The 72,089-nt window shown below is 41.6% G+C and overlaps 1 long non-coding RNA gene across 1 annotated transcript; it reads right to left on the bottom strand.

The window, feature by feature from the left end:
- Positions 1 to 28,241: 28,241 nt before the first annotated feature.
- LOC137040620 (uncharacterized) lies at positions 28,242 to 47,009 on the bottom strand. Its single transcript, XR_010897937.1, has 3 exons — positions 46,873 to 47,009; positions 46,667 to 46,752; positions 28,242 to 28,374 (listed from the first exon to the last, which is right to left on the bottom strand). It is a non-coding gene; the product is annotated as an uncharacterized lncRNA (long non-coding RNA).
- Positions 47,010 to 72,089: the final 25,080 nt, after the last annotated feature.

Genomic DNA, 72,089 nt, shown 5'->3' with positions numbered 1-72,089 from the left:
CGAAATGAAGAGCAGGAGTCAGGATGTTCAATCATCGGAGAGAATTTTACTGAAGAATAGTTTGCAGTTTCATCAGTAGAGTCAGCTTCAGAGTCTCTCAGGGCGGTGTCAGGCCAGACTCTACTCTACACAAAATTACCACACCAGTTATACCAATTTCAAGGGCATGATTTACATCATTACAAACACGTGGAATATTACTGATTGGCATAAAGTCTAAACAATGTGTCACAAGAGAATAGACAGGAGATGTTGTTGTTGTTAATCAGGATGTATACATCAGACAATCCCAAGATTGGGGTAGTGTTGACTTCAGGGGAGTCCTAGAAAGACGCCAAGAGGTCTAGGGTGTGAGAAAAGCGGTCCAATCCATTCCATAGACCTGCACAGAACATGTAACACACACACACACAAGACTCTAGGGCACATCTCTCCTCCAAGGTTAGCGCAGCAGTGAGCTTATCAACAGAACAAGATATCAACACCACATGACAAACACATCTCCAGAAAGAAAAGTAAAAGACTAATGTAATCTACCTCATTCTATAAAGAAATATAAAGACAAAAAAGGTACTTCTATCAATGGGAAAAATCACACTATATAAATGGGAAGAAATCACAATTGGGAGACTCAAATCCTCCCACCCCTTCCTTTCCCATATGGAAAAGTCTTGCTAAAAACATGTGTGATTCTTATATGTTCCAACAGAAAACTATAAGGATCATATATGCTGCAAAAACCACATATACAAATTGTACAATATTCATGTATTTTCAATCATATATGTCCTACACTGTAAAAAAAAATATATGCTGGATTGTGTTAAATACAACCCATGCAAATCAGTGAGATTTTACTTTAGTAAATAAATTAGCAAGTAAAATGAATAAAAAGGGGTAACCCTAATGCAAAAAAAAAAAAAAAAAAAAAAAAAAAAAAATATATATATATATATATATATATATATATATATATATATATATATATATATATATATATATATATATATATACACACACACACACACACACACACACACACACACACACATACACACACATGCAGTTAACAATAACACAAGTCAAGCACACTGGCATGTTCCTACATATTTAGCAAAGAGCTGTAACTGCTGAAAAGTGCACCGACATTATTGTTAATAAAAGTAACAGTTTTACAGGTTTTTAAATTGAGCAAAAACACATCAAATAACAACTAATTTTAACATTTAACCTCCTTTAAATCAGAAGTAAAGCATGATGGGAAGTAGAAATTTGTTGTAACTCATTCTGTAAAAGTGTTTATGTGTGTGTACATGCATTCACATTAATATGGGAAATTCAATATACAGTAAGGCTACACAATAAAGGATACAACTTAATGGATATTACATGTAATACTATTTATATCTTAATTACTAAATATTGTATGTGTTCAAATATAGCCATATTTTATAAATATAGTCAATATGCATACATTGCAGTAGCTATAATAAAAAAGGCTTTAGTTTCCTTTATATTTCCTTTAATATAGGCTATTTTGCATATAATTGCAGTATATTCCCATATATTTGTTTCGTAATGTTCTACCCATACAAACTATTTGTTAACAGCAATATCAGCAATATTTAAAAAATAATAATTAAACACTCACTCTAAGCGTTAGGCTTAGACGATGAAGATATCTGTAACAAAAATAGCCTTAGTTCTGTCATCGCAAACTGCGCATGCGTCAACGCGCCGCGGCCAGGCGGAAATCAATCGCGGGTTCTTCTTGTTGTCTCCGTGATATGATTGCCTCCCAGCGGGACCGCGAATTGTCGAGCTTCAGGTAAGATTTGTCCCAGCTGGCATTTTAACATTGAGTCACTGTTGAATCAACGTCAGGTGCCAGTGTTGGATAACCGTTGAATTTTGTTTAGATTTTGCAAATCTAATCAACGTTGAAATGGCAACGTCTTTCCAATGTCACGTTTCTCAACATAGGTGAATTTGCCAACATTGAAACAATATTGATTTTAGTTTAGATTTTGCAAATCTAATCAACGTTGAAATGGCAACGTCTTTCCAATGTCACGTTTCTCAACATAGGTGAATTTGCCAACATTGAAACAATATTGATTTTAGTTTAGATTTTGCAAATCTAATCAACGTTGAAATGGCAACGTCATTCCGACGTCATGTTTCTCAACATAGGTGAATTTGCCAACATTGATTTAAGTTTAGATTTTGCAAATCCAATCAACGTTGAAATTTCAACGTCACTATAAAGTCCTGCTTTTCAACATAGTTTTTGTTAAACTTTTTTCACTGAAGTATTGATGTGTTCAACAGTAACACCAAACACCTTGAAATGGATACATAAACACAAAGTTTGCAAACACGCACAGTCAGCTTGGAAGAAGCCAATTGGTCAAAGGAAGACCAGGAAGAAGATTAATAAAGACATTTCACTGACGTAGGAAACATGCTTTATTACATAGCTGCAATTGTGCCAACCTTTCACATCAATTTTACACATGTCAAACTTTTACTTTACCCAAAAATTCTGTCATTAAAGGGTTAGTTCACCCAAAAGTGAAATTGAGGTCATTAATGACTCACCCCTATGTCATTCCACACCCGTAAGACCTCCATTCCTCTTCCGAACAGAGTTTAAGATATTTTATATTTTAGTCCCAGAGCATTGTGGCGATCCGAATCATTGATTCATGGCTGTTTGAATCTTTATTTGAGGTTTGAAAACAAACGCAGAAGAGAAGACAATGCTGAATAAAGTCGTAGTTTTTGTTATTTTTGGACCAAAATGTATTTTGGATGCTTCAAGAGACTCTAATTAACCCACTGATGTCTCATATGGACTACTTTGATGATGTTTTTATTACCTTTCTGGACATGGACAGTATAGTGTGCATACTGCATTATGCTCTGGGACTAAAATATAAAATATCTTAAACTGTGTGTGAAGATGAACGGAGGTCTTACGGGTGTGGAACAACATTAGGGGGAGGAGTTAATGACAGACATTTCATTTTTGGGTGAACTAACCCTTTAAATGACTCGCCTTGTCGCTCCACACCCGTAAGACCTTCGTTCATCTTCGGAACACAGTTTAAGGTATTTTATATTTAGTCCAAGAGCTTTCTGTCCCTTCATTGAAAATGTATGTACGGTATACTGTCACTTTTTATGTTGTTGTTATTTTTGGACCAAAATGTATTTTCATTGCTTTCATTGCAAAAATTCTATCCAACCCACTGATGTCACATATGGACTACTTTGATGATGTTATTATCTTTCTGGTCCTTCTGGACATGGACAGTATACCGTACATACATTTTCAATGGAGGGACAGAAAGCACGGAGTAAATATAAAATATCTTAAACTGTGTTCTGAAGATGGAGGTCTTACGGGTCTGGAACGACATTAGGGTGAGGAGTAAATGACAGACATTTCATTTTTGGGTGAACTAGCTTTTTTTAACCTTAAAAAAAACGGCCCAAACATTGGGCAACATTAAACACAGCTGGTTAAGTCTTCCTTTCTTGTTACTTCTTTCTGCTACCGCCACCAGTCCTCTCAGGTGCATATTTCAAGTCTTTGGCCATGTATTCGTCTACTTTCATTGGCTTTAAGCTCAAGACCGCATCTGATGAGAAAAACAAAAAAAACAGATCAGCATTAGCAAACACTACTCTCTCAAATTAAAATATTTAGCAAATATCAACTTTTGTGGCATTGCCAATGATCAAAGTATATCAATTAGTATTGATCAACATGCAAAGTCATTGATAATCATGTGCTTGAGCGAGCAACAAAAGGCAGTTGGTAGTAACCCTTGCTGCAGGTAGAGAAGTTAGTCTAGAGCCCAGAATGGAGTATTTTATATATATATATAAAAGTTTGGACACATTACTATGTGTAATGTTTTTGAAAGAAGTTTCTTCTGCTCATCAAGCCTGCATTTATTTGATCAAAAATACAGAAAAAAAATGTAATATTGTGATCTTATTACAATTTAAATATTTGGTTTTCAATTTATTATATGTTAAATTACAATTTATTTCTGTGAAAAGCTGAATTTTCAGTATCATTCCTTCACCGTCACATGATCCTTCAGCAATCATTCTAATATTCTGATTTATTATGAGTGTTGGAAACAGTTCTGCTGCTTAATATATTTGATGAATAAAAGGTTTAAAAGAACTGCATTTATTCAAAATAAAAACATTTTCAAATAATATAAATCTCCTTTACTATCAATTTAACACAGTGTTTCTCAAACTTTTTCAGCCCAAGGACCACTTTTTCTTCCAATTTTTTTTTCTGAGGACCACCTACAAAATCCCACTCTAACACGCCCCCCAAAACCAACAAAATAGGAAGGATAAGCTAAATTTAAGTTTAATATGCAACTGTTTCAAGTCAAAAACGAATCATTCAAACATAAATGCAATGATTTGATCAGAAATTATTATATACATTTTATATATAAAAAGTCTTCCACATAAACCTGTATTTAAATTTTACAAAAATGTAACAAAAAAAAGTTAAGGGTTAGTTACTTTCAGATTCAAATGGTTGGGTTAGGTATGGGGACAACTTACCGTTAAAGGAGACTTTCAGGTCGTTTTTCCAAATCTCTGGAAAAAAGAAGAAAGAAGAATGTGACGTGCTAAAGATGTATAGATATTCTTATGCCTCTCCCTGATTGGGTAACGGTAGTACAAGACAAAAACATTCAAACTGATCTAATATGTATAACGTTAGCTTCATGGAGCGTACACACATACACGCCGGTGGAACGACGGACTAACGGCAGTTCGCGGTTAAACTAGTCTGCCCGTAACGTTACACTTAACGGCGGTTCGCGGTTAAACTAGTCTGCCCATACGTCTACACACACACAGATAAGAACGGCGTTTGACGGTTAGCTAACACTAACTCCGGTTCGCGGTTAAACTACGTTAGTCTGCCCATATAAACACATTATTAATTAACACAATACGTATATGGACCAGAGTCAGGCACACTCAACATTTATTTAGGAATTTTCTAGTTATAAAATGTGACTTCAAAAACTTTGCTTACCGTCTGAGCTGTTATGCCCAAATTCAGTCGAATCGGTCCAGGTCAGAACCTGCGAGGCTGACGATGACGACACAGACCCACTTCGCGCACGCGCAAGCAGGTGTTGTGTGGAACCGTCAGAGCCTATTGGCCTTTGTGTGATGGACAGTCGCCGTCCTCCAATCAAGCCATACATCTTGTATTCGTGTGTGTGTGTGTGTGTGTGTGTGTGTGTGTGTGTCCGTCCATATGTGTGTCTATATATATATATATATATATATATATATGTGTGTGTGTGTGTGTGTGTGTGTGTGTGTGTGTGTGTGTGTGTGTGTGTGTGTGTGTGTGTGTGTGTTATTTTTTTAATTTTAAGCGGTCTGTTAATTTTTTTTCCAGAGCTGTGTAGGATATATATATAGCTCTGGAAGAAAAATTAAGAGACCACTTAATATAAAAATTAACTTAATATATACAACTTAATATATAAAAATAAAAATGCACCAGAATGCAGGAAATCACATCTACAAAATTTAAAATTGTATGGGGGAAATGTATATCCCCAGACCCCCACACAAACAGCTCCACATATAATATTTTCACCAGCCGCCACTGCATATATTGTTCTTGTATGGAATGACTAACCAAAATGATCAATCGGACTTGCTGTCAAAGTAAGCCATAAGATGTAGAAAGTGCTCAACAAACGTTTAATTCAGAGTTGATATTTCAACGTTGTATCATTATTCATGTATCAACTCTTTTTCAACAGTTAATTGATCAGCATTGTTTGGACGTTGTTCCAACGTTATTTTTCTACTAAGATATTTCAACAAAATTTTTAAAAGTCATGGTTGTAAAAATAATGTTGATTTGACGTACAACTCAAAACTTGTTGATATTTCTATGTTGAATTCTTAGTGAGTTAACAACACCAATTCAACTATTTGGTGTTCAACGTTGTTTTGACGTTGAAACAATGTTTTTTCATAAACTGACATTATTTCAACTACATTTAAACGTTTAATGTCAGTTGAATGCCAGCTGGGGTGTTTGTCATGTCGTTCTCAATGCAAATGTTAACTTATTTAATGGCAAGATTTGCTAAAAGATTTGTAAATTGTTTGTTTCTGTTATCATGTCGGTGCCACAGCCTAATGCTGCGTTCACACCGCACGCGAATGACGCGATTCGCGCGAGTGATTTACATGTTAAGTCAATGCAGAGACGCGAATAGGCATTCTGCGGCGCGATTCGCGCGAATGAGGCGGCGCGAATGGCGCGATTCGCGCGAATGAAGCGGCAATGATCACGCGAATTGAGCGTTTTGCACGCGTGATTCGCGCGAACCGCGCGAAACACGCGAATCGCTCAAGTTGAAAAATCTGAACTTTGGCGGATATTCGCGTCGCGTTAACCAATGAGAAGCCTGCTTACTGTGGTCACGTGGTGAAGTGACGGATGGGAAACCCATAGGGGAACCCCGAGGCCAGAGTAATTTAAAAATACTACTCTATTGTGTCACAAAGTGTACTTTTAATAGTTTTTCAGGCGAGAATGTAGTTGTTTAAAGCTCAAATATGTGATTTATTTATTAAGAGAGCTCCTATTTGAAAATTTGATCTGGTGTTTTCGGAGGTGTGAGACCCGGGCGATCACCGGAGCTCAGCGCTCATCAACCCCGGTGAGAGCAGCCTTAACTCGGATAGCCTTTCTGCCGACTGCCGCTGCCTGGCAGAACCCCCTCCCATGACGCGGATTCGCGTCTGTTGTGTAGTGAATGTCACACGCGAAGAGCACTTTTTGTATTAAAAAAACACAGATTTGAGCATTAAACAACAATATTATCGCCTGAAAAAGTCTTCAAACTACGTTTTGTCACACATTAACAGTAGTATTTTTTACAGAAAAGAAGTCAAGTGACCCAGTCAAAATGACTAGCAGAAACCCCTCCCATGACGCGAATTCGCGTCTGTTGTGTAGTGAATGTCACACGCGAATGAAGCGAATTTGACGCGCGAATGAAGCGAATGGATTCAAAATGTTCACGCGTCCAACTTCGCGCGAATAGCGCGATTTATTCGCGTCATTCGCGTGCGGTGTGAACGCAGCATTAGTGTTAGGTAACGTAACGTTAAGCCTAATTATGCTGCGCGCACGTGCAAAAATTAAATTACAAGTATTTAATGTGCAAAAACAAGTGAAAAATGCTTATATTTGTATTAAAGTTATTAAACTATATGATTGGTCTCCTCATTTGTTAGTCCCTTTGAATAAAAGTGTCTGCTAAATGATCAAATGTAAAAAACAACTATTCTAGTTGTTTAACTATGTCATTTGATAACTAAGTTAAAACCTAAAGCTCATGGTTTGCATAGATAACGTTATACAATGATTGTGTGTGACAGTGAAAGCTGTGTGACACTGACAAAAAGCAAAAGTTAGAATAAATGTAATGTGATTTGTTTACCGGTATGTTCCTTTTGTCATCATTAATAGTCTATTTTGTGCCAATTCACTTTAAAAGAGTTAATGTTTTAGTGAACTTGAGTTTTTTTTAAATTGCCCTAATGTAGTTAAAATATAGCTAAAATATAAACTTCTATCATTTGCATTCATGTAACTGCAACATATCTAAATGATGTACAATATTACAATTTTGTAATAGAAAGTAAGTAACTGTATAAGAATATATTGTTATACTGAAAAAAACATTATAATGAAACGTGTTTCTAATATTCCTGTATGTAAATGGGGTGGTCAAGAAGATTTTCTTTTTCTTCCACAGAAAGATCTTCATGAAAACATTTGAAGACCACGCAAGAAGAACAGGTTCAGCCGCAGACTGGTTCATCCCATGAGGACTGGTTCAGTTCTGAAGGGGAAGTGTTGAAGAAGTTTATGTAATGTGAGTTGTAAGACTTGAACTAATGTTAACAAATGAGACTTTATTGTAATGTATTAACTAACATGAACTAACAATGAGCAATACATTATTACAGTATTTATTAAACTTTGTCAATTTTTAACGTTTAGTTCACCCAAAAATGTATGTTGTTAAAATGACCCTCATGTCGTTCCAAACCCATAAGGCGTTCATTTATTTTCAGAACACAACAAATAAAGCTTTAATATGTGTACTATAATTACTATATGAAATAAGTTAATATAGTAATTGATATAGATACTGCTATAGATATCCATATTTATAACCTTATTGACTAAAATAACCAGCTCATGGCAGACGACTTGCGACCAGAGAGTGACCTGAGTGATGCGATGTAGGAGTAGCGTAAGCTTTGACGTCTCTCTGGGCAACAAAATCAAGCGCTTCTCTTTTATCGAATCCTCTTTAAATTCAAATTCGTGACCAGTGTTTTGTTTTCCTCTATTCTCTGCATAACCGCATTCATCAATACATCATGCTTCAGGTCAGAGGTCACTCTTTTGGCGTAAGTAGATACGCACGGTTGACTGCCGGAAGATAGATATTTTAGTCTAAAGTCAAAAATATGGATATTTTTCTAATAAAAAATGCATAGCTTCTCTTCAGAAGGCCTTTATTAAAAGATTTTTTTTAACATGTCCTGATAATTTACTCACCCGCATGTCATCCAAGATGTTCATGTCTTTCTTTCTTCAGTCGAAGAGAAATTCAGTTTTTTGAAGAAAATATTCCAGGATTTTTCATCATATAATGGTTTTTAGTTGCAACCAAAATACTGAAGGTCCAAATCAACCTTCGTGTTTACAAAGCGCTCATGTGAAGACTAATACAAATGCCCTCTAGCCAATAAAAATAATATAAAACAACGATACTGGATGATTTTGAAGTTGAAAATTGAGTGTTTTTGCTAAAGGGCATTTGTATTAGTCTTCACATGAGCGCTTTGTAAACACGAGGGCGGGACTTCTGCCTACGTCTATGTGACCATTTACATGTCATTGTGTCATCCTTGGCACCTCGCAGAGCTGAGCAAGTTGAACAATTAAGGTTGAAAAGTATATTCATTTTTTTAAATGACTGATCGTTTGACTAGATAAGACCCTATTCCTCATCTGGGATCACGCAGAGGCTACGAAGCCCTTTGAAACGGCGTTGATTTGGACCTTCAACATTTTGGTTGCAACTGAAAAGCATTATATGATGAACAATCCTGGAATGTTTTCTTCAAGAAACTTAATTTCTTTTCCACTGAAGAAATAAAGACATGAACATCTTGGATGAGATGGGGGTGAGTAAATTATCAGTCAATTTTCATTTTGGGGTGAACTAATCCGTTTATTATCTTTGATTGATGGCCATGACGCTGTGTTCAATGTATTTTGTTGTTGTTTTTTGGGTTTTGTTTTTTTCCTGAGCAAAGTTCAGTTTGCTGTCAAGTTGTAATTGTAAATTACTCATGTGGAGTATAATTTGATTATTTCATTTTGTGTTGAAATAAAAGTGTTTCCCTCACAAATTTGTGTATGTCATTGATTGAAATCATATATGGTTAGTATATGCAGAGATGTTGTAATATTGACTGAAATCATGTATGATTATTATATATAGTTTATATGTATATTATATAAACTTGAAGAGCTAACACATCATTTCCCTATTAAAAAAATATGAAATCTGTATAAAATGCATATAAACAAATGACACAAAATATAAATAAATCCTATATGACTTTAATATGACTAGCATATGCTTCAGTATAAGAACTTTATATGATTTGTATATGAATATCATGTATTTTCTACTAAAACCATATAGCATTGCATACTGTTTACATGTAAAACTCATATAAGATTTTTGCAGGATTCATACATGACCCAAAAGTTTTCTGTGTGTTTTTTAGTATGAAATGGGCCATAAACAGTCTGATTTTGTGTATGACATATGTGGGACTTACATTAAACATATAAGAAATATCTGACTGATTTAAGTAAGGAACATATATGGTCGCTATATATGAACCATATAGGTTTTTTTCATATGGGTTCCTGGGGTTACTAACAACAGGCAGGATTCACCTCTTGGAAGTTCTAACTTTCTCTCCAAGGCCCTGTTGGTCAGGACCCAGAGATAGAGGCAGGCTATCTATGCCAGGGCACATAGATAGGGGTCAGACTGTCTTTGTAAGACCGTCTCTGAAAAGCAAATTAGACACCATACAGCAGACATAGAGTCAAAATCATATTAAATAATAGTTAAATGTATTAATGATCAAATAAAATTGATTGTCATTATTTTGAAAGGATAATAACTGATTATTTAATTCATGAGGTTATTAAAAATCATTCAAAAGGATAAGATGCATATGATGAAGATGCATATGATGAAGAGGCAAGGGTGTCGGCCCACTCCCCCCTTCAATATGAATATAATTTCATGGGTTTTATTTTTTTCAAACGCCAAATAATCACGATGCTCACGTTTACAAGCCAGCGTCATTATAGTAGTCTATTGGTTAGCGTTTTCCAGAATCTATATGATACTTCAGTTCAATGTTTGAGTGGTAGCTCACCGTAACAAGCAGGACAGCATCGGTCGGACACGCCTCCTTCAGCTCACTCCGACGAGCAAACGCTGGTCACATGTTGATCCTCATCCTGCCTTTAATCACATCACTTTTTCATTTCCTCTTATTGCTTTCCTCCAACAAAACCTTTTCTTTCTTATTTGTCTCTGCTGCTTCGGACATGACTATATTATCCGACGAACAAAGTTGGGCTCGCACGTCCGAATGTAAGGAAGTGTGTGTGTTGGTGGAAGTGACGTATATGCCGTAAAGCAGTCGAATTTTGTAGTTCTTTTTTTTTCTTGGGTTACTACCCGAAACCCGAAGTTTAAAAGTACGATTAAAAACGATACAGACCCCATCAGGCTATGGAAGACGTGTCATTCAACCTATTGTAAGTCGATGTATCATCACAAGAGTCTTAAAAAATATATTATGAAGGTTGAAAAGTTACCTAGTGCTGATTAATGTATGCATCAAATATCAGTCATCAGACGTTCATTTGCTCACTGAGCTGCCAATAATATGACATGCTCAACACTGCCCTCCACATGACGTGCTCCTCCTGTGTGGACACTTCCTCATTCTGGCTCTGTGAAGAACAAGACTATTCTACATTTCTACGTTTGAACTAAGAAGCTAATAATCACATGATAACTATGGAATAAGGTTTTTGTGTGATTTTTCTTGTGATTTTGGCTATTTTATATCGATAATGGATGTTTACGTTATGACTGCTAACAGGTGTAGCGACTTTTAGTTTAGTCTTTTTTTTTCTTTAAGAAAGACTTTAGATAACTGTGGCTTACTAAATGAAATACTGTAAATACTGCGCTGTTAATTGGCCATTTAGGCAGGCATGCATGTTATAATGGATTTGAATAATGGCTGTTAAAAGATTCATAACAAAAGAATAATGAGGATTAGATCTCATACATTCAAAAGTGTGAAACGATCGTCGAGTGAGCACACTGTAGCATTAATTGAGCTGTTCTCTTCGCCAGACATTAGACAAAAGACTGCAAACGTGTCTTCAGGCCAACAAACTTATTTGATAAAAAATCTTTAAAAAATCCAGACATGGATTAACATCTTAGAAAATGTTTCATAAAATTAATAGTTTTGTACATAACAGCCTCACATTTTAAATAAAGCATGACCACAACGTGTGAATAATGCTGAGTATTCAGCTGTAAACTCTCAAGTGTTGGCTTTCTAAATATATATTGGTTAGGTGTATGTTCAGAATACCGTATGAGCAGCTGTCTTTTTACTATGAGTATGTATAAATTCCATTTGCCAAATCAGGAGGTGACAGGCAAGGGGTTAATATGTGAAATATGAGAAAGAGCTGAGGAGGTGCTTATTTTGAAGACGAGCGCGGGGTGTTGTTCACTGCTCTTTATATGCCCTCAGCTGTGGTCTTGACCGGTCTTGAGATAAAATCCCAAATCATCTTCGCCTGAGACCGAGACAAGGCCAAGACCTTTAAAAAGTGGTCTCGAGACCGATCACGACCGATCACGAACACTAGTCGATGGTACACCTTTTCCGTATTCTTGTTTGAGGTATGGATGGATTGACTGTCTTCCCTGTCCGAAACATGGATCCCTGCCTGTTCAGAAACAGGTTGGGAAATGTTTCGTCTTTCCACTGTTTTTTCACGGTTCTTCCAGGTTGAGATAACCTGGTAGTATTCTGCCGGTTCAAGTTCTGTACTCTGTCTGGGTTGTAGTATTGACTGTTACTAACACCACTGTCTGATGAGATATCAGTGATGTCACTCTCTTTTGAAATGGCTCCCTCTTCCCTTGACTGATTCCTCTTCTTTCTGTTCACAGCTTGTGCACGGGTCACAGGTAGTCTTGGAACTTCTTCACGCTCATCAACGCCAAACAATTGCACAGATGGTCTCGATGCAAAGTCCTAATTCCTCCCATGCCAGACTCAGGCTTCAGTCTGTACACAGGTACGTTTTGGAGCTGTTCCCCCACAATGTTCCAACAATTTTGGAGCTTGCACTTGTCTATATTAGCCAGGTTTCGGATGAGTATTCGGTCTCCTGAATTCAAGGCCTGTGATTTCACCCGTTTATCATACTGCTTCTTGTTTCTTTGGTGATTTTTCAGTGCAGTTTCAGAAGCTAGCTGGTAAGCCTTTTGAAGTTCAGACTTTATTTTCTTAACATATTGTTAGTGTTAAACTTCTCCCTCACCATCCACAGAACTACCAAAACAAACATCAACTGGCAGACAAGCCTCTCGTCCGAACAGGAGATAATAAGGTGAGTAACCAGTCTCCTCATTCTTAAAACAGTTGTAAGCATGTGCAAGATGACTGATGTGTTGACTCCATTTATTCTTCTTAGATGGCTCTAGGGTTCTGAGCATGGACAGAAGGGTTCTGTTAAAGCATTCTGGCTTTGGGTCACCCTGTGGGTGGTAAGGGGAAGTCCTTGATTTGCAGATTCCCAGCATTCCTAGAAGTTCCTTAATTAGACAACTTTCGAAATGCGTTCCCTGATCAGAGTGAATGTGAGCGTAGTGAACAAAGAATTTTTCCACAATGACTTTAGCGATAGTTGTAATGTTCAGCCTTCTTTTATTCAAGAAGTCACGCATGAGCATTTATGCTGCTAGCTTCTGTGAGCTGCAAGTTTTGCTTTTTATTTTTGTATGCATCCACAACATAGATCAACAACTTCCTGTCTATTTGTTTTTTCTCTCTACAACATAAGCATCACACAGAAGAAAAGATTATACTGCCACCTCGTGGTTACTCAATAGAATGCCTATCATTACATCTGCTTTCCAAAGTTATAAAACAAAGGTTAATGAAACAGCTCGTTCTTGTTTGTTTTTTTTTGTTTTTTACTTAACTTTTGCTTGTAATAAAGCCTTACGATCATGCAAAAGGTCAACATGTTGCACAATACAAGTAATTCCTAAAGAAATATTAATAACAAGGCACTCTACTCTAAACAACGATGTAAAGCATTATACTTTTTTCAATAAGTCTCTCAAGTGGTTTTCTAGGTCTAGTAGACCTTCTAATTAGTTCAGTCACTTGACAGGCTGTGTTATGGCTCAGCTTGGTTTGCATTTGGTGTATCATTTTTTCAGATTCAGTTTCATCTTGTTTGTCAGTGTCCTCATGAGTCTTTAACAGACTCCTCCTGTTTCTCCTCACTTTATGTCCATCCTCTGTTTTCACAATGTAAGATCTAGGTCCAACTTCACTGAGCAGGGGTTGGTTTTCTGTCCCAGCAATTAGGTCCCTCGATTCTCACAGTATCCTTTTCAAAGAGGTTCCAGACATTTTGTAGCTCTGTCATGGGCCATTTTTTGTGTGTTTTTGAGTCTCTTTTTGTTGTTAATCCAGTTGTTATTTTCTTGTCCTGGTTGCAATTGCGGTAGTGTGATGCAGAGCTTGCGACACATAAGCAGCTCAGCAGGGGACGCTCCACACTCAAGAGGAGCAGCTCTGCTTAGTAAAGCAAGGTGAGGATCAGTCTTACCATGCTTAACTTTCTTCAGTAGTCTCTTAACAATTTGTACTCCCTTTTCAGCCTGACCATTGGCTTGTGGGTACAATGGGCTTGAGGTAACATGCTTAAATCCGTAGTACTTTGCAAACTCTTTAAACTCTCCACAGTCATTCGGCGGACCGTTGCCACTCACAACACATTGTGGGATTCCGTGTTTGGCAAAGAACTCTTTCATGTACACTATAACAGACTGTTTAGTGTTGCTGGAGAGTTGTGCAATCTCAGGGTAGTTTGAGTAATAGTCTATAACAAGAAGATAGTCCTTGTCATACAGATTTAAAAAATCTGTGCCCACCTTTTGGCAAGAAGCAGTTGGAAGGTCGGCCACAATTGGCTCCTTGACTTGTTTGTAATGGTGTCTGAGGCAGATGTCACATTTCTCAATCATTTCCTCTGTCTTTATTGATACCTGGCCGATAGATGGCTTCACATGCTCTTTTTTTACACTTTTACACTCCCAAGTGTCCTTCATGAAGACGGTGAAGCATGTTCTTGCGCATGGTCTGTGGGATAACAATCCTATTCTTTCTCAGTAGGAGTCCTTTTGACATACACAGCTCTACCCGCACCGGAAAAAAAAACTGTGGGCAAACTCCTTTCGACCAGCCGTTGTTTACACAGTGAGACACTTTGTGTCACATGGAGTCTTTTGTTATCTATTTAACAATCTGCTGCAGTATGGTGTCTGATGCAGGTAGTTAGGCAGTGACCATGTTGATGTGTGTTACAATATCTTCTGCTGCGGTGTTCTCAGCTGTGTCACTGTTGAGTTCTGGTGCTCTAGAAAGTGTGTCAGCAAACACTATGTATTTACCTGACGTGTATATTAAGTCATAGCGCTGCATTTCATCATCATGCGTCGGATTCTGGGTGACATGTCATTGAGATTCTTTTTACTGATGGATATGAGTGGTTTATGATCAAGTGTGAAATTTCCCACACCCAAACACTAGGCCCAGTGTCTCCTTCTCAATCTGAGCAGAAACTGATCGACACACTAATCAATGGCATAAACAGGGGGCAAGACAGAAACACACTCAAGACATCAGATTGTCACGAGCTTCATATATTGCTGCCGTTGCATGCTCTACCCCAGACACAAGGATTGCAAACACTAGTTTTCTACCACCGTCTATACATCTCGAAAACAGTTTTGAAGTATTAATGAATGTGGGTGTGGAATCCCCGAACGTGATGAATGTAATCGAACACAGATTGCATCAGTGCTCTAGGTCGAGCAGACAGCGGCCCTCAGCTCAGAGAGCAGCCGAGCCAAGGACTCTGATAGTGGGTGCCTCCACAGTCAGAAATATTCGCAGCAGAGATACAACTACATGCTGCCTTCCACAAGCAACCACTTCTGATGTAAACAGGGAAATTGAGAACATTCTGATGAAACATAAGACTGCAAATCAACTAATCATTTATGTGGGGAAGAACGATATTCAGAGAGAGCAATCAGAACTCATGAAGTCGGACTTCAATGAACTTTTTGAAACACTTAGAAAACTGAATATTCAGCCGTTCATCAGTGGACCACTGCCAGCCAGAGGAACAAATAGGTTTTCAAGGTTGCTTGGGCTTAATCTATGGCTGCAAAAAACCTGTAACATGAATGGAGTGAACTTCATCGATAAATTCAATCTCTTCTGGAGTCAGAGACAATTGTTTACAACAAATGGCCTCCATCCAAACAAACTTGGTGCAAGAGTGCTAAAGGACAATATTTATTTTTCCCTTCATCATCCTTCAGCTGTGTGTTTTAACCCACTCAACCTGATACAGAGTATGGATGACCACAGGACTTCATTTCAGCTCTGAAATGGACATTCGGTTGACACATCCCACAAGGACAATGAGAACACCACGCAGCCACAACAATTGCTCATGGACACACTCCCAGCTGAGCCCTGCCCACAGAGCTCACCACAGACAGACTGTGATGGATTAGAACTGCTCCAAGGTTCAGCACCCAAAGATGACTTTCTTGAAAATGGACAGCAAAGCCAGGACAACATACTTCAGCTTCCAATAACACCAGAGCAACAGCCCCTCTCACCGGACATGTCATTCCTCTCTCCAGCATCCCTGCATCTGAGCTTCTCAGAGAAAATGGAGGAACTGATTTTTATTGGAACTAGACTATTACACTCAAATGCTGCGAGCCCCCAGATATCAACCAAAAAGCGTCGAGCCCCACAACCACCAAAGCCTGTGGGCCCAGCTCCCCCTCCTCCTGTGAGATTTCTTCGTTCACAACGCCCGGGCCCACACCCTCCTCTGTTGTAGGTGAACCAAAAACATCTGATTCCAGCTCTCAGTGATGTGTTTTGGGTCCCCGCTATGATAACAGTAACTTTATCAAATGTTTACAGAACAAGTGGGAACCCAGTGTGCCTGCCTCTTTATCTATCCCAGTTCTGTTATGTGAAAGAAAGTCTAGGGCCTTGTCGGGCCATTTAACAAACCAATATAATCTGCTGCCCGTCACTTGTAAAACTAAGACTAATGTGGGTGAAAAAAATGAATACTGTTAGGTTAGCACTTTTAAACATCAAATCATTTACCACAAACAACCTTGATTTTTTGCTTCTAAATGAAACGTGGTTAGAAGAAAACTGTAGTGCAACAGTCCTAAATGAAGCAGCCCCTCCTAACTTTACTTTTATTAGTGTGTTCGCAGAGCAGTTAGGAGAGGTGGGGGTGTTGCTGCTCTTTTTAAAGATGTCTTTCAATGTAAGGAAGTGTCATTTGGTGAATATTTGTCTCTAGAATATCTGGGTATTGTGTTAAAAGGTTCTCCACGCATCCTGCTTATCATTGTTTACAGGCCTCCAAAGTACTCTCCAGCCTTTTTTTGAGGAATTTACAGAACTGTTATCAATAATTTCCTCAGAGATTGACTGCTTTGCAATTGCTGGAATTTTTAACATTCACATAGACAATATTGAATCCAGTACAACAAAAGAGCTCATGACTGTTCTTAACACTTTTGATTTGACACAGCATGTAAATGGACCCACACACAATCGTGGACACACAGATTTACTTATCAGTAAGGGTCTAAACATTTCATCAATTGTTATTAAGGATGTGGTACTGTCTGATCATTTCTGTATTTTCTTTGACATATCAATCTCTCCTGCCATTGAAGCTAGATCTGTCTCTGTCAAAAAGAGATGCTTAAATGATAACACTAATGTGCTGTTTATGAAGGCTTTATCTCTAACACCAAGCATATCTGCAGACTCTGTTGATTTTCTCCTTGACTCCTTTAACTCAAAAGTAAAGAGTGTATGTGGCAAGGGGGGCGTGGTTCAGCGAGGTCTGCAGCGGGAGAGAGAGCCGCGGGATGAGCGGTAAGTGAGTGGGTTGGAAGCAGATTAATAACACCTGTCTCTTGTTCCAGTAATGGGCGCGGAGAGGGTACAAAACACCAGTGGAACCGCAGACGGGGGAGAGAGAGAGTCGGACTGTTGATGCGACACACGAGACCCTGAGTTTGACCCGGAAGCCGGAAGTGCTGTGAACCGGAAGTTATTGTTGTTTATGAGTTTGACTGAAGGCACACGCCTGAGTGTGTTACTGACTTTGCTACACGAAAATAAAGAGAAGCATCAACAGTCCAGCCGACCCCCGTGTCCTCTTCCTTCCTTATCATATCGAACTTGTTACACTGGTGCCGAAACCCGGGAAGGAAGTAGGACAGCGCCACCGCCATGCAAACGCTCTCCGCTTCGCCGTTTGCGGATATCATCACCTCCCTCGCGGCCCTCCACCAGGATCAACATCAGGCCATGCTGGACCTTCGGGCAGACCAGGAGCGCCGCTTCGCGGCCATTGTCCAAGGCCAGCAAGAGGACCGCGAGAGGTTCCGGAGCTGGATCGACCGGGAGGTTCGCGCCGAAGCCGCCGGGCTGACCAGCGCACCGGTCCACGTGCCCCTGCATAAAATGGGGCCACAAGATCATCTGGAGGCCTTTATTGATCTCTTTCAGAAAGCCGCGGAGGCCTGCGGGTGGCCCCGGGCACAGTGGCCGGTGCGCCTGATACCACTGCTCACGGGAGAAGCCCAGGCGGCCGCCCAACAACTGCCGGTGGCGAACCTCCTGGACTACGAAGACCTCAAGAGGGCCATTATCCAGCAGGTCGGTCGGACCCCCGAACAACACCGCCAGAGAATCCGCTCGTTGGAGTGGGGCGAGGCCGGCCGACCCTTCGCGATGGCCCAACAGCTCCGGGACTCGTGCCGCAAATGGCTACTGGCCGGTGGAAGCGACGTGGACCACATCGTCGATCTGGTGGTACTGGAGCAATTCATCGCTCGGCTACCAAAGAAGACTGCCGAGTGGGTCCATTGCCACCGGCCCACGTCGCTGACGACGGCCATCAATCTGGCGGAGGACCAACTGGTGGCGTGCCCAGGGGTCGGCGAGCCCCTGCTAACCTCTCCCTCTCTCTCTCCCCCCTCTGTCTCTCCCTCTCGCCCTGTCCCTCTCCCTAGGTCCCGCCCTCCGGGGCCCCCTCGCATTCCCCCCGGAGGCCGGGGTGGAATGGGCCCGGGCACTTCGGGAGTTCGAGGGCCCCGCCCAGGGGGGCGGGGCTGCTGGGGTTGGGTGGAGATAACGGATCCGGTTCCACCCCCTCTCCGCGCTCATTTTCCAACCCACTCCACGCCGCAGGGGCGGCGGGTAGGCCTGGGCTGGCCTGCTGGCGGTGCGGCAACCCGGATCATTTTGTGGACCGATGTCCGATGATGGACGTCGGGACAATGATCCGGGTCCCGGACTTCCAGCGGACCACCCCCGATCAAGCAGGAGAGTACCAAATTCCTGTGAGTATCAAGGGGGGTACATATCAGGCCTTGGTGGATTCAGGATGTAACCAAACCTCGATCCATCAAAGCCTGATGCAGCCTGGGGCATTGGATACTGGCCGCGCGGTTAAGGTGCGGTGTGTGCACGGGGATGTGGTGGAGTATCCGCTGGTCCCAGTCACGATTCAGTTTAGGGGAGAAAAGCATAGGATTGAGGTGGCGGTTAGTCCCCACCTCCGGCATCCGCTAATTCTGGGGACGAATTGGCCCGCCTTCTCGGCTTTATTGGGGTCGTTATGCGCGGATGCCGCTTGGGAAAACAAGGCTAGGATTGGGGCGGCGCGAGTGCAGCTTGGCGAGACTGACACGGGACCCTTGGGAACAGCTCCAGAGGAACCGAGCGGGGTCGAGAGACTGATTCTCTTGGACCGCAATGACTTCCCTCTGGAGCAGTCTCAAGATGAGACCCTAAAACATGCCTTTCAGCAGGTCCGCTCTATCGACGGTCAGTCTCTCCAACCCGCCTTGCCCGTCACGTATCCTTATTTTGCCATAATTAAGGATCGGTTGTATCGAGTGACCCAAGACACTCAGACAAAAGTAGATACAACTCAGTTATTAGTACCAAAGAGCCGCCGGGAAATGCTTTTCCAGGCGGCTCACTCTAACCCGATGGCGGGCCACCTGGGACAGGCGGCCACACTGAATCGCATAATGACCCGATTTTTTTGGCCAGGCATTCATGACAATGTGCGCAGGTGGTGCGAGTCTTGCCCTGAATGTCAGTTGGTGAATCCACTGGCCTCTCCAAAAGCGCCCTTGCGCCCACTTCCATTAATGCAGGTCCCCTTCGAAAGAATTGCGATGGACCTCATCGGGCCATTAGAGCGATCCGCACGCGGCCATCGTTTTGCACTAGTTATCGTGGACTACGCAACACGATATCCGGACGCAGTGGCCCTCCGCAACATCTCCGCGAAGAGTGTTGCGGACGCACTGTTTCGTCTAATCTCCCGGGTGGGGATTCTGAAAGAAATCCTCACTGATCAAGGCACGGCGTTTATGTCACGTACATTAAGCGAACTATACGGGTTGTTGGGCATTAAGTCCATTCGAACAAGCGTCTATCACCCACAAACGGACGGCTTGGTCGAACGGTTTAATCGCACACTTAAATCCATGATCCGTAAGTTCGTACAGGAGGACGCCAAAAATTGGGATAGGTGGTTAGAACCCCTCTTTTATTTGCCGTGCGGGAGGTCCCTCAAGCCTCCACGGGGTTTTCCCCCTTCGAGCTTCTCTACGGGCGCCAGCCACGGGGGGTGCTGGACGTCCTGCGAGAGACTTGGGAGGAGGGGCCTTCTTTGGCGAAAAATGAAATTCAGTATGTGCTGGACTTGCGAACAAAACTCCACACCTTGGGGCGGCTATCTAGGGAGAATTTGTTGCAAGCCCAGGTCCGCCAGAGCCGGTCATATAACAGGGGTACGAAGCTACGCAAATTCACACCGAGAGAGAAAGTGCTCGTGTTACTCCCTACCTCGAGCTCTAAATTAATGTCGAAGTAGCAGGGGCCGTTTGAGGTCGCACGACAAATTGGAGACCTCGATTATGGAGTGATACGATCCGATAGGAACGGGGCACGTCAAATATACCACCTCAACCTCCTTAAAAAATGGAATGAGGTGGAATCAGTGTTGTTGGCTACGGTGATTGGGGGAGAGGATGATCTCGGGCCAGAGGCGAGCATCAAAGCACAATCGGTCGCGCTGGCCCCGGGGGGAGATCATCTCTCACCGCTCCAACTCACTGATTTGTCAAAATTACAGGTGGAGTTCGCCGACGTGTTCTCACCCCTACCGGGACGTACCAATTTGATTCAGCACCACATCGAGACCGAGCCGGGCGTGGTAGTTCGCAGCCGGCCATATCGCTTGCCTGAGCACAAAAAAAAGGTGGTTCAGGACGAATTAGGGGCAATGCTCGATATGGGAGTAATAGAGGAGTCCAACAGTGACTGGACGAGCCCGATAGTTTTGGTCCCTAAGACTGACTGCTCGGTCAGGTTCTGTGTGGACTATCGCAAGGTGAATGCAGTGTCGAAATTCGACGCTTATCCAATGCCGCGGGTTGACGAGTTGCTTGATCGGCTGGGCACGGCTCAATTTTATTCGACATTGGACTTAACAAAGGGCTATTGGCAGATCCCCTTGTCTCCATTGTCCAAAGAAAAGACAGCTTTCACCACGCCGTTTGGATTGCACCAATTGACCGCCGCGATTGCAACCTGTCCGAGACCCAAGACCAAAAAGGAGGTAAGGCAGTTCTTGGGGCTGGCGGGATATTATAGATGGTTTATACCAAATTATTCGGACCTCACCAGCCCTTTGACTGACCTTACTAGAAAGGGGCTACCAGATACGGTCCAATGGACGGAGCCGTGCCAGCAGGCCTTCACCCAAGTTAAGGCTGCTCTATGTGGCGGGCCGCTTTTACACTCCCCTGACTTTTCTCTCCCTTTCTTATTGCAGACTGACGCGTCGGACAGGGGGCTGGGCGCAGTCCTGGCCCAGGAGGTGGAGGGGGGAGAGCGGCCGGTGCTGTACATTAGCCGTAAGCTCTCAAAGAGAGAGGCTAAGTACAGCACCATAGAAAAAGAGTGCCTGGCCATCAGGTGGGCCGTTCTCACCCTCCGCTACTACCTCCTGGGGCGGGAGTTCACCCTCTGTTCGGACCACGCGCCTCTCCAATGGCTCCACCGCATGAAGGATACCAACGCGCGGATCACCCGTTGGTATCTAGCTCTTAAGCCGTTTAAGTTCCAGGTGGTCCACAGGCCGGGTGCTCAAATGGCTGTGGCCGACTTCCTCTCCAGAAATGGGGGGGGGGGGCTGCAGGCCGGACGGCTCCCCGGCCTGAGTCGGGCGGTGGGGGTATGTGGCAAGGGGGGCGTGGTTCAGCGAGGTCTGCAGCGGGAGAGAGAGCCGCGGGATGAGCGGTAAGTGAGTGGGTTGGAAGCAGATTAATAACACCTGTCTCTTGTTCCAGTAATGGGCGCGGAGAGGGTACAAAACACCGGTGGAACCGCAGACGGGGGAGAGAGAGAGTCGGACTGTTGATGCGACACACGAGACCCTGAGTTTGACCCGGAAGCCGGAAGTGCTGTGAACCGGAAGTTATTGTTGTTTATGAGTTTGACTGAAGGCACACGCCTGAGTGTGTTACTGACTTTGCTACACGAAAAAAAGAGAAGCATCAACAGTCAGCAAATGCAGCGAGTTTGCTTCCTTCTTCTCAGAGAAAATCAAAAATATCAGAAAGGCAATCAGCACATCCTTGAGTTGCTCTGGGGTCAGACAGATCAGACCAAAACCTCAGAAAATTACTATGTCTGATTTCGAAACAATTGGCGGCACCTTAAAACATCAACCTGCGCCCTTGACGCACTCCCCACTTCTTTTTTCAAAAGTGTGTTTAACTGTTTAGAAGCAGATCTCCTAGAAGTGGTAAACTCCTCACTTCTCTATGGGACTTTTCCAACCGCCCTTAAAACTGAAATAGTTAAGCCTCTTCTGAGAAGAAAGAGAAATATGGATAACTCCATATTGAGCAACTACAGACCAATCTCAAATCTCCCCCTCATTGGCAAGATCATTGAAAAAGTTGTTTTCAATCAACTGAACAAATTCTTAAACTCAAACGGATTCTTTGACAATTTTCAATCTGGTTTACGACCACATCACAGCACAGAGATAGCGCTCATAAAGATTAGAAATGATATTTGCTTAAATACTGATACAGGTAAAACATCACTTCTGGTTCTACTCGACCTCAGTGCTGCATTCGATACTGTTGACCACAACATACTTCTTGACAGGCTGGAAAACTGGGTTGGGCTTTCTGGGATGGTCCTCAAATGGTTCAGATCATACTTAGAAGGGAGAGGTTATTATGTGAGTATAGGAGACCAAAAGTCTGAGTGGACGTCCATGACATGTGGAGTCCCACAAGGGTCAATTCTAGCACCACTCCTGTTTAACCTGTATATGCTGCCACTGAGCCAAATAATGAAAAATAACAATATTGCTTACCACAGCTATGCTGATGACACCCAGCTCTACTTAGCACTATCACCTAATGACTACAGCCCCATCGACTCCCTGTGCAAATGCATTGATGAAGTTAACAACTGGTTGCGCCAAAACTATCTTCAGTTAAACAAAGACAAAACTGAAATCACTACATTTGGAAACAAAGATGAAATTCTCAAGGTGAACGCATATCTTGAGGCTAAAGGCCTGATAACAAAAAATCAAGTCTGGAATCTTGGAGTGATTTTGGAGTCAGACCTGAGTTTCAGTAGTCATGTCAAAGCAATAACTAAATCAGCATACTATCATCTGAAAAATATTGCAAGAATTAGATGCTTTGTTTCCAGGCAAGACTTAGAGAAACAGGTTCATGCTTTCATCACCAGTAGGGTGGACTACTGTAATGGCCTTCTCACCGGCCTTCCCAAAAAGACCATTAGACAGCTGCAGCTCATACAGAACGCTGCTGCCAGGATTGTGAGCAGAACCAGAAAATATGACCATATCACACCAGTTCTCAGGTCTTTACACTGGCTTCCAGTTACATCTAGGATCGATTTTAAAGTACTACTACTTGTTTATAAATCTCTTAATAACCTAGGACCTCAATACATCTCAGATATGCTGATTAAATACAAACCCACCAGATCACTCAGATCAGCAGGACCAAGTCAGTTAGAAATACCAAGAGTTCACTCAAAGCAAGGAGAGTCTGCTTTTAGCTATTATGCCAGCCGTAGTTGGAACCAGCTTCCTGAACAGATCAGATGTGCTCCAACAGTAGCCACATTCAAATCCAGACTCAAAACACATCTGTTCAGCTGTGCGTTTACTGAATGAGCTCTGCGCCACTGTACGTCCAGCTGATTGCACCTTATCTATGCATCATTTTTTAAATCCTTTTTATAACTGTTTTAGTTTACATTTATTCTTTTCTTTGGTTATCATAATTTTATTATTTTTAATTCTTTACATTGTATTCTTTCTTTTCTTATGCATTTTTATCCCTATGTTAATTCCTTTCTATGTAAAGCACTTTGAATTGCCATTGTGTATGAAATGTGCTATATAAATAAACTTGCCTTGCCTTGCCTTGCCTTGCCTTGCCTTGCCTTGCCTTGCCTTGCCTTGTCTATTCAGACAGGACTAGCTTTCTAAATTAAATTTGAGTTACAATTCTTATCACCGGACATCTGTGATTTAATTTATTAATTCAGACAGTACTTATTTATCTATTTATTTATTTTTACAGAGCAGGGTGTGTGTTTTCTATTAAATGGGCTTTAAAGAAGGTCATGTGCTGTGTTTGCAAAGATAATGTATGACAGGTCTTTAAACTAATTATTTAAGGATATAATTCAAATGGATTTTAAAAAGTAAATTTCACATGTTTTTTATAAAAGTGGCTGTTTATAATAAACTTTCATAAAATGTAGGCACGCATATTACTCTTACCTGACACTAATATTAAAATCATTGTTGCGGTTTCTGTGATTCGGCTTTATTTATCAAATTTTTTATTAAAAAAGATATTGAATGCCAGACATAATGAGCATGCTATTTGCTGCATAAGATTGTTTTTAAAAACAGAATCTACGGTAGGTCAAAACCACATAAAGAGAAGTGTAAGGATAATGCAACATCCGCATTTGGACGGTATTCTGCACTCATTTGAAATTGACATTTGACACCATTTGACATAAAATTATTGAATACAATTTAATTGATGTCATAGGTGGGACTGTTGTGGTTGCTGGTCATAGCAGCACCAGTTGCTGCAGTTAATGTAGTAAATTCAAATTACTTTTTTGAGCATTTTATTTTTTCCCATATTAAATGACTATTGCCTCCTGTCCACTGTTAAACTGATGCCTCCAGAGTGGCGGTGCTACCGACTTGGGCCCGTCATCGCTGCTCGCAGCTTTATTTATTTTTTTACTATTCGGGCACTTTTGGGGCCCTTACCATGCTCGAAAACTCTTGAAACTATGCAGATACACCAGAATCTGTGGCCAAAAGGACCAGGGCTGAAGCTGGTAACCGGGTGTGGCAGGGGAGCTCGACAGCGCCCCCTTAAGTGGGGTCTGAAAACTTGGTCTATAAATCAAACACACTTGCACTTATATATATAAAACTCGGTACACATATAGAGCTCATCGGGCTGAACGTCTTTCGTGCTCTAAGTTATACGTCAGCCCAACAGGAAGTGAGCTATTATGGGTTGTTCGGAAAACGCATGCTCTGGAATTTAATATACTCCTCCTAGGGGATTCACCCGATCAGCACCAAACTTGGTAAGCATGAAGTCAAGACATTGAGGATGCTAAATTGCAAGCAACTTTTTGATATCTTGAACGGATAGGCCGTGGCGAGGAGATTAATTTATGGCGAGAAAAGGGAAACAGGAAGTGTGATATAACTTCTGCATACATTGATTCATTTTGATGAAACTTCCACTGTGTATTCGTTTTAGAGGCCAATCCCATGGATATGACTTTTGTGAGTAAAAGTTATAGTGCCACCAACTGGCAGCAGGAAGTGTGTCTGTGGCACAGGGGGCGTGGTTCTGCGAGGCCTGCAGTGGGAGAGAGAGCTCAGAGCAGAGCGGCAGGTAAGTAGGTCAAGCACAGATGACGAATACTTGTTTCTGATTGCAGTAATTGGCATGGAGAGAGAGCATTTAAGCCGCGGCCGGGAGAGAGTTGGGAGAGAGAGTTGGACTGGGACATCGCGAGTATCATATGCCACTGGAAAGAGAAACTGAGAGATTAAACCTGTTTAATAAGCATTGAGCGTCTGTTTGTATATTTTGTGAAGACTGAATAAAGAGAGCGCGTCCCAGTCAAAGCCGACCCATGTCTTCTTCCTTCCTGACCACATTACGAACCTCACTACAGTGTCACTTTCAAAAATGCCTTGAATCACCATCTTAGTTTCACCTGATTTACTTCATCAGTTTAATTTTAAAACACGACAGATATAGACATAAGAATAGATTCCTGATATTTAAAAATGTGTTGCCATGGCAACGTGTCAGAGTCTAATAATCTTTTTGGGTGTTTTTGAGACTTTTAGCATGCTTGCAACTGCATTAAACTCGACACACACATCAGACATGCAGTCCAGAAGATGCACGCAAAGACACAGAAATGGGCATGGTGGAGGGGTGTAACAGCGCCATCTTTTGACAAAAGTGTGTGTGTGTGTGTGTGTGTGGGGGGGGGGGTTCGTTTTATCTACAGTCACCAAACTCGGTATATATTGTACTTTTCGAGCCAGACAACTTTCTAATTTACAGTCTTTAGCTTTGACTAACAGGAAGTCAGATAATTTAGTTGGAATCTGAAAAAAAAATTATAAGCAGGTTATGAGTTTTTACGTTCTCCTCGTACACAATTAATTCAATCTCCTCCAAACTGGGACAACATGAAGTATATATACGGAAGATGGTAAAATGCGAACGGAGAATGGATATTTCAAATGCTCTTGCCATGCCAAAAGACTAAAAAAACTAAAGAGGGACACAAAAGTAAATAAGGCTATACTCCCATCTTCTGGTTATTCTATATATCATATATTATATATATTATATATATATATACTGGCTGATTTTTTTTTGTCCTCAAACAAAAAGCATTATCTTACGCTGGGTTTGAATACAAAAATTATGTACAGAACCAGTTTATGTGTAGGGGATTGACAATACTGTTTTAGTTTAATATTTCGTTTAATAATTGTGTTAATACAAAGAAGGTGTGAGTATAGCCTTATTTATGAACCAGGCTGGATAAGTCCTTGAGAAAAAAGGTATAAAGATAAAACACTTGGCTAGTTTTACCTACAGTCACCAAGCTCAGAATGAATACATTTTTAAATAAATGTTTTAATGAATGTACTTTTTGTATTTTTTGATACAGCTATTAGCTCTGACCAACAGGAAGTCCGATAATTTTCTTTCAATCTTCAAAAACAGTATAAACAGAGTTTTTATGTTCGCCTCGTACACATTTCATTCAATCTCCTCCAAACTCGGACAACATAAAGTAAATACACGAAAGATGCTAAAATCCAAACGGATACTGGATATCTCAAATGGTGTTGCCATGACAAATTATAAAACAAAGCACAAAAAAATGTAAACAAATTGGCTTATATCTTATATGTCTTATATCATGTCTTATATGTTTGATTTATATTAAATTAAGATTGTATGTTCGGTAATTGAAGCTGGATGAGTTTAAAAATTTTCAGGGAAACATATTGTTTTTAATGAGTATATTTCATCAGAATCTCAAGTGCTCTATATTCTGTCTGCAGTCCCTTCAAAGAACACACAATGGCAGTGTTTTCTTAGTTTTGAGCCACTCTTCTGCCAAAAAAGATTACCTCTCATTGCTGTGCTTTGGACTGCATTAAAGGTGCCCTAGAATGAAAAATTGAATTAACCTTGCCATAGTGAAATAATAAGAGTTCAGTACATGGACATCACATACTGTGAGTCTCAAACACCATTGCCTCCTCCTTCATATGTAAATCTTGTGCATGAAAAACACCACAGAAAAATAAGTGCTTCTCAACGTAATGCCAACCTTGACGCAATCGTTGGGGACCATTTATATGTACGCCCCCAACATTTGCATCTGTGTAAACATTAGCATTGTCAGGCAGAACTGACAGAGCAGAGGGTAGCAAAACGGCAGCTCTCATGGACACACGTCATGTTCCAGGCTTTGCAGGAGACGTGAGGACTTTTCAGACCCTTCCCAAAGATAAAAAATGTCAACAGTCATGGTTGATGCTTGATTTCACGTTATAAAAATGTATAGTAGGAGACTTCCACAATGTACTATATGTTGATTTATGCATTTTCAGCAATTCCTTTGATTATGCTTAAACACACCATTACTACTGTGATAGGCAGACAGTTTTTAAAATTCACATTAGCACAAAAATGAAATGTTAAATCAACATTTACACTTTGAGTCACTTTAATCACTGAAGGGAGCAGAACATACAAAATATTACATATTACACAACACAGCTCAAGTTATCCAGAATGGAAACTTTTAAACCGTGTCTACAATAGTTCCTTATCACAGTTAAATGATTCACAGTTTGATGCACACTGAGAATAAATAAAAGCATTCAAATGTAAACTTGTACAATACATTTATTTGATTTAACTAGACAAATCTGGTTTAATCTGTAAAGTGGCAACTTCATTCAGGATTATATGTGGACAAAGAGAGGTTTTCCATGCCAGATCCTTAAGCCAATAGTTTTCTTGATTTCTTCATAGTAATCCTGATGGTCCCATTAATCTTTGCTTGAAAGGGCTTGACAAACTGCAATGAAAAGGGAAACATTTTATATTATGATTTACAGTTAAATATACAATAACATTTGTTAATTTACCCCAAAAATAAAACAAAAGCATCTATTACCAATTATCAGTGGTGGAGGAAGTATTGATTCTCAGTATTTATCTCAGATTTTAAGTATTTACTCTCAGTACTTCAGTAAAAGTACAAGCAACAAGAGACATATATTTACTTTAGTAATAAAAGTAGAAGTACTACAATGACAACCCTACTTAAGTAAAAAGTAAAAAGTACAGAGCGGCTGCACGACACAGCTAATCCACGATTGGCTCTGATGACGACACAGCTAATCCACGATTGGCCGGTTTCACCACATGACAGCGAGCATGTGTGTTTTGTGTTTATTCTAAAACCTTCAGTTCAGCATAAAAAAACCTGACAGCATCAGACATCCACATGACCAGTTTTTTTGCGCGCGCACGTCACGCTTGACCCTTCAAGTTACGTCAAGCGTGAAATCAACCCTCGCATGCACACGCAGATAACTGCTGGTCGGATGCGATATATTGTAATTTTTCTTACAAACACTTATCCATTGGGATCGTATGGATTACTGTAGTTATTGCTGTATGTGCTGTTTGATGCCTTAACTCTTAGAAACCCAAATGAGTTTTAATTAGCAGAGATTATTTATTTATCTGTGTTCATCTGAGGAAATAAAGTTGTATACACCTCGGATTGCATGAGGGTAAAAGACGAGTAAACGGTGAGGACATTTCTGCGCGCACTGTATTTTCATTGTAACAGTTACAGAATACTAGCTAGAGACATGTGGGATCCTTCTTAAGATTCATCTGTGGCAAGGAAGAAAAAGAAGAGGAAAGTGAGGAGGGTGAAGCAAATGAATGTGTTCTAAATCTGTTTTTTTTTTTTATGTTTTTTTTTTCATTTTTTAAATAAAGGTTTCTGAGTGAGGTTTATGAATCTCACGGTTTCTCTTGCGAGAATTGAATCTCAGTTCCACTGATCCACAGCATGTGATTGGCTGTTCACTTCTGATGTCACAGCTAAACTCCTGAAATCAGGATCAAAGCCTGAGTTGACAGAGAAAGCTGATGATCAGCATCATGGGACCAACAAAGCCTGAATAGATTGGTTTTCTTTTGTCAACTCTAAACTAATCCTATAACCCTGAGTTTGTTAAACTACCATCATGGCACAGGCCCCTGGTGTCCTTTATAGTGGAGATTTATGAAATCAATGCCCTGTTTTGTAACAAAAACTCATATTTTGATTAGAAACCCCACGTAAGGCGCCACCCAGCTCGTCTGGAGCAGCTGGGGTTAGGTGTCTTGCTCAAGGACACCTCGACACTTGGTCAGGTGGAACCGGGGATCAAACCACCAACCTTTCGGTTTGTAGACAACCTACATGAACCACTGAGCCACTGCCACCCCAGATGGTTTCCGATGGTTTCCGAGTAGATCGTTCTCTGGGATGCGTTTTCATGAAAATCGAATGTAAATAGTTTTATCTCTAAAAACAGATTCGCTTATAACGCTTGTCTATGGGGTACAGGGTAGTGAAATTAAATCGCTATTTAATACCACTAACACGGCTCAAAATAGCCTCACACTAACACGGTAGCATGATGAGGGTCCCTACATGCAAACCTAAGCATTGAGAACTTTAACAGTTTAATAAGAAGATACGGTAACGCTTTAGATTACGGCCCGGAAAGTACTGCATAATTAAAGTGAATTTACAGCATAACTTTCTGTAATTATAGTGTAACTATAAAGTAAGTATATGGGAACAATATGTAATATTGGGGGAATAAAGGGGTAACTATCAGGAAAATTTACAAATTATTTATACTGTAAGTATTTTTTAATTAAGGGGTAATTATACTGTAAGTATTTTTTTAATTAAGGGGTAATTATACTGTAAGTATTTTTTAATTAAGGGGTAATTATACTGTAAGTATTTTTTTAATTAAGGGGTAATAATAGAAATGAATGTGCTCTAAATTTATTTTTCAATTTTTAAATAAAGGTTTCTGAGGGATATCAGATTGTATTTGTGTTTTTATTATACTTACCCCATAACTACACGAAACAAGAGGAGAACAAGAGCCACCTTAATTTACAGCCCGCACATTCATACTTACCTCGTAACTACACGGATAATTACCCCTTAATTAAAAAATACTTGCAATATAATTACCCCTTAATTAAAAAATACTTACAGTATAATTACCCCTTAATTAAAAAATACTTACAGTATAATTACCCCTTAATTAAAAAATACTTACAGTATAATTACCCCTTAATTAAAGAATACTTACAGTTATTACCCCTTAATTTAAAAATACTTACAGTATTACCCCTTAATAAAAAAATACTTACAGTATAATTACCCCTTAATTAAAAAATACTTACAGTATAATTACCCCTTAATTAAAGAATACTTACAGTTATTACCCCTTAATTTAAAAATACTTACAGTATTACCCCTTAATTAAAAAATACTTACAGTATAATTACCCCTTAATTAAAAAATACTTACAGTATAATTACCCCTTAATTAAAGAATACTTACAGTAATTACCCCTTAATTAAAGAATACTTACAGTTATTACCCCTTAATTTAAAAATACTTACAGTATTACCCCTTAATTAAAAAATACTTACAGTATAATTACCCCTTAATTAAAAAATACTTACAGTATAATTACCCCTTAATTAAAGAATACTTACAGTAATTACCCCTTAATTAAAAAATACTTACAGTATAATTACCCATTAATTAAAGAATACAGTATAATTACCCCTTAATTAAAAAATACTTACAGTATAAATAATTTATAAATTTTCCTGATAGTTACCCCTTTATTCCCCCAATATTACATATTGTTCACATATACTTACTTTATAGTTACACTATAATTACAGAAAGTTATGCTGTAAATTCACTTTAATGACGCAGTACTTTCCGGGCCGTAATCTAAAGCGTTACCGAAGATACTTTATAAAGACAGTACATTACGCATTCACAGACAGCAGCCATCTTGGAAAACAGTCTTATAACGTACTCAATGCTTGGGTTTGCATGTAGAGACCCTCATTATGCTGCCGTGTTAGTGTGAGGCTATTTTGAGCCGTGTTAGTGGTATTAACTAGCAATTTAATTTCACTACCCTGTACCACATAGACATGCGTTATAAGCTAATCTGTTTTTAGAGATAAAACTCTTTACATTCGATTTCCATGAAAACGCATCTCAGAGAACGATCTACTCTGTAACCATCTGTTAATTACCCCTAGGTTCATTTCTCACCGGAGATGTCCTTTAATGTCAGCCATTTTTAAAGACCAAGAAGGTGTTGTTGTCCTGGTGAAACCTTCAAACATTTGGTATCTGTGAAAAGCCCTTAATGTGCTCTATAAAGGACATCCTGACTCAAAACTGTGACGTGTTAGCCTGATGTGGTCATACTCAATTCTAGTCAGAATATGAGTCTGATGCTCCATTGGGCTGTAATTATGGGGCATGTTTCAACAAAACCAGGAAAGTTTATTTTAGTACACTAAAACTGTGTAACTTTACTAAGAATCAAGGCATTGCAAATGCATAAATTAATATTAAAGTTTCAAATAATAAATAAATTACAAATTATGCAAATATTTATTTTGCACATTGCAACAATGCACAGCATGAAATAAAATTCAAACTAAAACTTTAATCACTTAACTTGACCTCACTCACGTGTGCATTAAATAATAATGCACAGGCCTACTGGCCTGCAGAAAGGTACATCAATTGAATAAAGTAATCAAATGTAAACTGCATATTTAACAGTATAAATTAAAGATTAATCCTTATTAAACTTATAAAAGCTCTTCAATCAAGAGCAGTGAGTGATGTCCTTTTCTTTTGTTTGACATTAAACAGACAGCAGTAAAGGCGACTGCCCCTCTAATAGGGATGGGTGACGCAAACCTGGTGTTTCGATGCTGTGTCGAGATCCCGAAGCGCAAATGTGTCGAAACACTGCAACGAACTGTGATTCGACACACCCATGTCACCAAAGTGTTTCATCAGGTGCGCCTGTCGAAACTGCTTTGTTTAAAAGGGGCGGGAACAAACCACAAAGTCACACATCTGAATGAACCTCATTCCCCACAGTTTAAAAGTGAAGTTAGTTAAAGGGTTTTGTGAGAGAAGATACATTTTGTGATATAAGTGAGATTTATAGTGCACTTTGGTTAGTTATAAATATATATTATATTTAGGCTAGGCTCCATTTGGAAACACCACATAAAGTGAGATGTGTTTATTGTATTGGCCCAGAATGCATGATCCATTAACTTAATTTTCAGTAATTTTCCCTCATTTGTATGTACTTGCTAAAAAATATTTGTGCATGCCAGCAACAAGTGTCCCAACTTTTGAGAGAATTTTTTCAAAGTTGACTAAGTCCTTCACCAGCAGAGCAATTCATATTTTTGAATAAAAATAGTATGTAACAAATGACACATTGTGGCTTTATTTCTTTTAAGAAATCTTAATTTTTCATGACAAAAAAACAAAAACAAAAGACTAAAGTTATTTACAATGAGGAGGCTACAGGTTACAAAACGAAGTAGTTGTCGGACTGATGTTAAACACGTGTTTTTGTTGTTGTTGTTGTTGTTGTTGTTTACATACAGTAGTAGATCACTGTCAAGGTTATTTCAGATAAATACACACAAGTGTCCACTAGATGGTATCATGGAGATTGCTGGGTGTTCTTTCGAAGTTTCGGCACATTTGCTTCAACTGTTTCAGTGCTTCACGAAGCCTCGGCCTGCCCATCACTACCCTTTAAGACCTAATGCAAGGATATGTGTCGTCTTTCTCGACTTTATGCTATTGTCGGGACATGACCAGAGCAAAGACCGGAGACACTGATTGCCGTCAATTAGAAGCTTTATTGACTTCAAACTTGCCATAGGAAAACCCAATAACATAAAACAGAGACATTAGAGGTGACCTTCCTCTCAGAGGTCCCTCACCAAAACCTGACTCAAATAGACAAGATGACTCCTATTATACTCCGGGATTCAACCATCTCACAATAGGGGAATAGACAGGGTATATACATACACTAATAAATACATAAACAAACCATAATATTTGAAAATAAACATCTTATTACACTTACATAAATATTAACAGAAATAAAGAAACAAAATGCAAATAATAAACACTACAGTACATTTAAACAAGTAACCAATGAAACAAACCAAACACCCCTTATTCTTCTGGGAAAATAGGCTATGCCTACACTACCCAGAATCCCTCAGTATGGCATAAAATGAGGAACAGGAAGGTCGCGCTCTCTTAAACCCCACCCCAGGAACCATGCTGCAGCCATGAACCCAGAGACAACAGGTAAATTATAAAAATGTAATTATATTGCTAAGACATAAATTCTAAATAAAGGAAATAAAACAAAAACTCTTGGTGTTCTTTCTCTACTCTAATGTTCACATTTAGGCCAGAAAAAGTAACCGCAAATCATATTTAAACAAACATTAACATTTATACAAGTAATATAAACCAAACAAACACAGGGCCTATACAGAAATTAGGGGTTACTTATGACATCGTCACATCTTCCCCCTCCTCCAAACTCTCGCAAGGTAAGCGAGAGAGAAAATCAGCGGTCACGTTTTCTGACCCTGGCCGATGATGTACAGTAAAATGAAACGGCTGCATCGCCAAACTCCAACGAGTTACACTGTCATTGGTATCTTTCATTTTGTCAATCCATTGAAGCGCTCTATGATCCGTTTCAGCTACAAAATCTCGTCCCAACAGATTATTTGAACGAATCAAGAGCCCATTTCAATGTCAAACACTTTTTTCAAACACTGAATACCTTGTCTCCCGAGGATACAGTTTCCTACTCAAATAGGCAACAGGATGCAACTCGCCTCCCTGCTCTTGTTTCAAGACAGCTCCCAATCCCACTTCAGAAGCATCTGTCTGAAGCACAAACATTTTCTCAAAATCAGGACTGTGTAGGACCAGATTAGTCACTAAGGCCTCCCTCAAATTCTGAAAAGCTAGTCTGGATAGTTCAGTCCACTGGATTTGATATGGTCCTGCCTTATGTGTCAAATCAGTTAGGGGAGCCGCCCTGGTGGCAAAATGGGGTATAAACCTCCGATACCAACCAGCTAGTCCTAAAAAAGATCTAACCTGTTTTTTTGTACTTGGAAGCGGGCAGTTCTGTATAGCCTGTATCTTCTGGATCTGGGGTTTAATGACACCATTACCTAATACATAGCCCAAATACTCAGTCTCACTCTTAGCTATAGAGCACTTGGTAGGATTGATTGTCAAACCAGCATTCCTTAATCCACTGAAACACTGTGTCAAGATGATGAAGATGCATGTTCCAACTATCACTGAATAGTACAAAATCATCAAGATAAACTGCTGTAAATTCACCTAAATCCTGTATTCATTAACCTCTGAAAGGTAGGAGGAGCCCCGTGTAGCCCAAAAAGGGAGGAAACGGAAATGCATAAGACTTGTAGGGGCACGGAAAGCAGTCAATTCTCGAGATTCAGGGGCCAAAGGCACCTGCAAGTACCCCTTACATAAGTCTATTGTACTGATAAATTCGGCTTTTCCTAACTTTTCAATAAGCTCCTCAGTACAGGGCATTGGAAAGGAATTAAATTTGGACGCAGAGTTTAGGTAGCGAAAATCAATACAAAAACGCAAGTTTTAGTTTTTCGGGTATAATACAACAGGGTTACACAATTCACTTTGAGAGGGTTCTACAATGCCCATCTCCTGCATTATCCTACCTCCTTAGTGAATGCCTAAACCATCTTTTCGGGAATATGGCAACTCACTCTTTTCACTTGAGCGTTAGGTTTCAACACAATCTGATGCTGAATATGAGAGGTACAACCAGGGGTATTCTTAAACAATTCCGGATCACATAACTCTTGAATTAGTTTTTCCTTCTTCCCTGATAAGTGCTCAAGACAAACTGGAGAAGTGTCCTGATTCACCGATAAATACTGCTCTTCTATCTCCTCCTCTTCTTCCACCAACCGAATCAAATTTACACTTGCAACCTCTTTCTGTGGAAACCATTCCTTCAAGAGATCAATATGCAATGTTCTATGTGAACGTGACCCCCCGGGAGTAGCAATTTCACAAGTCGTAGGTCCTAACTTCTTAGTAACCTTGAACAGACCCTGCTATTTACCCAACAACTTATTTTCCTCTGTTGGAAGCATGACTAAAACCTGCTGACCAACTTCAAAGGACCGCTGCCTGGCCTTCCTATCATACCAACATCTCTGCCTACTCTGGGCTCCTCGTAAGTGTTCTGATGCTAATTTGGTCATTTTCTCCAGTTTCGCCCTCATTTGCAACACATAATCAATGACATTCACCTTACTAGATGTCTGTGAACTTTGCTCCCAGGACTCTTTCAACAAAGACAGAGGAGCCCGCACATCATGGCCGTACATCAGTTGAAAGAGGGAAAAGCCTGTAGAACTACTCTATAAGCAAAAAGTAACTGGTCCCAATCCGACCCTGTATCACTTACAAATTTTCAGAGCATTTGAACAAGGGTTTGATTGAATCACTCTACAAGACCATCGGTTTCAGGATGGTACAGTGTGGTCTTCAAACCTCTTATACCTAACAACTGGTACACCTGTTGCAATAACTTTGAAGTGAAGTTGGTTCCTCTGTCTGTTAATATCTCCTGGGGAAACCCACTATAGAGAAAAACCTCACCAAACAAAAGGCCACAGATTTTGCTTTGATATTCTTTAAAGGGAAAACCTCAGGATATCGACTTGCATAGTCACAAATTACCAGCATGTACTTGTTACCTGCTTTACTCCTCTCCAACGGACCAACAATATGGCATCAGGGGAGCTTTTGGAGGACCCCAAGGGGCAGTACATTGGCATTCTGTCAAAGTCAAAGTCAAATGTATTTCTATAGCAAAGAAGAAAATAATAGTTATAATATATAAAATGACAAATGAAAAGGGCGACAAGGCAATAAGTGCAGGAGTTAAAATAATGTAAAAGGTCAATGCCAGAGTATAGAGAGTTGGAATAGTCCAGTTGACATGTAATGAATGCATGGATAACTCTCTCTAGATTCCTCTGGGGCCGGTAGGCTTTGGTCTTAGCTATAGTTCTTAAGTGATAAAAGCTTTTCCTGACTACTGCACTGACCTGCTGCTCAAACTTGAAGGCACTGTCAAAGATCACCCCCAGATTTCTGACAGAGGGCCTGACGTTAGAGGCGAGAGGGCCCAGGGCATCAGTTGAGAAGGCCGGGGAAGTTTTGCCAAAAATAATTATTTCTGTCTTACCCGCATTGAGGTTGAGGAAGTTTGAACCCATCCATACCTTTATGTCGGACAAACAGTCAAGCAAAGAATGGAGTGCAGCCTGTCCATCAGCTTTTAAGGGCAGATACATCTGGACGTCGTCAGCATAGCAGTGGAAGGAGATGTTGTGTTTGACCAGAATTTCACCAAGGGGTAAAATATACAACAAAAATAGGATAGGGCCCAGTTTAGAGCCTTGAGGGACCCCACAGGTGAGGGGGGCTACAGAAGATGTGAATTCTCCCAACTGGACACAGAAGCTCCTGTCGGCCAGGTAGGACTGGAAAAACTTCAGGGACGTGCCTTTGATGCCTACGTGATAGTCAAGCCGAGACAGCAGAATCCTGTGATCCACAGCAGCCGTGGGAGATTTTTGCCGAGCTCACCATGAAGCGTGCGTCTTCTCACCGCGCGCATCTCCGCGATCGCGGCGACAGTATTGTGGTGGAGACTTTATCTAACGCCACTTTAGACTTTATCTAAGCAAGTTCGAGGGCAACGTGTAGGCAGGGTGGGGAGTCAAAATGACAATAACAGTGACCGGGCAGACTCGGCGGCCGCGCGAGGCAGATCTGGACGCGAGCAGACGCGCCGTGACACGGGGCAGAGGGGCTATTATGCATAATATATAATATAAATGTGCCCTATATATGGAATCAGAGTGCTTACTGTATGTAGTAAATGGAAAATCTCTACAGCAAAAGGCAAACCGCTACATGCATTCGGTTTGTTTCTACCATTTATTAGTAATGATTTACACAGTTTGTTTACTATTTAGTATTTACTATTACCTGAACATTCAGTATTGTGAATGAACACAATTTAGTGTATTGAAGAGAACCTTGAGTTTGTGACTATTTCTGGAGAGCATGATGGAAATATACTGTGATTTGGCGGTTTTCTGGACACGTCTTACAAAACTCTGCCATATCTTTGGTAAACCCTGGCCAGAAAGAGTGTTTACTAATTCGGTGATACATTTTACGAGGACCCAAATGCCCAGCCCAAGGGATAGCATGCCCCATTTTCAACACCATATTACGGACACTTATAGGATGGACCATTTGTTGTCTGTTTCTGGTCTTACAATACAGGAGGTCATTCTCTAGACAAAAAGTAGAACCCTTAAAGACCATCCCTTTGCCTTGATTGGCATGTTGTATCACCAGGGATCTGCCACTCCAAATTGAACTTTTATAAACCTTCCTCATCTGTGACTTGTCTAACCTCTTTTCTACTTTAGACTTCACTGGTTTCACTGGATGGGTTGGGATATCACTGTCATAAAAAGGAAGGCCTTTCAAAGAGCCTCACTCCCTGACTCTGTCTAGACTTTGCACGAGTTAACACCATATTACAGGTATCCCAAGGCTGCAGTAAGTCCATTAACACAGGAAAATCATGACCAATAATCACAGGATATGGCAGTTTTGGTGCTACACCCACTTTCATTAGGTAAGAATCCTCATTAACCATTATGCATTTAACCATAACAGGGGAATCACTTTCCATAGAACATCCCGAAATGAGGTTGGTTTCCACCAAGGTTTGGGTGCATCCTGTGTCTACTAAAGCTATCACTTTTAACCATTCAGTTCTATGGAAATTGTGACATCACTGGGCATTGGGGTCATGCTAGTTTCTGGTATCATCATCCGTGCAACATAACAGACATTAGTAAGCTTTTTATTCAGGTTTGGACACATTGGTTTCTTATTGCCTAACTGGCCGTAACTAAAACACTTAATAGTCCCAACTGTAGTTAAGCTAGACATTTCTGTTTGTTTCACCAGTCTCTCACCCATACTCTTACCCCCTTCTAGCAGTGAGGTTGTCTTTAGAGAGGAAAACTTGTCTCTGGTTGTCTTCCAATGAGCAAAGCTCCAAGGCTTAGTCCTTCGCCTGGCTGCCACAAAGACATCCGCCAGCCTGGCGGCCTCCTCAGCAGAAGATGGACCAATGCTGTTTGATCCAGGTTTGGAGTTCAGGACACAACATTCTCAAAAACTGTTCCAAGACGATAGTCTCTGCAAACTGCGCTAATGTCATCTCTGCCGGTTTCACCCACTTGTAGACCAAGTCCTTCAATGGAACATACAATTCCTTGGGAGTTTCATCAATCAGCACCTCTGTGGAAGGAAACCGCTGTCGATAGGTCTCAGCATTAATAGAATATTTCTCCAGTATCTCTTCTCTCACCTCCCTATAGTCACTCGCTTCATCCACATCTATAGCCACATAGGCAGCATGGGCCTTGCCAGTGAGTAGAGGAACTAGTCGAATGGCCCAATCCTCTGGAGGCCATTTGCACACAGTAGCAATTCGCTCAAAGGTAGTCAGATAATGCTCAATGTCATCCATCTCACTGAGCTGCTGCATCTTTGGCTCTTTCAATGGACCCCCAGCCGGACGTCGAACTACATCTGAATTTCTGGAAGAAGTGTCTGTACCCTCACTCTCCCCTGGTGGATTTCCCAGTGAGATGCTGATTCACCTTCTCCCTGCAGTAAGCGAAACTGATGTTGCATGGTCCTCCATCTTGTCTCTTGTCGTACACTGTCCTGTTCTTGATGATTATTTCTTTCTTTTTGATCTACCAGGAACTTCTGGAACATATCTTTGAGCTCAGAAATGTCCTTTGAAGAACGCTCAGAAGACATCAGCTCCACAGCACAGACACTAGCCCCATCATCTTCCCTGTCTTCTCCAGGGTCCTCTTGCGCTAGTGTCTCAGTACGTGCTGCCCGTTTTGGTGCCATCACCTGACACAGCAATGCTCCTCTTCTGGATTATCCCACCACTGCCACCATAATGTCGGGACATGACCAGAGCAAAGACCGGAGACACTGATTGCCGTCAATTAGAAGCTTTATTGACTTCAAACTTGCCGTAGGAAAACCCAATAACATAAAACAGAGACATTAGAGGTGACCTTCCTCACAGAGGTCCCTCACCAAAACCTGACTCAAACCGACAAGATGACTCCTATTATACTCCGGGATTCAACCATCTCACAATAGGGGAATAGACAGGGTATATACATACACTAATAAATACATAAACAAACCATAATATTTGAAAATAAACATCATATTACATTTATATAAATATTACAAGAAACAAAATACAAATAATAAACACTACAGTACATTTAAACAAATAAACAAATAACTAATGAAACAATGACCCCCCTTATTCTTCTGGGAAAATAGGCTATGCCTACACTACCCAGAATTCCTCAGTATGGCATAAAATGAGGAACAGGAAGAGCGTGCTCTCTTAAACCCCACCCCAGGAACCATGCTGCAGCCATGAACCCAGAGACAACAGTTAGTGATGGCTAGTGATGGCCAAATGAGGCTTCCTGAACCACTGAGGCTTTCCAGCCCATTGGTTCACCAAAAGGTTCATTTACCTGAAGCCTCATGAAACAGTGTGCTCCCTAGTGACACCTGCTGTCCAAAGCAATGCATCGCACACAAATCTACTCATCCTGAACAACCAAACTGTCATAGTGTGGGCACACCCTTTTTCTATTGCCTGTGTATTAATAAAGTATTTTGCTCTGCTTGTATTAACCTATGTACACACATCTCACACAAACACACAACTTTGTGTTCAACTATTCAGTAGATCTTTAGGTTAGTGATGATAGTGAATGCCCAGAATGATTGTAAATAAATTATTGTGAGTGTTGCGCTGATTGGGAGTGCAATAGTGCAGTGCTTATGGGACTGGAATTCTGGAACAGCAAATGGGAAAAGCTAATACAGCTAATTCCCTAATACAGTTCCCTAATACAGTCTAGTCTTATATTAATATTATTATTAATAATAATAGCAATAATATATAATAATAACTCTACTACTAATATAGGCTATATATATATATATATATATATATATATATATATATATAAACGTAGTATAGGTATTACACCTAGATATAGGCTAATTTACTCTAATAATCTACTGAACTATGTATAATTTACTCTAATAATCTACTAAACTAAGTATAATGTAATATAATATATAATACAAGCTATGATATATAATGATATCGCTACTACATACAACCAACACCTCAACACCAATGCAAATGCCTACTGCAAACCCCACAAGAGGCTCGAGGTTTCAAACCACTTTTATCCGAAAGCGATACTCCGAATGAAGCAATGACGTATTCAAAAGAAAACGAGGCCTCGTTTGTCATCGTCACGTGATTTTCACGGAAACGATACAAGCCTCGAATCGGGGCTTCATCTGGAACGCCCCTTTTTGCTCGACACAAGCTCCGGAGCCTCGCTTCAGATGTCCCATCACTAGTGATGGCCAAACGAAGCGTTTTAAAGCATTATTGCTTTCTGATACAATTGTGTCGAAAATGGTTCATTACTCGAAGCTTCATTCAGATAGAAATTGCAGCACCATCTCCTGGTAAAGTAAATGTAATGCAACAAAGCTGACAACCATAAAATGCAAGGAGGCTTATGTTCACGCCCCGTTTATTACGGGTTTACCGAGGCGATCAAAGCTGATACAGTGTTAGTGCTGTGAAACTCATTTATGTAGGTGAATTTTACAGATACTGATGAATTTCATGTGTTCACCTTGATAATAAAACATTAAGCATGATGTGTGTGTGTGTAATTATTTCTTTAGACAAGGACAGAAGATCAGACCAGCTTTAAAAAGTTGGAAACCATCACAGAAATTCTAATGGTTTCTATTAAAATACATTAAAATACCAGTAGGAACCGTTGGCTTTTACCATTTAAACAACTACAGATTTTATTTATTTATTTATTTATTTATTTATTTATTTATTTATTTATTTATTTATTTATTTATTTATTTATTTATTTATTTATTTTTTGTGTGGGACATATTCCATTAGGATTTGATTCCCCCACTAACAGAACCCAACACGTATCAAAAGAGATCCACAGAGACCACTATAATTCCCATTACAACCAATAAAATTCCCATGAAAACCATTAAATGCAATAGAATTTCAGTTATGCTTTCTATAGTTTTTTTTTTTTGTTTGTTTTTTTTTGTTTTTTAGCATGGCAGTATCATGTGTGAAAGCACATAAGAAATATAGCCGGCAGGTTTCAAACCTTTCAAAACTGACTGGGCTGTCAAAGCAGTCAGGTGGTTTACTACAGGAGCGAAGCAGTGTGTTTGCTTCAGAAGGCATTTTCAAGTGACTAGTGACGTAATGATACAAGCTCCGAAGCAGTGGTTCATTGCAAGGACCGTTCGAGTTTGAAGCAAGCTTCGGAGCATCGGTGTCAGACGTAAAATCACTAACAACAGGTAAATTATGAAAAATGTAATTAGAATGCTAAGACATAAATTCTAAATAAAGGAAATAAAAACTCTTGGTGTTCTTTCTCTACTCTAATGTTCACCTTTAGACCAGGAAAAGTAACCGCAAATCATATTTAAACAAACATTAACATTTATACAAGTATAAACCACACAAACACAGGGCCTATACAGAAATTAGGGGTTACTTATGACATCCTCACAACTATACAGTTCACTTAAGGCATATTCAGACTATGTCTGCTTGGATACTCATCGAGATGGACATGATGACATACTTTTTGTGTGAGTTCGTCCGTTTAAGCGCAAGATTTGAAAGATAACTCAATATTTGCGTGATGTGAGACGTGCACGCTTTGGGACGAGTGCACAGAGATAAATCTTCTCACAGCATGCGTGAGTTCTCATTCGCGTCTTCTGGCTCTATATGCGGGTGATGACGGAGAAATGATATACTTCATGTTCGAACATACGGCAGCACTCGCATGCATTAAACAAAGTTTACAAAGAGAGATCATTTTGCCCGATTTTCCTTTAATTATCGCTGTTGTAGTGTATCACTGAGGAGCCAGAAATGTAACGTGTATCCATCGACAGAAACATAAACAAAGCATTATTTTCAAGTTACAACCCATTTTATAGATTGGGTTATCAGATGTGAGATGAACCACATACGTCCACACCCTGACCGCAGACATTTTGCTTTAGAAAAGCACGTGCAGGTCGCAGTTTCTGTTCGCGTCATCGCAACATTTCGGCCATATTGTTTCGATGATAAAGTCTTTTGACCGAAAAGACTTTTATTTTCTTAAAAATCTTCGGTGGCCGAATATTTGGTGCATCCCTAATCCTAATTGCTTGTATTTGTTTAAAAGTATAATTTATCATAATTTCCTCAATTGCTTAAAAATATAATTTAATATAATTCCCTCAATTGTCTATTGTATTACTTATATTTTAGATATACTTTATTTTTTCGTACCCCACTATAATGGGTTGTAAAGTTGTACTATCTTCAGCCAATGGTAAAGTTCAAATAAAATTCAATTTAAATTTAAAATTAAATTAATTATAATATAATTGAATTATAATTTGTTTAATCATGAATGCATAAAACCAGCACACTGTGTGCATATCTTTAAAAAGAACTGTCAGAATATACAAATGCTTTAAACATAATAAAAATCAACAGGCCTTTTATTTAAATGAAACTCCTATTTGTGAATCTCCTAAAACATGTGACATATTTTCACATGTGTAGCAAAGAAATCATTCAAGCAAATACAATTGGCATTAATCAATATTTTAAGGAGTGTATATACATTTAAATAATTAATCAAATGATGTGCACTCCAGGCATGTTTAAATTTTTAACCCCCAAAAATGTTTTTAAAGCAGTTATTTATATATTTAGCAGAAGTGTGTCAGCAGGTAATATCAGTTTACATTTTCAAAAATGTTATTTGACATTAATTGTAATTATCCATTCCAGTGAGAATTTTGTATGCAGAAAGAGTCTGACAACAGTTGATCCACATGGAGATCTAATCTCACCATCATCGAGTCCGTCTAATTTTATTTACAAGGCTGTAACCCGGTCAAACAGAACAGTGAATGAAAATCTAGTTTGAAAATAATCTTTTTGGGACTATTTGCAAATAATATTTGCATTAATTTGCGTCAGATATATTATTAGTTCAGAGATTCTACGCATGAGTGATTAAATATGTAGATCTGCTACTAATATTTGATTTCCCCAGTTGTAGAGTTTTAAGCTGGGCATACACTGTGTGATTTCTATGGGTTTTCAGCAAGGTTACCTACTCACACTGTACGAGTAGATCGCATGCAATGTAAAGCCAAAGCTCACGATTGATGTGCTCTCACTGTGCGGTCCGACCGTCGAGCGCGTCTTGACTGCTCACACTGTACGGGTGAAAAATGCGCAATAAAACCCCCGTGGCGACGATAGACCATGGTGTATTATAGAGAGGTAAAGGCATCAGCTATTGATATCAAGAGGATTTAGAATTTATGTATAAAATTATTATTATTATTAGAGTAGGCCTACTTTTATTATTAAATTGATATTACATTAATTTGCCCCCTCCCCCCCAACAATAATGCATAATCGACACACTGCATAATAAAATAATAGATAGATTACTCCTCACTATTTAAAAACATTTAGCCCGATTAAACAAGGAATTATAGGCCTAATTATATGATTATAATGTCAGAACACTGCAATAATAATGTCCGTCTCAATGAAAAGTAAGAGCAGATTTATCTAAAAACAACTTGTTTTCGCACAATATGGACCAAAATAGAAATAAGAAAATAAATAAGAAAGAAAATAAGGCAATAGGCTACGTTATCAGTATGTTGAATTACATTTATCTCTCGTTGTCTGAGAATATGCCCCGAAAGCTTGTCAGATTTTACTTTCACTTTCTGTAGTGAATAATTGACTGGGTTTGAGACTGCGTTTAAACTGCGCAACTGCGAAAAAGAACACATTGCAACATGACATTGTGTCAAGATGGACAAGGTTAAATATTAATTAATATTAAAAAAATAAAAATAAAAATAAAATGTGAAAGTAAAACAAGTAAATGAATGATCAACTAGCTAAATGAATAATATGCACTGGATATAGACAACACAAACTGGAGGCACAACAGTTTACTTAATTTCTGTTATTTGATAGCTGACTACATAATTAAAGATCTCCCTCTTTTCGTTTTCTTCCTTAATGCTTGTGGTGTGGCAAGCAGCGGGGCGAGGGACCGCGAGAGCGGGCCGGTGATTAATGTCAACGAGTGCCAGCTGCGTGGCACACCGGTCTCGTCTCGCGGCCATGTGACGGGAGCATAAAAGGAGGAACATGGCAGCGGAAGATGAGAGAGGACCAGGCCTGGATTTTATGTTTAGTTTTGTTTATGTGTTTGTGGGCAGTCGTCCGTGAGGGGCTGCCCACGTTTTATTTTGTGTGTGTTTGCGGGCAGTCGTCCGTGAGGGGCTGTCCGCGGTTTTACTTTCATTTTGTTTCTTTACTTTAAATAAATGTTTGTTGAGCGTTCGCCGGTTCCCGCCTCCTTCCTTCCCATCTACGAACCGTATTACATTGGTGCCGAAGCCCGGGAGGAAGGAGGGACGCGCTGTCGGAGAGCCCTCGCTGCTGAGGGGGATCGCGGTGCTGAGGAGTTCGGGCAGCGCGGATGATGAAAGACCGCGAGGGCTGCCCGAGGCGATGGTGCTGGAGCGAGAAAGGTGGGACAGAGACCTCGCTGCCGTGCCCCTGGGTCGAGGTGGGGTGGCTGCCGTCCGAGAGGGAGCGGAGGAGTCGCCGCGCTTGCCGTGGGCCGGAGCCTGCTGCCATCCGCCTGAGAGGGGAGGAGCAGGGAGCGCGGGGCTCGCTGCCGGGTCCCTCGGAAGGAGGAGTCACCGCCGGCCGCCAGGGGGCGGAGGAGGATCGAGCTGCCCACCAGGCGTCCAGTGCCATCGCACAGCACCGCGAGGAAGAGCCTCTCGGCGGGCGGATGGCCGAACGGCAGTGTGTCTGGGAACCGGACCAGAATTTTTTTTCTCTCTTTCTTTTTTTTTCTTTTCCCTCTCTCCCCTCTCTCGTCCGCGGGCTCCTCGTGCTCCCGTCTACATTTCTCTCGCCTCTCTGTCCTTACCCCCAGGTGCCGCGGCCGCCGTGATCGCCCCCCCGGGAGGGGGGGGGGGGGTAGAGCGCAGTCTCCGGAGTGCCCCCCGGCCTGCGAGGGGCGATGGGGGTATGTGGTGTGGCAAGCAGCGGGGCGAGGGACCGCGAGAGCGGGCCGGTGATTAATGTCAACGAGTGCCAGCTGCGTTGCACACCGGTCTCGTCTCGCGGCCATGTGACGGGAGCATAAAAGGAGGAACATGGCAGCGGAAGACGAGAGAGGACCAGGCCTGGAATTTTATGTTATGTTTTGTTTATGTGTTTGTGTATACGTTTTATGTTGTGTGTGTTTGCGGGCAGTCGTCCGTGAGGGGCTGTCCGCGGTTTTACTTTCATTTTGTTTATTTATTTTGAGTTAATAAATGTTTGAAACGTTTGCCTGTTCCCGCCTCCTTCCTTCCCATCTACGAACTGTATTACAATGCTTTTTAAAATTAAATGGTTAAACTTTAAAATGAAATGGTTAAAGCTGAAAGAAATTCATCCGACCATCCGATTCCCGATCGTGAGAGGTTTGTCGCCTCCTGTACACTGCACGAACAACTCGCGACAAACGACGCACGATAAACCTGAAAATCGGCCCGACCCAAAAAAAGAGTCGCACAAGTCAGAATTCAGCTCGAAATCGGACGAAAATCGCACAGTGTATGCCCGGCTTTAGTATATCGTGTCAAAGGTTCCGGGTTCTTATCCGCTCTCATATAGTTTTTTTTTTCTTCTTCATTAAAATAAAAGATGTTAATCAATGATTGTATATCAAAAGCATGGACACATTGCATTTTGTGTGCAATTGAAATTCTTACAATTGGTAAAAAAAATTATAATGACAAAATATTAGCTTACCTTGTCAATATATGCAATGATCTCAGCATTGCTCAGCTCAACAAAGGATCTCATTTTAACAGTTGCATAAGCAAATGCTGTCATTTCTGCAACATTCAAATGTAAATTAGATTAATTTTAGCGTAGATGAATAAAACTTTAACAACAAAATCTGGGTAGTGACTAATGAGTAGAAAATGCATGAACAGATAAAATGTTTTGCGTACTTTGCGGCAGAACATCTGGAGAGGAAGCTGTAGACTGACTTGCTGGTTGAAGTGTAAATGTATGAGTTGTTTGTTGAGATGTTGGTAGAGTTGATGTTGATGTTGATGCAGGTGAGGTATAATGAGCTGTAGTTTCTGATGCATTTGTTGCTGTTCGAGTAGAAGATGTTGGTGCAAATGTTGTTGATTGAGTAGTAGATGTTGGTGCAGATGTTGTTGATTGATCTGTAGATGTTGTTGCAGATGTTGTTGATTGAGTGGTAGATAAGGATGCAGATGTTGTTATTGCTGATGTTGCTGATTTAGTTGTTGATCTGGTTCCGGTTGTTGGAACAGCCGTAGATGATGATGCAGTTGATGTTGCTGATTCAGTTGTTGACGTGGTTTTGGTTGTTGGAACAGCTGTAGATGCAGATGTAGTTGATGTTGCTGATTCAGTTGTGGGTGTGGTTCCGGTTGTTGAAACAGTCGTGAATGCAGATGCAGTTGATGTTGCTGATTCAGTTGTGAATGTGGTTTTGGTTGATGGAACAACCGTGGGTGTGGTTCCAGTTGTTGGAACAGCCGTAATTGTCGATGCAGTTGATATTGTTGATTCAGTTGTGAATGTGGATTTGGTTGTTGGAACAGCCGTAGATGTCGATGCAGTTGATATTGTTGATTCAGTTGTGAATGTGGTTCCTTTTGTTGGAACAGCCGTAGATGTCGATGCAGTTGATGTTGCTAATTCAGTTGTGGGTGTAGTTTCGGTTGTTGGAACAGCTGTAGATGACGATGCAGATGATGTTGCTGATTCAGTTGTTGATCTGGTTCCAGCTGTTGGAACAGCCGTAGATGTTGATGCAGTTGATGTTGCTGATTCAGTTATGGGTGTGGTTCCAGTTGTTGGAACAGCTGTAGATGTTGATGTAGTTGATGTTGCTGATTCAGTTGTGGGTGTGGTTCCGGTTGTTGGAACAGCCGTAATTGTCGATGCAGTTGATATTGTTGATTCAGTTGTTGATCTGGTTCCGGTTGTTGGAACAGCCAAAGATGATGATGCAGTTGTTGTTGCTGATTCAGTTGTTGATCTGGTTTCGGTTGTTTGAACAGCCGTAGGGGCCGATGTAGTTGATGTTGCTGATTCAGTTGTGGGTGTGGTTTTGGTTGTTGGAACAGCTGTAGATGCAGATGTAGTTGATGTTGCTGATTCAGTTGTGGGTGTGGTTCCGGTTGTTGAAACAGTCGTAAATGCAGATGCAGTTGATGTTGCTGATTCAGTTGTGAATGTGGTTTTGGTTGATGGAACAACCGTAGGTGTCGATGCAGTTGATGTTGCTGATTCAGTTGTGGGTGTGGTTCCGGTTGTTGGAACAGCCGTAGATGTCGATGCAGTTGATGTTGCTGATTCAGTTGTGGGTGTAGTTTCGGTTGTTGGAACAGCCGTAGATGACGATGCAGATGATGTTGCTGATTCAGTTGTTGATCTGGTTCCAGTTGTTGGAACAGCCCTAGATGTCGATGCAGTTGATGTTGCTGATTCAGTTATGGGTGTGGTTCCAGATGATGGAACAGCTGTAGATGTTGATGTAGTTGATGTTGCTGATTCAGTTGTGGGTGTGGTTCCGGTTGTTGGAACAGCCGTAATTGTCGATGCAGTTGATGTTGCTGATTTAGTTGTGGGTGTGGTTCCGGTTGTTGGAACAGCCGTAATTGTCGATGCAGTTGATATTGTTGATTCAGTTGTGAATGTCGTTTTGGTTGTTGGAACAGCCGTAGATGTCGATGCAGTTGATATTGTTGATTCAGTTGTGAATGTGGTTCCGTTTGTTGGAACAGCCGTAGATGTCGATGCAGTTGATGTTGCTAATTCAGTTGTGGGTGTAGTTTCGGTTTTTGGAACAGCCGTAGATGACGATGCAGATGATGTTGCTGATTCAGTTGTGAATGTGGTTCCGTTTGTTGGAACAGCCGTAGATGTCGATGCAGTTGATGTTGCTAATTCAGTTGTGGGTGTAGTTTCGGTTGTTGGAACAGCCGTAATTGTCGATGCAGTTGATATTGTTGATTCAGTTGTGAATGTGGTTCCGTTTGTTGGAACAGCCGTAGATGTCGATGCAGTTGATGTTGCGGATTCAGTTATGGTTGTGGTTCCAGTTGTTGGAACAGCTGTAGATGTTGATGTAGTTGATGTTGCTGATTCAGTTGTGGGTGTGGTTCCAGTCGTTGGAACAGCCGTAATTGTCGATGCAGTTGATATTGTTGATTCAGTTGTGAATGTGGATTTGGTTGTTGGAACAGCCGTAGATGTCGATGCAGTTGATATTGTTGATTCAGTTGTGAATGTGGTTCCTTTTGTTGGAACAGCCGTAGATGTCGATGCAGTTGATGTTGCTAATTCAGTTGTGGGTGTAGTTTCGGTTGTTGGAACAGCTTTAGTTGACGATGCAGATGATGTTGCTAATTCAGTTGTTGATCTGGTTCCAGTTGTTGGAACAGCCGTGGATGTCGATGCAGTTGATGTTGCTGATTCAGTTATGGGTGTGGTTCCAGTTGTTGGAACAGCTGTAGATGTTGATGTAGTTGATGTTGCTGATTCAGTTGTGGGTGTGGTTCCGGTTGTTGGAACAGCCGTAATTGTCGATGCAGTTGATTTTGTTGATTCAGTTGTGAATGTGGTTTTGGTTGTTGGAACAGCCGTAGATGTCGATGCAGTTGATGTTGCTGATTCAGTTATGGGTGTGGTTCCAGTTGTTGGAACAGCTGTAGATGTTGATGTAGTTGATGTTGCTGATTCAGCTGTGGCTGTGGTTCCGGTTGTTGGAACAGCCGTAGATGTCGATGCAGTTGAAGTTGCTGATTCAGTTATGGGTTTGGTTCCGTTTGTTGGAACAGCCGTAGATGTCGATGCAGTTGATGTTGCTAATTCAGTTGTGGGTGTAGTTTCGGTTGTTGGAACAGCCGTAGATGTCGATGCAGTTGATGTTGTTGATTCAGTTGTTGATCTGGTTCCGGTTGTTGGAACAGCCAAAGATGATGATGCAGTTGTTGTTGCTGATGCAGTTGTTGATCTGGTTTCGGTTGTTTGAACAGCCGTAGGGGCCGATGTAGTTGATGTTGCTGATTCAGTTGTAAATGTGGTTTTGGTTGATGGAACAACCGTAGGTGTCGATGCAGTTGATGTTCCTGATTCAGTTGTGGGTGTGGTTCCGGTTGTTGGAACAGCCGTAGATGTCGATGCAGTTGATGTTGCTAATTCAGTTGTGGGTGTAGTTTTGGTTGTTGGAACAGCCGTAGATGTCGATGCAGTTGATGTTGCTGATTCAGTTGTGGGTGTGGTTTTGGTTGATTGAACAACCATAGATGTCGATGCAGTTGATGTTGCTGATTCAGTTGTGGGTGTGGTTCCGGTTGTTGGAACAGCCGTAGGGGCCGATGTAGTTGATGTTGCTGATTCAGTTGTAAATGTGGTTTTGGTTGATGGAACAACCGTAGGTGTCGATGCAGTTGATGTTCCTGATTCAGTTGTGGGTGTGGTTCCGGTTGTTGGAACAGCCGTAGATGTCGATGCAGTTGATGTTGCTAATTCAGTTGTGGGTGTAGTTTTGGTTGTTGGAACAGCCGTAGATGTCGATGCAGTTGATGTTGTTGATTCAGTTGTTGATCTGGTTCCGATTGTTGGAACAGCCAAAGATGATGATGCAGTTGATGTTGCTGATTCAGTTGTGGGTGTGGTTCCGGTTGTTGGAACAGCCGTAATTGTCGATGCAGTTGATGTTGCTGATTCAGTTATGGGTGTGGTTCCAGTTGTTGGAACAGCCGTAATTGTCGATGCAGTTGATATTGTTGATTCAGTTGTGAATGTGGTTCCGTTTGTTGGAACAGCCGTAGATGTCGATGCAGTTGATGTTGCTAATTCAGTTGTGGGTGTAGTTTCGGTTGTTGGAACAGCCGTAGATGACGATGCAGATGATGTTGCTGATTCAGTTGTTGATCTGGTTCCAGTTGTTGGAACAGCCGTAGATGTCGATGCAGTTGATGTTGCTGATTCAGTTGTGGGTGTGGTTCCGGTTGTTGTAACAGCCGTAATTGTCGATGCAGTTGATATTGTTGATTCAGTTGTGAATGTGGTTTTGGTTGTTGGAACAGCCGTAGATGTTGATGCAGTTGATATTGTTGATTCAGTTGTGAATGTGGTTCCGTTTGTTGGAACAGCCGTAGATGTCGATGCAGTTGATATTGTTGATTCAGTTGTGAATGTGGTTCCGTTTGTTGGAACAGCCGTAGATGTCGATGCAGTTGATGTTGCTAATTCAGTTGTGGGTGTAGTTTCGGTTGTTGGAACAGCCGTAGATGTTGATGCAGTTGATGTTGTTGATTCAGTTGTTGATCTGGTTCCGGTTGTTGGAACAGCCAAAGATGATGATGCAGTTGATGTTGCTGATTCAGTTCTTGATCTGGCTTCGGTTGTTTGAACAGCCATAGTTGATGTTGCTGATTCAGTTGTGGGTGTGGTTTTGGTTGATGGAACAACCGTAGATGTCGATGCAGTTGATGTTGCTGATTCAGTTGTGGGTGTAGTTCCGGTTGTTGGAACAGCCGTAGGGGCCGATGTAGTTGATGTTGCTGATTCAGTTGTAAATGTGGTTTTGGTTGATGGAACAACCGTAGGTGTCGATGCAGTTGATGTTCCTGATTCAGTTGTGGGTGTGGTTACGGTTGTTGGAACAGCCGTAGGTGCCAAAGCAGTTGATGTTTCTGATTCAGTTGTGGATGTGGTTTCGGTTATTGGAACAGCCGTAGTTGATGATGCAGTTGATGTTGCTGATTCAGTTGTTGATCTGGTTTCAGTTGTTGGAACAGCAGTAGTAAGCGATGCAGTTGATGTTGCTGATTCAGTTTTGGATGTGGTTTCGGTTGTTAGAACAGCCGTAGATGCAGATGCAGTTGATGTTTCTGATTCAGTTGAGGATGTGGTTTCGGTTGTTGGAACAGCCGTAGATGCCGATGCAGTTGATGTTGCTGATTCAGTTGTGGCTGTTGTTTCGGTTGATGGAACAGCCGTAGGTGCCGAAGCAGTTGATGTTTCTGATTCCGTTGTGGATGTTGTTTCGGTTATTGGAACAGCCGTAGCTGATGATGCAGTTGATGTTGCTGATTCAGTTTTTGATCTTGTTTCAGTTGTTGGAACAGCTGTAGTAACCGATGCAGTTGATGTTGCTGATTCAGTTGTGGATGTGGTTTCGGTTGTTGGAAAAACCGTAGATGTCGATGCAGTTGATGTTGCTGATTCAGTTGTTGATGAGGTTTCAGTTGTTGGAACAGCTGTAGTAACCGATGCAGTTGATGTTGCTGATTCAGCTGTGGGTGTGGTTTCGGTTGTTGGAACAGCCGTAGATGCCGATGCAGTTGCAGTTTCAGATTCCGTTGTGGATGTGGTTTCGGTTGTTGGAAAAACCGTAGATGTCGATGCAGTTGATGTTGCTGATTCAGTTGTTGATGAGGTTTCAGTTGTTGGAACAGCTGTAGTAACCGATGCAGTTGATGTTGCTGATTCAGCTGTGGGTGTGGTTTCGGTTGTTGGAACAGCCGTAGATGCCGATGCAGTTGCAGTTTCAGATTCCGTTGTGGATGTGGTTTCGGTTGTTGGAACAGCCGTAGATGCCGTTGCAGTTGATGTTGCTGATTCAGTTGTGGATGTGGTTTCGGTTGTTGGAAAAACCATAGATGTCGATGCAGTTGATGTTGCTGATTCAGTTGTAGATGTGGTTTCAGTTGTTGGAACAGCCGTAGATGCCGATGCAGTTGATGTTGCTGATTCAGTTGTGGATGTGGTTTCGGTTGTTGGAACAGCCGTAGATGTCGATGCAGTTGATGTTGCTGATTCAGTTGTGAATGTGGTTTTGGTTGTTGGAACAGCCGTAGATGTCGATGCAGTTGATGTTGCTGATTCAGTTATGGATGTGGTTCCAGTTGTTGGAACAGCTGTAGATGTTGATGTAGTTGATGTTGCTGAATGAGTTGAGGATGTGGTTTCATTTGTTGGAACAGCTGTAGTAACCGATGCAGTTGATGTTTCTGATTCCATTGTGGATGTGGTTTTGGTTGGAACAGCCGTAGATACCGATGCAGGTGATGTTTCTGATTCAGTTGTGGATGTGGTTTCGGTTGTTGGAACAGCCGTAGATACCGATGCAGTTGATGTTTCTGATTCCGTTGTGGATGTGGTTTCGGTTGTTGGAACAGCCGTAGAAGCCGATACAGTTGATGTCGCTGATTCAGTTGTTGATCTGGTTTCTGTTGTTGGAAAAGCCGTAGATGCAGATACAGTTGATGTTGCTGATTCAGTTGTGGATGTGGTTTCGGTCGATGGAACAGCCGTAGATGCCGATGCAGTTGATGTTGCTGATTCAGTTGCTGATGTGGTTTCGGTTGTTGGAACAGCCGTAGATGCCGATGCAGCTGATGTTGCTGATTCAGTTGTGGATGTGGTTTCGGTTGTTGGAAAAACCGTGGATGCCGATGCAGATGATGTTGCTGATTCAGTTGTTGATGTGGTTTCGGTTGTTGGAACAGCCGGAGATGCCGATGCAGTTGATGTTTCTGATTCAGTTGTGGATGTTGTTTTAGTTGTTGGAACAGCCGTAGATGCCGATGCAGTTAATGTTGCTGATTCAGTTGTGGATGTGGTTTCGGTTGTTGGAACAGCCGGAGATGCCGATGTAGTGGATGTTTCTGATTCAGTTTCGGTTGTTGGAACACCTGTAGATGCTGATGCAGTTGATTTTTCTGATTCAGTTGAGGATGTGGTTTCGGTGGTTGGAAAAACTGTAGATGCCGATGCAGTTGAAGTTGCTGATTCAGTTGTGGATGTGGTTTCGGTTGTTGGAACAGCTGTAGATGCCGATGTAGTTGATGTTTCTGATTCAGTTGTTGATGTGGTTTCAGTTGTTGGAACAGCCGTAGATGCAGATGCAGTTGATGTTTCTGATTCAGTTGTGGATGTGGTTTCGGTTGTTGGAACAACCGTAGATGCCGATGCAGTTGATTTTTCTGTTTCAGTTGAGGATATGGTTTCAGTTGTTGGAACAGCCGTAGATGCAGATGCAGTTGATGATTCTGATTCAGTTGTGGATGTGGTTTCAGTTTTTGGAATAGCTGTAGATGCCGATGTCATTGATGTTTCTGATTCAGTTATGGATGTGGTTTCGGTTGTTGGCACAGCCATAGATGCCGATATTGTTGATATTTCGGATTCAGTTGTGGACGTGGTTTCGGTTGTTGGATGATCCGAAGTTGTTGACTCAGCCATTGTCATTGTTTGAGTTGCAAACACTGATGTAGCGGATACAAATGTAGTTTCAGTTGTTTTTTGAACTGTAGTTGTTGATAGATTTGTTTGTGCAGCTGGTGATGTAAAAGGAAATATAACAGGAAAACTTTAACAATAGCATTTACAGATTGTAAAATTCAAAGCAATGGATATGTTACAGAGAATAAAATTGTGTCTATTATTCAGTTTGATTAAACATATATTAAATTAATTAAATGCATTGGTGAACACTACAAACAAGCAGTAACAAGTGTGTAATTTTTGGTCATTTTCTTTTGTGAATGAAGGATAGTACCCCATCAATGCATGTGCATTTTGGGTGTGTTTCCCAAAAGCATCGTTAGCCAACTATGGTCAGAAGTTCCGTCATTATCAACATAGTTAAACCAGTCTGTGTTTCCAGAAACCATAGTTCCAACGAACATTTGCAAACATTGTGTGGTTGCAATGAACATTCAGTAGAGTATTTGTTTGTTTTCAGAAAATTATATTTTTTATGGCCACAGAAAAATCATTATTCCTTTGTATTTACATAAGTGCCTACCAGAGATGCTCATAAGTCTCTGAGCTAGAGTCCAAGTCAAGTCTCAAGTCTCTGAGCTAGAGTCCAAATCAAGTCTCAAGTCTCTGGGCTCGAGTCCAATTCAAGTCTCAAGTCTCTTTATTATAATAAGTCTCTTAAGTGTTGCATCACGTACGGCAACCCATCCAGGCTGTGTAGAACAAAGCTATATATAAGGAATTCAAAGCATGTAATATGCTATTTTGACACCTATCTCTATTAACATACCGTATATCAGCTTTGATTTTTTTATATAACTGTAAACAGGCTATTGCAACATGTAAAAAAACACAAAGAATGCTTTACCTTTAAGATAATATCTGTATTTTGCCTTAGCATAAATGCACAGTAGCCTATACAGTACAGACCAAAAATTTAGGTTCTGAAGAAAAAGGACCCCCTTGTCTGTCGCTGAATTATAATGATAATGCAGACCTGTGAGAGCACCAGCACCACAACATACTTGGAGGAGGTCCATATTCCACGAGTAGGAATATAGCGTTGCCCCTTTAAGAGCTGCACGTTTCCCCATTAAACTGCCGGTATGTGTGTGTGTGTCTGTACACCGAACTGTGCCGCAATTCACGCGAACAGTGTGAAGAACATGGACTCGGGATTGCTCTTGTTCAGAAAACTAACTTGCGCATTCATTTTAGCCGATTTAATGTATTTAGTTCAATAAAACACATGTACTGTAAGCGGTTATGGTGTTAATGATTTACCTCAGACAAGAGCCAGAGTGAGCTTCAGTGCTCGGACGGCAGAGAATGTTCTCAGTGAAAAAAACGCACTTTTCGATCTGGAGTCTAATAAAAGTTAAGTAGAAAATGTAGGCTACAACTGCACTTGTTTCAGAGTAATGTTATTAACCCTTTCCTTCCCCTATTAATGTTTGCTATTGCTGTAGCCTACTAGCCTACGTCTATGGCTGATCTCAATTTCTCCAACTACGGGCCACAGATCAAACAGAAAATGCGCACTGCGTTAATAAAATTTGTGCCGTTAAAATGAATTTGCGTTAACGGGTTTTTAGCGCGTTAATTTTGACTGCCCTACTAAAAATAAACATTGTTCACGAGTCCTGCAGCTCGAGTCCGAGTCGAGTCTGAAGTCTTTCGTGGACGAGTCTCAAGTCGAGTCTGAAGTCACTGTGTGTGCGACTTAAGTCACACTCGAGTCCGAGTCTCAAACTCGAGTCCCCATCTCTGGTGCCTACACTGCAAAAATTATGTTCTTACTTAGTAATTTTGTCTTGTTTCTAGTCTAAATATTCCTAAATCAAGATGCATTTACTATGTAAGAAAAACAAAAAAAGATAGTGTTCCTTTCATTAAAAATAAAATCAAAATTAAGTGAGTTTTTACTTAAAACAAGCAAAAGTATCTTGCCAATGGGGTTGCCATTAGGCTAATGAGTTTAACATTGTGAGACTGTGAGAGTCTCCGCTCTCTGCACATTCCTTTTGGTTGTAAACCGAGTCTTATCTGATGGTAACTCTTGTAATAGAGACCTTTCCTGCATTCTGGTGTGCCTTTTTGGGGGGATGGTTCATAGACCTTCAGAGTAAGTTCTAAGGATTGCTTGTTAAATTGGACAAATAATTGTGTCTGATTTGTCTCAGTCGCTACAGTGTGCATGTATGGACGTGCTCTAGTAGTAGGCTATGTAAGAACGAGCCTATTTGAATCTGAATATAAAGCAAAATATCGGAGAAAAATAAGAATAAGTCCTCAGGTGACACGCCCATAATTTATAGCAAAAATCATGAATTCAATCTCAAAATAATTCATTAAAATCAGTTATTACTCCACCTCCTGCATGACATCATTAACCAATGAGGCTGAATGACAAATTGTCAACAATATGGTTTTAGGAAACAGCTATTATTTGTGATACAAATGTTATTGAAGGAATGATTAGGGAATAGATCCCGTTAGACTGATACATATTTGAGAAGTAACATGCAGTAATGGCGGGAAAACACAGAGCTGTTGAGCTTCAGAGCGGCTCAATCAGTGAATAACACACATTTATGACTATATATGGTAAAGTTTATGAACTAATGCTAAGGAATAATGAAAATGTTTACTTTACCATGTTTATAAAGTAATATGTTTTAGATGGTTGCAACAAAGCATATTTTATCTCCCTCCTCTGAACTTGAATGAACAGCTGTAACTGCAATAGTAAGACATTTCATCCCTGTGTATTTCAAGCTTGTTAATAATTGAAAAATCATGCATTATTTATATGTTTTTGGTTACACAATAAACTGTATTTAATTTAATTCCCATTTAACTCATATTCAGGGGGTAAAAATAAGAACATTATTAGCCAATAAAGTATCAGGGTTATAATAGATAACTAAAGCCATTAAAAACTATTACTTAAAATTTAATAAATGTCAACTAAAATAAAAATAAAAAGTAAACCGTCTCAGGTTACGTATGTAACCATGGTTCCCTGAGGGAACTTCGAGCTGCGTCGAAACGCTAGGGGACGCCTCTGCGTACCATGTCATGAAGCACTTGTGTAATCAGTCCAATAGCGGGACGATACATCAAGGGCGGGTGACATCATCGACCAGGAAGCTATAAAGCACACCTGGACCAAACAGTCACTAGCTTCTGGAAAAAGTCGAACAAGTCGATCACAGGCATGCCGGGAGTATGGCATAGCGACGCAGCGTCTCGTTCCCTCTCAGGGAACCATGGTTACATACGTAACCTGAGACGTTCCCTATCTCGAGGGAACTTCGAGCTGTGTCAAACCGCTAGGGGACCTCAATACCCACGCCGCCAGAGTCCCAAATGTCTGTATGTGTGAATCAACCCAGAAACACCCGGGACCCCGGTGTAGAGGCTACATCTAGATTGTAAAACCTCACAAATGTATGCGGAGAGGACCACCCAGCCACATCACATACCTCTGACAATGAAACTCCCGAAATAAGAGCCATAGAGGCAGCCATACTCCTAGTGGAGTGGGCGCGGACCCTCATTGGTGAAGGATGTCCGGCCGACTCATAAGCGAGCGAAATAGCCTCGACTATCCATTTGCTAAGCGTCTGCTTTGAAGCCGGTTTTCCCTTGCTCGGGGACCCAAAACACGCAAACAACTGTTCTGAGTTTCGCCTCAGGGCAGCTCTGTGGACATATGCATCTAGGGCCCTGACCGGACATAGCAGATTTAGCTTCTCTTGGTCTTGACTAGTGAACGGAGGCGAACAGAAAGCCTGCAACATTACTGGTCCCGGCACATTAGTTGGGACCTTGGGAGCATATCCTTCCCTCGGGAAGAGAAATGCTTTTACCATTCCTGGTGCAAACTCCAGACAAGAAGGTGCCACTGCCTAAGTAGGCACCCTCGAGCGTGCCGCAGGTCTGAGCCTCAAAGTACCACGAAGGAAACGCATGACCCAAGGGTGTTTCCCCAATGATGCATTATCTAATGGAATATGATAAGCAGATATCGCCAACACATATACTTTCAGTGTTGACGGGGATAACCCTGCGGAGAATTTTTCTTGTAGGAACTCAAGAACTGAACCGACCGGGCAGTTAACAGGGTCCAAAGCCTGGTGCGTACACCAGGCGACAAAAACTCTCCATTTGAGCGCGTAAAGTCTCCTTGTGGATGGTGCTCTGGAGTGCAACATGGTCTCTATCACCTCAGTAGATAGACCCGTGTTTATGAACTGGGCCCCCTCAGGGGCCAAGCCCACCGTTTCCACAGTTCCGGGCGTGGGTGCAGTACTGACCCCCCGACCTGCGAAAGAAGATCTCTCCTGACTGGGATTTCCCAGGGAGGACCTTCTAGGAGAGACATAATGTCGACGAGCCATACTTGGCCCGGCCAGAGCGGGGCTACCAATAAAAGCTGAACCCCGTCCAGGCGGACTCTCTCCAGCACTCCTGGGAGCAACGCCAGAGGGGGGAAGGCGTACAGACGCAGCATCGGCCACGTCTGTACCATTGTGAGGGAGAAATATGCTGGACAGTGTGTCGTCTCTCGAGACGCAAACAGATCCACCTGGGCTCGCCCAAAGCGGATCCACAGCTCCTCCACCACCTCAGGGTGAAGTCTCCATTCCCCCAGCATCACCCCCTGCCTCGACAGGGAGTCTGCCGCTACATTCAGGACCCCCGGGATGTACATCACCCTGAGCGAGAGCATCTTGCCTTGGGCCCATGTTAGCATGTGATGCGTCAGCTTCCACACCCGAAGTGATCTCAACCCCCCCGGTGATTTATATACGAGACCACCGAAGTGTTGTCTGACCGAACTAACACATGGCGGCCCCGCAGGTCTGAGAGGAAGTGTTTGATTTTATATGATTGAAACACAGCCATCAGCTCCAGCTGGTTTATGTGCCAGGAGAGCTGACGGCCGCTCCACAGACCTTGGGCCGAGCGGCCACTCATGACCGCTCCTCAGTCAGTTAGGGAGGCATCCGTCGTTAGCGTTACGCGATGACAAGAAGCCCCCAGAACTGGACCTTGGGACAGGAACCAAGGATCTTTTCACTTCACTAAGGCACGTAGGCAGCGCCGCTTGACCTTGATCAAGCGAAAAAGGGTTTCCCCTCGGGGAGAACCCCTTGGTCCTGAGCCACCACTGTAAGGGTCTCATGTACCGCAGGCCAAAAGATACCCCGTTGGACGCTGCTGTCATCAGCCCTAACACTCTCTGAAAGTGTTTCACAGTGAGTGACTGACCTAGCTTTATCTGGTTCACGGTATCCAGGATCATTTTTATCCTGGGAGGGGATAGCCGAGCCAACATTATTTTCGTGTCCCAGACTACCGCCAGAAAAGTAGTGCTCTGCAGCTTATAGGTGCCAGCACACTTTTCTTTCCATTCAACCTTAGCCCCAACACTCTCCTATGGGCGAGAACAGCATCTCGATGCTGAATGCCCGCTGTTTCGACTATGCCAACACCAGCCAATCGTCGATATAGTTGAGCACGCGAATGCCCTGGAGTCGCACCTGAGCCAGAGCTGCATTCACGCACTTGGTGAAAGTGTGGGTGATTAAGCTAGGCCGAATGGCCCCTTCGCCCCCAAAAGCAAACCTGAAGACCTGTCTGTGCTGCGGAAGGATGGAGATGTGGAAGTATACATTTTTTAGGTCTATTGTGACACACCAGTCCTCGGACCTGACGTGACACACGATCTGTTTTATCGTGAGCATTTTGTTTAGCTGATGCAGATGCAGGGGGGGGGGGGCCGAGCGGCCACGCTCTCTCTTTGTTTTGCTCGGTGTAGGTTTGAGAAAGGATATACTCGGCTGAGGCTGCCCCGCCCGACAGCCCCAGAGGGACATTTTGGTTTATTATATATATATCAGAGCATGTGAGCGGAGTGGAGCGCGAGCGAGCGGGGAGCGCGAGCGGGCAGGTCTTGGACAGAGCGCAGAGCGGCATTTTTAAAAAGGAATGGAGCGTTGGTTTCCCGCTCCAATTTCGCTCCGCTCACACCACGAGTCTGAAGCATGCTCAGTCAAGCCTGACCCAGAATCCATCTGTCTTGCACTGTCATCAACAGACTATTTTCATTCAAACCTCGGCTCACAACTCATAATGGAGTTCAAACAGTACTTCAAAAAAGAAAACGAGAAATCATACAGGTGTACGATTAAAAAACGAACTAGTGAAAATGGGGTACAAGAAAACGAATGTGGAGACATCGTTTCAGTTAGTAAAGATTCCTTTTGGAATCTAAAAAGGCACATCTCCCGAAAGCATGAAAGTGTGCTACGTGAACACGCAGGGAAGAAAGCAAAAGGTTAGCAAATTGAACTTGTACCAAAGTGTAAATTAAATATAGCGTAATATTCAACACATTTTTGTCATTCAAGTAGACCTAATGGTTAGTTTTATTTATGTTGTGTCGTCCGTGAATTTGTATTTGATAGAGCGAGAGGAGGAGCAGCAGCAACAAGAGAAAACTGTTGAGGAATTCAAAAGTTTCTTCACTGCACGCAAAGGCCCAACCATAACAAGGGAGAGAAAAAGAGAGCTGGATGTAGCATTTTTTAAAATGATTTACATGGACTATGAACCGCTGAGTAAAGGAGAACGTGAAGGGATGCAACTCTTCGCCAGCGCAGCTCAACCGGGCTACACACCCCCATGCTACAATACCGTACGCGACACGCTAATGCCACATGCTCTGGAAGAGATGGAAGCCAAACTGCGAGACCTACTGCAAAATAGTGATGGGCTCGTTCTGTCGGCGGACATTTGGACCAGTAGAAGAGGGCACAGCTTCCTTGGCATCGTGGCCAGTTTCATTGATGGGACGTTCCGGGGGCACACGATTTTGTTGGGCTGTGAGCACATACAAGGGCACCACACCGCAGATCGTATTTATCAAAAGTATGAAAGTGTACTGAAATATTGGAACGTGCAAAGACGTGTGATTCGTGTCGTCACTGACAGTGCCAGCAACATGATCAAGGCCTTTAACCTCCTCCCTGGTACTGAAGAGGAGGAGGAGGGTGAAGTGACCGCGGATGCCAGCAGCAGCGCTGAACATGAAGAGGAGGATGAGGAACCACCGGCGCCCTCGCAAGTCAGTGTGGAAGGGATAATAACTAATGTAGAAACTATGATTAATCAGTACTTTACTGTGTCAAATTTACATCTGAGATGCCCCATTCACATGCTTCAACTAGCGATCAAAGATGCCGTTAACGAGCACGACAACATTAATAGGCTGTTAGTGAAAGTCGGCAAGCTGGTGAAAAGTGTACGCAAGAGCACCCTGAACACAGAGGAAACAGACCAATTAGGGGTCCGCCCCACAAATGCCTGCGCCACTCGATGGAGCAGCCAGCTTCGGATGATTCAGTCGGTCATCCGGTTGTTCCAAAAAGACCCGTTATGGCAAAACAAACTCAAGTCTAATGTTGCTAACATCACCCTGAATCAAGTACGCCAGCTGACGCACCTTGTCAGTGTGCTTACACCTCTGGCAGATCTCACAGACAAAATGCAGAAGGAGCTGGGGAACTTGGGGATGATCCTCCCTGCTGTCACAGAAATAAAATCCCTGCTCACCGATGACACTCACGCTGCACTTCCAATGGGCATCGCTGCTTTTGCAGAAACACTGGCAAACAATGTGTCAACTCGCTATGGAATATACTATACTGATAAACATCTCATTTTAGCATCAGTGTTAGATCCCCGTTTCAAGACAGAATGGATAATCCGAGATGAGTCTGTATGCAACAAACTCGGGGAGATCCGTGAACTCCTCATAAAAGAAGCGGAGGAAATGAACGGTCCCGGGACATCCGAGAACGACACACCACCCGCCGCTGACCTGAATCCCGAGCCTGAACCAAAAAGAGTTCGCCTGTTCGGTTCATACTTCAGCGAGCAGCAACGCACTGGAGATGCCAAAGGTGAAGTTGAAAATTACCTCTCATCCCCGAGACAGAACCCGGACGCAGATGTCATTCGATTTTGGAAAGAAAGCTCAGCGTCTTTTCCCCGCCTGTCTAAAGTGGCTCGCATTGTGTTCAGCATCCCAAGCGGGTCGGCGAGCGCAGAGAGGGTTTTTTCCGCTGCTGGCCTGCTCTCAAGAAACCACCGCATGAGTCTGAAGCCTCAGACATTGTCCAAACTTGTGTTCTTGAAGGTGAACTCAAAAGAACTGTAGATAGGAAAGCAGTGTTTTTTTGTTTTGTTTTTTTGTTTGCACTCTGCGCAAAAGTTCAGTTAAGACTTTTGGCCTAATAGTTAATTTTAAAACTTTGATGTAGGCCTATAGCCTGTATATTTTTATTTATATAATTAGGCCCATTAATTCGTTTAATTTTACAGCATTTTTTTTTTTTTTTGTAGGCTACAATTGATATAAGCCAATTTAACTTTAAATTAATTCTGCGCGCTGCGCAAAAATCAGTTAAAAGAATGTTGGCCTATAGTTAATTTACTTTTAAAATGTTTCTGGATTTTTTATATTTTTGTTTATACATTTTATTTATATTATTAGGCCCAATTATTCATTTAATTTTACAGCAGTTTGTGTGTACAATGGGTGATATAAGCCTATTTAAATTTTAATCGTGCGCGTTGCGCAGAAGTTCACTAATCAAAGTTCTGGCCTAATAGTTAATTTACTTTTAAAACGTTTATGTATATTTTTGTTTATATCATTCTTATTTATATTATTATGCCCATTGTTCGTTTAATTTTACAGGACTTTTTGTGACTAGCCTAATTTGTAATTTGGAATAAAACATTTCTATTTGAAAAATGTTGTTGTTGCTCAGTGATATACATGTAGATTTTTTTTCTTTTTTGGAGCGAGCGGGGGGCGATTTGAGTGGAGCGCGAAGCAAACTCCGTTGAGCGCTGAGCAATAATGAGTGGAGCGGCCTGATGTAGCTTTGAGCGGGGGAGCGGAGGGGTGAACAGTTCCGTGAGCGATGAGCGGAGATTCTCACCGCTCCACTCCGCTCATATGCTCTGATATATATATATATATTATATATATATATATATATATATATATATATATATATTTTTTTTTTTTTTTTTATTTTTTATTTTTTTTTTAATATATTTCACATCTCAATATCAATATCCCCCAGCAGGTCTGCTTGTTTTATATGTTTGCAGGGCAACCGCCGTATACAAACCGGCGGCCGCCTGATCTGCTGCCGAATATGCCCTACCCCCAAAGCCGACTTTTTTTTTTTTTTTTTTTTACCGGCTTGTTGTGGGCAGCTGTTGGGCTGTGTGACGATGCGGACTCGGGGGAGAGATAGCTCGCAAGCGTCTCTTCCCCGCGAGACATCATCGCCTCTGAATGATAGATGCAGACCCATAATCTACGCGATGCCTCGGCAAACACGCGATCTGAGCCACTAGACTCAACCCCGTAATCTACACGCTGCCTCAGCAAACGCTAGATCCGAGCCACTAGATTCAGCCCCTCGTAATCTCAAACATGCTGTCTGCTCGCCATTATATTGTTCTTTCTCTTTCTTATTTTATTTATTTATTTATTTTTTGGCGAACTTCTTGACACTCGGCTGGCCAGTCTAAACTTAACCTGGACACAGCGCGAGTTACACCAATAGCTCCTCTTTTTATGAGTGTGTGTGTGTCGTTTTCTTTTGGCAGATTTCATCATCAGCGCTAACAACATCCAGTTCCTCGGAGCTGGAGTGCTGCTGCGTTTGTGCCTCAGCGCGAGCGGAAGAAAACCGCAGAGCGTGCTTCCAAATCGCTAACTGAAGCATGAGATCCAGCGGGTAAAGGCAGAGATAGGGGATCACCCGTCTCTAACCCCGCCACTAGATCCACCCATACGGAAATGTAATATATGTCTATATATGAAATATCAATATATGCGATATATGTGATATATAAAGTAAAAACATATATGAAACATATTAGAAATTGGAACAATTCCATATATTGACATATAAATGTATCCCATATATTATATATGTTAATGTATGTATAATACATATTTTGACATATAGGTCTCATATATGAAATATCCTAATATGCTCATATAGAGTAAAAACATAAATGCACATATATGCACAGCATCAGAAATTCCATATATTGACATATATCTTTAGTCCACATATTATATATGTTTAAATTATATATGTGACAAATCATTATCACTGTCATATGTCGTAGAGTCTTAAAATCTATACGCTGTATAAAACAAATGACATTTAAAATATAAAATATTTATAATGTTACTTATTGTCAGGTGAGGCAAGAGATGAAGGACTCAAGGGTGCAGAGGTTAATGGGCTTTTTATTAGGCTTCAAAAATAAACAATCGAAACAATCAAACCCCTTCATGGTGGTAACTGGCTCACCTTAGTTTTTTATACAATAAGAAATCCTCACAAAAACGGGAATTCACTTTTGCCAATATTTTGTGTTCAAACTAACTGTAAGATTCTCAATGAGGGAGTGAAAATAAATTGTATCTATTTAACCACTGAATGAGATAACATAGTAACAATTAGCACATGGATGGAAATCCAAGACAGTATTGTGAATATCAAAGCTCAACACTATAAGTAAACAAATAAACAGTAAATCAATTCCAAACCCAAAATAGTGATACACAAACAAAAAACTGTACCAAACAATTCAAAATGTCATAGAGGGAAAAGGATATACAGTCTGCAGTGCAAGTCTCTTATATGAGTGTTGTAGAATTCCCAGTCCCAGCAGGCACTGAAGATATACAATCCTGAATCCTAGATTAGGCACTGGCACAATCCAACACAGGTCATAAGTAGGTATCAGTGCACTCAAGCCCCATAACGGAGTCCTCTGCGGGCTTCTCTGCAAACTTCCAAACACTATGAATTAACATTTTTATGGGTACATAAATATGTGCATTTGAACAAGATTGTAAAGCATTAGAATGTACAATTCACTTAACTCTCAAACACAATGTGATTCCAGGCATTTTCACCCATGCTCCATTGCCATGCTTCTCCTCTGTGCTACTCGTAACCTTAAAACCACTTCCTCCATTTGTTGCCCTCTAGAGGACAGGATGAAAAATGTCACCCATGTACCAGAGTAACCGTTACATGCTACACAGAACAAAACATGAAAGGACACACCATGGCTAATAATGAGCACAAGCCGCATGCTAAACAAACAACCCTAAACACATGGACAAAAGAGTGTATACTGCCCAAGCAAAACTAGATGCTCACACGAGACCAAGCGAATGCTCAAACTGTACACTCACAATGGGAAGAAAAACAAACATGGAGCTTTTAATGTCCTAAGCCTGAACCAAAATCAAATTTTTAAAAGCCAGGATTCAAACACCACTATATAAATCCATATAAAATCCTATACAAGCATACTGAATGTTTGCATATATTATGTTTAAATAAACTTACATATATAAATTCGACATATATTGTTTACATATATGGCATTAACATACAGTACCATATAAAAAATCATCATATAAATAATTTTAATATATGTATATATAATAATTATTCTATGGGTATTTCATACATGGTATAAACCTATATCTTCATATATCGTGAGAATGTATATATGCGCTAATAATATATTGCCTTATATGAAACATATATGACATCACTACTCGGATATAGGGACATATATGTACATATATTACATTTCCGTATGGGCAACTGCGATCCCCAGGACGCGAGCCTTCACTGCGCCTCGGCAACAGCGGGACCCGAGCCCTGAGGACCGCGAGCCAAAGCACTCTCCTCGAAGAGTGCCCGGCGTGATCTTAATATGTGCATTGGGAGTCTCTCGCAATGCTCGCAGCCGACCCCCTCGAGAGCTGACTGGGCATGCTCGAGCCCCAAACACATCACACATTAGGACGTGTGTATCCCCACCCGTGATGTAACGTGGGCAGGGAGGAACACAACACCTATACAGACTTGCCATATTTCTTTCTTTCTTGTTTTTTTTTTGAACACACACACAATAAATGGACATACAATTCACACAGAGGCTGTGTCCCAAAGTGAAGTGCGCGCACTTCGAAGGCCGCATTTGAAGTGCGATTACATCATACCTGCACTACGAAGACTGTCCCAATGTGAAGGCTGCACCCTCTGAAGGCCGCATTTGAAGTGCGATTACGTCACAGCGGCACTAGGTAGGCTGTCCCAAAGGGAGAGCTGCACCTCTGAAGGCCGCATTTGAAGTGCGATTGCGTCACAGCGGTGCGACGAAGGCTGCCGCAATTCATGAGCGACTTCAAAATGCGCCCTTCGGTTCTCAGGCAAAGGAAGGGTACAGCAGATGGGACCTTCCCATAACTTCGCAGCCTTCCCTATCCCAGAATTCATAGCACACTGGTGACTACAGGATTTGACTGGTCCGCATTCCCGCGGCCCTCGAATCAGATTCCAGTTAAAGACGGTAGCGGTCGGTAACTCAAGTGTAGCCTGGATACTATTGAACACAACAACGCAAGCGCTAGAAGTAAATAAAACGTCCAACGTTAGTGCATTCACACAGTTCCCAGTTCCCTGCCCTGAGCAAGATGAACTTTAATTTCCCCAATTTTTAAATGCTATTTATTTCTCAACCATTATCTCAAGAAGAGGAATCAGTCCATTATCACCCTTTTCCCTGTTTCTTTTTTTCCCATACACTTTCTTTAAATAGCCTTCAAAATATAATCTGCGCGGCGCTGTATTTTCGTCCTGCTCCCGCTATTCCGCACCGCACCATTCTGCTCGCGCAAAATTCACTCCATGCTCACCCGCAATAAATTTTATTCCCGACCCGACTGATCCAGCTAAAATTAGATTTTGTTTCCTGAATCTATCTTTTAAATTTCCCTTACAGAAAGAGAGACACTGGATAGGAATTGTCCGTGCAATCATTTATTTTTCTTACAGCCTGCTGTAGCCTCAACACCGTAACTAAAACAAATATCACAGAGAAATAGGCTAAATCAAATGTGACATCTGTCACTCAGAATTATAAGAAAAAATACAAACAAACGAAAACTGCTGACTTAGATGCTAAAATAAAGTTTTTATATATGAATGAATGAATGAATGTTCACTGACGACGGTCAACGAAACATCGATCCTCCAAAGGCTGAATGCGTGGCCGACACAGAACAATTTAAATGGCTAGCTTATTATTTGTTATGCAAGTTATTTGTAAATTAAACGAACTGCTGTCTATTGTTCATTTTCGTTAACTTCAAACGTAGGCTAAATTAAAGAGAAGTGGTTTTTTGTAATGCACGTTATAATTTGTAGCTACATTAAACACATTTATGTTTATACATAGGCTATATTTTCTTGTCATGTAATTTAAAATGTGTAAATGAAAATAAATTGGTCTATTAGCCTACGTAGGCTTTTTACAACTACAGCCTATTTATAGACCAATAAAATAACTTAAGTTTAACATTAGAAACAACAAATTTTTATTATCAGCCAAACCAGAAGAAAACACTTTTCTACACTTTCATTGCGCTGAGCGGGAGAAGCTGGAGCTGGACCGGGATGGGGAATAATGCACAATAGAGACTCTGGTAAGGCCTGAGCGGGACATCATCTTCTGGGATGAGTGCATATTTCCACTGTCCGCAGCTTTGCGGGGCCGAATCGGTCGACGGCTGCATGGCATGCCATAAAAAATGCATCTGAGATGATGAGTTGAATATTATATTTACATGCTTATGGTCCAGCCCATCGTCGCAGGCTTTGAAGCATGTCAAAACCCAATAGAAAGCTCAAAAAAAGTATATATATATATATATATATATATATATATATATATATATATATATATATATATATATATATATATATATATATATATATATATATAAGTAGTAGTATATGCTCCATTTCTCTTTTTAAAATCTCCTCACGACCGTGCGCTGTCAGTTGTCAGACGCTTGGTTCATTGTTGCCAAGTCTGGAATGGGGTTGCATTTAGGCTACTGTTGCTTTGAGGTGTTTGTAGCCTATAGTCCACAGGTTAAGTTGTCTTTACTTAAGCAATATTTCTACTGCCCGCGCCCCGCATTTTGGGATATTTTGGCCCATTCTGGCTGTGATTCCGATACTTTTGAATAACAATTGGAGGGGTTTTATTATTCAGACCTGGCAACCCTGACCCTCGGTTCGCCCTTCGTGCACTTTGAAGGCGTGGCCTGGTCTGGCCTTCGAAGTGCATAGCCTTGGAAGTGCGCACCCTTCACTTTGGGACACAGCTAGAGTGCTTGTGAAGACACAGAAGCTAGTGACTATTTGGTCCAGGTGTGCTTTATAGCTTCCTGGTCGATGACGTCACCCGCCCGTGACGTATCGTCCCGCTATTGGACTGATTACACAAGTGCTTCATGACATGGTACGCAGAGGCGTCCCCTAGCGTTTCGACACAGCTCGAAGTTCCCTCGAGATAGGGAACTAATATACTCACTAAAAAAAAGAGATGAATTTAGCTTTTTTTTTCATGTATTTGTGAGTGTGAACAGTCAAAAACACAATTATTTCTTTATTGTGAATTTTATATAGCAGAGGAAAATAAAAACACAGGGAAAAAAAGAATACAATCCTTATATGCAAATTGCAAATGCAAATTGGTCCTTTATATAGAGATAATGATGAGCAGAGAGTTCTGGGAAATGGAGTCTGGGAATAACAGTGTGACAGTAAAAGTAAGGGAGGAGGCTGCCATCTACTGGTGCATAATGACACCCACAGCTGACAGAAGGAATACCTCTGTGTTAATTGATCACGGAAAAGTCTTAGGTATTATGTCATCTAGAATACCCCATTGCCAGTAAGTGAGAGCTCTTGCATTTATTGCCAAGTTATCATGTTTAAAGAATGGAAGGCTGAGGCCAAAAATCTTGTTTTTGTAAATATGTTTTGCTATGTGAGGTGTCTTGTAGTTTCATTCAAATAAGAGAATGATTGAATTAAGTTGTATTAAAAGGTTACTGATCATCACATTAATCTTTACTACAATCACACAGATAATAGGGGAGTAACATTCAGCTATAAAAATTTCATTTAAGTTGATAATCATGTCTAAGAAATTTTATTGAATAAAAAAAATGTCGGGAAATATTCCCTTCGGTCTCAAAGTTGATATTCTCTTTCTGTTCCGCTTGTTAGAAGTGAACTAGGAAAAATGACTTTTGCATATGCAGCATCGTCTTCTTGGAATCTCCTCCAGATGACATTGAAATTACAAAATTCTTTGTTGAAAATTGTTTCTATTGAACACTTTCAATAGATTATTTGGTGACTTGAAGAAGATGCAATGATGTGCAAATGTTTTTAAATGTTTTAAAATTTGTCTTGTTTGTCTTATAAGTTTGTTTTTGTAATTGTTGCCCATTCTTGGTCAGGACTCTCCTGTGAAAGAGATTTTTAATCTCAGTGTGATTATTCTGGTTAAATAAAGTTCAACTAAAAAATAAAGGCCAATATATGTAATATACAGAATGTGAGTTACTGTTGCCTTTCGCTTTGGCTTGCTCAGTTTAGGACACTTAAATTTCAACTATATTACCAATCTGCCCGCATTGAGAACATATGATCATTGACATTAGCTGTATAACATCACTGTTTTCTTCAGAGTTGGTGCCCTTGGGGTACTGGGACTTGACTGGGGGCCTCCAGGGTGGAGCCGTGGGCGGCCATGGCAGGTCGGGAGTCTCTGGGCGCCATGGCGGGTCGGGAGTCCCACCCACAGGTATATCCGGCATCAAAGGCCGGAGCGGAGGGCTTGTCGGGGGCCGGAGCGGAGGGCTTGTGGCAGACTGGGGCAGAGGGCTCATGGCAGACTGGAGCAGAGGGCTCGTGGCAGACTGGGCCGGAGGGCTCGTGGCAGACTGGGCCGGAGGGCTCGTAGCAGACTGGAGCGGAGGGCTCGTGGCAGACTGGAGCGGAGGGCTCGTGGCAGACTGGGCCGGCAGGCTTGTGGCAGACTGGGGCAGAGGGCTTGTGGCAGACTGGAGCAGAGGGCTCGTGGCAGACTGGAGCGGAGGGCTCGTAGCAGACTGGAGCAGAGGGCTCGTGACAGACTGGGGCGGAGGGCTCGTCGGGGGCCGGAGCAGAGGGCTCGTGGCAGACTGGAGCGGAGGGTCATGGCAGACTGCTCCTCCACTCCAGTCCAGTCTGCCACAGAAGGCTTGTGGCAGGCTGGAGCAGAGGGCTCGTGGCAGACTGGGGCGGAGGGCTCGTCGGGGGCCGGAGCAGAGGGCTCGTGGCAGACTGGAGCGGAGGGCTTGTGGCAGACTGGAGTGGAGGGCTCGTGGCAAACTGGGGCAGAGGGCTCGTGGCAGACTGGTGCAGAAGGCTCATGGCAAACTGGAGCGGAGGGCTCGTGGCAAACTGGGGCGGAGGGCTTGTCAGGGGCCAGAGCAGAGGGCTCGTGGCAGACTGGAGCGGAGGGCTTGTGGCAGACTGGAGTGGAGGGCTCGTGGCAGACTGGGGCAGAGGGCTCGTGGCAGACTGGAGCAGAGGGCTCGTGGCAGACTGGGGCGGAGGGCTTGTGGCAGACTGGGGCGGGGAGGGCTCGTGGCAGACTGGGGCGGAAGGGGTCGTGGCATACTGGGGCGGAGGGCTTGTGGCAGACTGGGGCAGGTTGTCACAGGGAGGCCCACTGGATGGATAGGAGTAGGAAGCTGGCTGTGGTTGGACTGACCAAGCCGCAAGTATTTCTGAGGGGGCTGGACGAGAAAAAAACTCAGTCGTATGAACCTCTTCGATCTCGAACTCCAAACCATTTATACTCAAAATCAAATTGATGGTCTCAACTAGGGAAAAGGAACCGGCAGGTTCAAGAAAACGAAGTGTCCTCGTCCAGACCCATCAGAAAAAACGTGTTTAACGAAGCATCTGCCCAGTCCACCAGATAGGAAGGCTCAACAAAAAGACCAAAAATCATCAACTTTCCCTGTTTCTTCTACGAACCTTCTACGAAAGGTGGTGAATGCGAAAAGGCATCTGTTACTCCATCTGGGCATTATGAATATCTTGTTATGCCACATGAGCTGTCCAAATTACCTTCAATTTTCCAGGCTTTCGTGAACGAGGTGTTCCGGGTCTTGCTCCATAATTTCATTATCATCTACTGTACATACACTCAGCTAAAGGATTATTAGAAACACCTATTCAATTTCTCATTAATGCAATTATCTAATCAACCAATCACATGGCAGTTGTTTCAATGGATTTAGGGGTGTGGTCCTGGTCCAAACTGAATGTCAGAATGGGAAAGAAAGGTGATTTAAGCAATTTTGAGCGTGGCATGGTTGTTGGTGCCAGACGGGCCAGTCTGAGTATTTCACAATCTGCTCGGTTGCTGGGATTTTCATGCACAATCATTACTAGGGTTTACAAAGAATGGTGTGAAAAGGGAAAATCATCCAGTATGCAGCAGTCCTGTGGGCAAAAATGCTTGTTGATGCTAGAGGTCAGAGGAGAATGGGCCGACTGATTCAAGCTGATAGAAGAGCAACTTTGACTGAAATAACCACTCATTACAATCGAGGTATGCAGCAAAGAATTTTGAAGCCACAACATGCACAACCTTGAGGTAGATGGGCTACAACAGCAGAAGACCCCACCGGGTACTACTCATCTCCACTACAAATAGGAAAAAGAGGCTACAATTTGCACAAGCTCACCAAAATTGGACAGTTGAAGACTGGAAAAATATTGCCTGGTCTGATAAGACCCCAATTTCTGTTGAAACATTTAGATGGTAGAGTCAGAATTTGGTGTAAACAGAATGAAAACATGGATCCATCATGCCTTGTTACCACTGTGCAGGCTGGTGGTGGTGG

The sequence above is a fragment of the Pseudorasbora parva genome, chromosome 14, assembly GCF_024679245.1.
Source record: "Pseudorasbora parva isolate DD20220531a chromosome 14, ASM2467924v1, whole genome shotgun sequence".
NCBI classification, from domain to species: Eukaryota; Metazoa; Chordata; class Actinopteri; order Cypriniformes; family Gobionidae; genus Pseudorasbora; species Pseudorasbora parva.
Note: the sequence above shows the minus strand (reverse complement) of the source record. Positions and strands in the feature narration are given on the sequence as shown.